This window comes from Pyrus communis, chromosome 15 (assembly GCF_041283825.1).
Source record: "Pyrus communis isolate YQ-2024b chromosome 15, ASM4128382v1, whole genome shotgun sequence".
Taxonomy (NCBI): domain Eukaryota; kingdom Viridiplantae; phylum Streptophyta; class Magnoliopsida; order Rosales; family Rosaceae; genus Pyrus; species Pyrus communis.
The window spans coordinates 1,598,689-1,668,928 of NC_142579.1; the positions used below are offsets into that span (position 1 = coordinate 1,598,689).

The 70,240-nt window shown below is 37.8% G+C and overlaps 7 protein-coding genes and 1 pseudogene across 12 annotated transcripts; 5 read left to right on the plus strand and 3 right to left on the minus strand.

The window, feature by feature from the left end:
* Positions 1-2,717: 2,717 nt before the first annotated feature.
* On the plus strand, positions 2,718-12,790 carry LOC137740048 (uncharacterized). Its single transcript, XM_068479839.2, has 21 exons — positions 2,718-3,274; positions 3,407-3,539; positions 5,499-5,635; positions 5,738-5,783; positions 6,866-7,078; positions 7,812-8,315; positions 8,399-8,533; positions 8,639-8,854; positions 8,935-9,024; positions 9,114-9,358; positions 9,466-9,554; positions 9,739-9,779; positions 10,115-10,145; positions 10,237-10,359; positions 10,443-10,660; positions 10,758-10,853; positions 10,964-11,076; positions 11,277-11,412; positions 11,516-11,620; positions 11,880-12,282; positions 12,390-12,790. The coding sequence occupies exons 1-20, from the start codon at positions 2,724-2,726 to the stop codon at positions 12,078-12,080; spliced, it is 3,423 nt and encodes a 1,140-aa protein (XP_068335940.2). The 5' UTR covers positions 2,718-2,723; the 3' UTR covers positions 12,081-12,282; positions 12,390-12,790.
* A 1,385-nt stretch (positions 12,791-14,175) lies between these two features.
* On the plus strand, positions 14,176-19,469 carry LOC137718251 (kinetochore protein NUF2 homolog). 3 transcript variants are annotated; one of them, XR_015957244.1, is made up of 12 exons: positions 14,217-14,461; positions 14,830-15,048; positions 15,645-15,735; positions 15,823-16,002; positions 16,793-16,882; positions 17,709-17,816; positions 18,062-18,115; positions 18,253-18,367; positions 18,540-18,709; positions 18,783-18,878; positions 18,989-19,136; positions 19,331-19,469. XR_015957244.1 is itself a non-coding variant. In XM_068457771.2 (11 exons), exons 1-11 carry the CDS (start codon positions 14,298-14,300, stop codon positions 19,037-19,039), a joined length of 1,326 nt encoding a protein of 441 aa, XP_068313872.2. In that variant the 5' UTR covers positions 14,176-14,297; the 3' UTR covers positions 19,040-19,469. The 3 variants fall into 3 exon arrangements, 2 of the variants coding, with proteins under 2 accessions (XP_068313872.2, XP_088542948.1); XM_068457771.2 differs by having other exon boundaries at positions 14,176-14,461; positions 18,540-18,697; positions 18,989-19,469; XM_088686822.1 differs by having other exon boundaries at positions 18,989-19,469.
* A 1,193-nt stretch (positions 19,470-20,662) lies between these two features.
* Positions 20,663-21,396, minus strand: LOC137718243 (small ribosomal subunit protein eS30z/eS30y/eS30x). The gene is made up of 3 exons (XM_068457759.2): positions 21,237-21,396; positions 21,022-21,159; positions 20,663-20,883 (listed from the first exon to the last, which is right to left on the minus strand). The coding sequence occupies exons 1-3, from the start codon at positions 21,238-21,240 to the stop codon at positions 20,837-20,839; spliced, it is 189 nt and encodes a 62-aa protein (XP_068313860.1). The 5' UTR covers positions 21,241-21,396; the 3' UTR covers positions 20,663-20,836.
* Positions 21,397-23,354: 1,958 nt separating this feature from the next.
* LOC137707779 (UDP-arabinopyranose mutase 3-like) lies at positions 23,355-25,010 on the plus strand. Its single transcript, XM_088685422.1, has 2 exons — positions 23,355-23,775; positions 24,592-25,010. The coding sequence occupies exons 1-2, from the start codon at positions 23,449-23,451 to the stop codon at positions 24,844-24,846; spliced, it is 582 nt and encodes a 193-aa protein (XP_088541548.1). The 5' UTR covers positions 23,355-23,448; the 3' UTR covers positions 24,847-25,010.
* A 3,834-nt stretch (positions 25,011-28,844) lies between these two features.
* LOC137732082 (putative 3-hydroxyisobutyrate dehydrogenase-like 3, mitochondrial) lies at positions 28,845-30,587 on the plus strand. Its single transcript, XM_068471721.2, has one exon. It carries the CDS (start codon positions 29,001-29,003, stop codon positions 29,928-29,930), a length of 930 nt encoding a protein of 309 aa, XP_068327822.2. The 5' UTR covers positions 28,845-29,000; the 3' UTR covers positions 29,931-30,587.
* A 2,485-nt stretch (positions 30,588-33,072) lies between these two features.
* Positions 33,073-39,963, minus strand: LOC137712214 (putative 3-hydroxyisobutyrate dehydrogenase-like 2, mitochondrial). 4 transcript variants are annotated; one of them, XR_011065204.2, is made up of 3 exons: positions 38,735-39,963; positions 33,701-33,775; positions 33,073-33,345 (listed from the first exon to the last, which is right to left on the minus strand). XR_011065204.2 is itself a non-coding variant. In XM_068451331.2 (2 exons), exon 1 carries the CDS (start codon positions 39,683-39,685, stop codon positions 38,762-38,764), a length of 924 nt encoding a protein of 307 aa, XP_068307432.2. In that variant the 5' UTR covers positions 39,686-39,963; the 3' UTR covers positions 35,910-36,087; positions 38,735-38,761. The 4 variants fall into 4 exon arrangements, 2 of the variants coding, with proteins under 2 accessions (XP_068307432.2, XP_068307435.2); XR_015956184.1 differs by having other exon boundaries at positions 33,701-33,786; XM_068451331.2 differs by lacking the exons at positions 33,073-33,345; positions 33,701-33,775 and adding an exon at positions 35,910-36,087.
* A 6,033-nt stretch (positions 39,964-45,996) lies between these two features.
* Positions 45,997-49,097, minus strand: LOC137728126 (vesicle-associated membrane protein 723-like). Its single transcript, XM_068467004.2, has 7 exons — positions 48,902-49,097; positions 48,453-48,594; positions 48,266-48,356; positions 47,954-48,170; positions 46,676-46,817; positions 46,521-46,584; positions 45,997-46,101 (listed from the first exon to the last, which is right to left on the minus strand). The coding sequence occupies exons 1-7, from the start codon at positions 49,095-49,097 to the stop codon at positions 45,997-45,999; spliced, it is 957 nt and encodes a 318-aa protein (XP_068323105.2).
* A 14,092-nt stretch (positions 49,098-63,189) lies between these two features.
* LOC137728120 (uncharacterized) lies at positions 63,190-65,392 on the plus strand (annotated as a pseudogene).
* The last annotated feature ends 4,848 nt before the right edge of the window (positions 65,393-70,240 follow it).

Below are 70,240 nucleotides of genomic sequence, written 5' to 3' on the forward strand. Positions count from 1 at the left end.
CTTACTTTACAAGAATGCTTATGTATATGCCATGTAGCAAGGATATCAATAATCACATGCTCTATAATATCTATAACACTAATCAAACTGTTAGTAGCCAAAATTGTATTATATCTGCAACACTAATCAAATTGTTAGTAGCCAAAATCGTATTATATTATAAATAATATATAGTATGGATAACACACAACAATCTAATTGAGAAATATTACTTCACCATTTTACTCCATCTCTCTCTAGGTGATATTGATGCATAAACCCATTTGAGTTCCATAGAGCAATTCTATTGGGTAAGCTCTCATGCATTTTCTGGAATTTTTCTCTCTTATTTTACAACATTCTCAAGGGAAGTAAATGGAGATTTTCGATGGTTTAGTGGAGTGCTTCTCATGGCAATGATCTCAAAATGTAAATGCATAAACAACACAAGATTTAAGTGGTTCACCAAATCAACTACATCCACTGGGGTTTGCTTTCATTGTATTTAACTATATATAAGAGACCTACAAATACAATGAAAGATATCTTAAAGCCTTAACAATATGTAAAAGAAAGATAAGAGGTAATTTGAAGGGGAGAATGGTTTTTTGTTGGAGTTGTTCTGTTTCTTTTTTCTTCTTCTTCCTCTCTCTTTTTCTCCATGTCTTCCATCAGTTCTTGCTCCTTCCTTTATAAAGATTGCATGACATCTTTCTCTCCAAAAAAATCTCCTAAATGTGTCAATAGAAAGAAACCAAGTGTGGTGCTAATCCTTACCATAAAATGTGTTCCAATAACAAGGCAACAAGTGTTGTCCTAATCATTAAGAATGATATGTCCAATGAAAAAACAACGAGTGTTAAGTTAATCATGAACTAATAAATATTATGCAAGATGTTCCTTGCATCAAAGGCAATGTTCCTTGCATCATGAACTAATGAATCATGAACTAATGAATACTAGCTAGTTTGAAATAATTTTGTAGCAAAAAGGATTTGAGTAAATTGTAGCAATGTTCCCTTAACTTTCACTCAATTGGAGTAATGGTCCCTCAACTAAAAATCCATTACCATTGGTCCCTCAACTCATTAAAACGTGCAACTATGGTCCTTCAACTAAAAATTCATTACCATTGGTCCGTTAACTTTAATCCAACTGGAGAAATGGTCCCTCAACTTTAACTCATTTTGACAAAATTTTAATGAAGTTGACGAAAATGACTATAGCTACATATTTTGATAAGTTGAGGGACCTCAATTAGAGCAATGGTCATTCCAACAAAATTTATTTTTAATTTTTTTTTTAACGAAGTTGACAAAAAGAACCATAGCCACACATTTTGATTGGATTTTTAGTTGAGGGACCATTGCTCCAATTTGATGAAAGTTGAGGGACCATTGCTACAATTTACTCAAAGGATTTTACGCTGAGACTATTTTACATATCGAAAGTAGATTCTTGTATAAAACAAATCTAATAAAATCATTACGTAAAAATAATTATCCATGCACACATATCTATATAATATAATCATTTTTTATTAAATACGGGCTATTACAATTAATTAGTAAACAACTTATATGATTTATTACTATTCCTATTCTGATTCCTTAAAATTTTAGTAAACAGTTCTAACAGGAATCTGATTCCACCATATTCCAACTCTTCTTCAATTCAATTCAATTCAATTCAATTCAATTCAATTCAATTCAATTCAATTCTTCTTATTCTGATTACATATTAGTAAATGAGCCATTAGGACAACTTATAGGACTGGAAAAACCTTGCACGGTTTAGTACTTACATCTAAACCTCTTTAGATTGAACCTGAGTCCTCTTCAGATTGAACTTGATTCTCACTTAATCTCCTAAATCAAATTTTGCTACTCAACCACCTGAAACTAACTCGTTTCTCAGGTTGCTCCATAGTGTCTAAATCCGTCAAAACCATTTATGCTAAGACCCAATGTTGTTGATATGTATCGCAATAAGTACAATTTGACTGAAAAGTAATAATAGTTGGGTATTTTGAATTCAAAATTATCTTTTCCAAATATGAAACATAAAACTCAACTCGTTTTTCACTTTGCTCCATTGTGTCCAAACCCATTAACAAATTTGTCAAAACTATATATATGTCAAAACTAGGACCCATTGTTGCTAAGATGTGTGACAATAAGTACAATTTGGCTAAAAAAAGAATAATAGTCGGGTGTTTTGAATTCAAAATTTCTTTTTAAAATAAGAAAAATAAGAATCTAACAAATTTTATGTGCACATATAACGCACATCTCAACAACAATGTGTTACATTTGTGCCACACAAACCATTTTAATAAACTTATTAACGAACTTGGTGGTAAGAGGTAAAACAAGACACCTATAAATTTCTGAAGGTTGACTTCAAGTAGTTGAATGTTGTAAATAAAACTTTTTGTTTCGAATGGCTTCTCAAGGTTTCAAAGAAGACTCCCTCAAAATACTTTAGTTGTCAATTCATAGAGTTTTGTATTCATAATAATCTCTACAAGTAATTAATAAAATATATAATCGTTTGTCATCGAACTGTATAAAAAAATAATGATAATGGATAAAAGTATTACAAATTGTTTATCTGTTTGTTATAGTTAATCGACCAATAGAAAATATTTTTACATCATAATTTATAATATAAACGATTTCGATTATAATCATGAAGTTATGTTCGAGTATTTTGAGGAGTAGTTGCCAAGTCTTGTACAAGGCATGGGTCCACGGGCGACAACCGTATATCCGATGTTACGAAATTACGAGCCACTTGTCTGTCCAGAGCGTCCCCACAACGTATATAAAGCCTTCACTCCGAAGCAAAGCGGCGGCAGCAGCAGCAGAGACTCCCTCTCCAAAAACCTAATAAAAAACCCTTGCACTAAACCTCCATTTCCCCTCGCTGGAAACTTGCCCCACCCGAAACGCCGTCGCACGAACGATACCAGAAACCCTAGGTATACAGGGAGACTGAGAGAGACTAGAGCAGACGACATGTCGCAGTCACTGGAGCTTTTGCTGATACAATTCCTGATGCCGGACAACGACGCCCGGCGGCAGGCGGAGGACCAGATAAAGCGGTTGGCCAAGGACCCTCAGGTGGTTCCTGCGCTCGTACAACACCTCCGCACCGCCAAGACGCCGAACGTGCGGCAATTGGCCGCCGTGCTTTTGAGGAAGAAGATCACTGGACACTGGGCCAAGCTCTCTCCTCAGAGTAAACACCTCGTTAAGCAGTCCCTCATTGAGAGCATCACAATGGAGAACAGGTCTGAATTTATATCTATTGCTTTGTTTTCGATTTTGGGTGATGCTTAATTGCTTGAGCTTGTGTGTCAGTGTCATTTATTTGCTTTACATTCAAAATGGTTTGCTTATTGATCTTCATGGTGTTTATGCAGTCCGCCGGTGAGGCGAGCCAGTGCCAATGTGGTTAGCGTCGTTGCAAAATATGCGGTCCCGGCTGGAGAATGGCCGGATTTGTTGCCCTTTCTGTTTCAATGTAGTCAGAGTGCACAGGAAGAACATAGAGAGGTAATTTCCGTTGTGTTCTGAAAAAGCCCTTTTCTTTTTCTTGTTGCACTCTCTATATCGTTCCCCATGTTAACTTCATTGCGCTCTATATAATTGTAATCCTGAAAGTTCATGAACACTTGTGACATTACTCACAAGAGGAGGCGTAATGGTTGGTAAGACTAAACCTTTGGTGCATTATTTGCAAAATGGAAGCTGAAAGTTTGACCGCTTTTTCCCTTCATTGCCCTACAATGTCCAAAGTTGTGGCATAAATTGTGTATGGAAGCTAATATAGCCAGGGTGATTCATGAGTTGTGCGATTATGCTTGTTGAGAAACCTTATGCATTATAGTTTTGGAGTAGGGGAACATAACAAGAATCTTTTGGAGGTGGTTTGTTGGCTAGTTTGGGGTATTTCGTATAGGACTAAATAGTAGGATTATTGGAGATTCTAGGGGGCAAGTGGAAGGCTTGAGGATAGTGGTTGCAATTGGGTATCATTGTGGGCATCAATTTCTTTTGGGATATATCATTCTCCTGTATTACTGCAGATTAGAGGGCAGCTGATTGGGATAGTGCTGTATTGTTTTTGTTGGAGCTTTTTATATGCTATTTAACAGCTAATATGCTAGAGGTTCTGCACTTTTTTATTGGACATATTTTCTGCTATGTATCGTTATTGTTGTCTCTTAATAAAATCGTTGAGTTTGTCGCAAAAAATAATTTTGACTGCAGCCAAAATTAAACATCTCCGTAGAGTAGTTTCCTTCTAATTTATCTTAAAGCCCAAGTAATCCAAGCCATCGATAGGTAACTATTTCTTGGTCAAATGCACGCCACTCCAAACAGGTGCGGCAACGTGACCCAATTTTGTATTATGAAAGAGAAATGCAAAAAAGGGTGGAGAAGAATTGATGAGCATATGTTTGGAAGACATCACAAGTTTCTGTTTATGCTTTGGGCAACAAACAACAGAAAACCTGCACTTTTACCACTGTTCTAAATCATTAAATAACTTAATCAGGTGAACTTGATTAACTTATATTGAGTGGAAATGGATGGTCTATGAATTGAGCTATCAAAGGAATTTGTGTGATGAGGAGGTAGGAGAATTATCGGCTTTGCTGTTAAGAATAGAACAGATATTGTTATATCCTTCAAGAGCTGACTCAAGTTGATGGAGTCTGGAATCATTGGGAAGCTTTTCCATCAAATCCTATTGCTGTCCTTTGCTTATATAGTTAAATATGATACAGATATGGATTTTCAGCCATATGGTTTGATTATGAAGTCTAAAGTTCCCCAATGTGAAAGTCTTTACCTGGTTAGGGGCTCAGGGGAAGGTTAACATGTGCGAAATGCTTCCGGAAAGGAGACCCACTAAACTAATGCCCTCAAAGGTGCATCCTTTGCAAGCATTGTCTAGAATCTGTTGTTCATGTCTTTTTACATTATCTGGTGGTTCTGAAGCTTCGAGAGGAGATGGGTTATTTCCAGAGATTGCGTTGCTTTTATATGAGAGAAGCATAAAATAAAAATACCAGGAAAGTGGTAGAAAACCAGGACTTTATGGGGTTGTATTTTTTGGCTGTGTTATGGGTAATATGGATGGAAAGAAATAGGATGTTTTTTGAGGGTGGGAATCAGCAGAGAGGAGTTATTGGAGAAAGTTTGTTTATGGTCTTCAGGATTTTAAAGATGTGTTTTTTTTTTTTTTTTTTCAGTTATTTGGCTTGATTGGAACCCCGCTATGGATTTTTCATAGCTGCTTTTTAGGGGTATTTCATTTGTTGTTTCACTGATCTTTTTTTTTTTTTTTTTTTTTTTTTTTTTTTGGCTTTGTTTTTATTTTGCGGACATCTTATCCACTTCTGTAATCCATCATTCAACTGTGAATGCACACTCTTGTTTATGCTAGTATGTAGGTCAGATTCAATATACTGATTTATATGGTTGGTTTTGCTTTGTTGAAATAAGGTGGCATTGATCCTGTTCAGCTCTTTGACTGAAACAATAGGGAATACTTTTCGGCCACATTTCGCAGATTTGCAAGCTCTTCTCTTGAAATGCCTGCAGGATGAGACAAGCAACCGCGTCAGAGTTGCTGCACTCAAGTAATGCTTACTATATTCATAAGTTTGATATATTTATGCTTCTTTTTCTAATAAGTGATTAGCTTGTGTTTTCTCATTTGAATTGTTGAATTGTTATGCCAGGGCTGTAGGGTCTTTTCTGGAATTCACTCATGATGGGGTTGAAGTGGTGAGTTTGTATTCATGCTGTCTCTTTATATCACAAATAAATTCTTTTATGAGCAATATGTTCTTCAATATTGATTATCTGTTTCTGTTTGTCCTCTATACTTGGGTAAGTTGGATAACCTAAAATGATGTTGAAGATTTAAAGTTCCCGTGAATTACTATGTGTTTACTACTCAGCATGTTGATAGCACAACGCATTTTTTTAAACAATTCAATTAAAAAAATTTAAACACAAAAATCACCAAACAGATAAGGCTTTTGAAATATAAACTAAAGCAACTATTTTATTATTTATAAGGATCCATCACCTATTATTTACAAGTATCCATCACCTTTACAACAAGAGTATCTCTTTCTTGGTTTAGAAAAATATACAAATAAATTCAGTCTTCTGTTGGTATGATGGAACGTGCTCTTGACTGGTTTTGGTGAGAGAAATTTTGGTTTAGCTCATAGATTCATTTGTCCTAGATTACACTGTATTGTTTTGTATTTGACAGACACATCAGACCTATGGTAATTTTTCCTTTGATTTTTTATTCTATTGGACATGATCATATATTCTTTGGCTGTTACATCTTTTAATATACCTAATGCTTGAATTTCATGGAATATGATCCTGGCTGTCTATGCGCTGAATGGTTGATGAAAAATAGCATTTCAGAACGTGATTTTTAGTGAGGCTGTGATGTGATTTATCATTTAACTCACTGTGAACAGAGGATTAAAGTTCCTCTTTGAATCCTTAAATAAAATTTTCACAAGAGAAAATTACTCTCTCATCAAAACCACAGGTGATAGTCAGTTATAATTTTGGGATTCATTTGAAGACCAAATAGTGACCACGCTTTAATCAACATTCTTAAATAGACCAACATAAGATCCCAAGTCTGACTGACCAAACATGACAATCTTATTCCTTTGGCATTTTATTCCAAGTAATCTGATGCTTTCCACATCTCATGTCAAGCATGCCAAACAGGCATTTGGTTTTTTGTGTTATTTGCATTTTCTCCCAAATTTCTTGCAGTGTAACTAATTAGTTCGTTTTTATTGGCATTTATCGTATTCATACCAATCCAGGTGAAGTTTCGAGAATTCATACCCAGCATCTTAAATGTTTCAAGACAATGCCTTGCAGCCGGCGAGGAGGATGTTGCTATTATTGCTTTTGAAATTTTTGATGAGTTGATTGAATCTCCCGCACCTCTTCTTGGGGAATCTGTTAAATCCATTGTGCAATTCTCTCTTGAAGTATGCTCTAGTCAAAGTTTAGAATCTAATACACGTCATCAGGTTAGTAAAAAGGGTCAGTTTTCTCGTCTTTTCTGTATGCTCTCAAGCTGTGGTTGGGCTGATAAAGTTTGGGACTGGACCTAACAATTTCCGTTTGAGACCAAATTTTTTTGCCACTTTCCTTTCCATTTTGGCCCTCAAGATATGAAAAAGAAAAACTGAGACAGCTGAAAACCGTAGTCGCTCCCACCAAGGATTCCCTCTTGCACCTGCTTGCTATTTCTCTCTTTCCTCTCTTTCTCCTCTCTATGCAAACTGAGGGATCAAAGGCCGGCAACTCTGCCCCTCAGATATGATTCTAACTAGCTCTTGCAGATCCGGTGTACTGGATTATGTGCTCTCTCTGTTGCTTGGGTGCGTAGCCCCATCAGCTCTCTCAGTTGTATGTGGGGATCTCTAGTGTTGCATTGCGATTTTGGGTTGTTGCAGCCTCAGGTTTCGACCTACAATCTGGGGGCCGGAAAGGTCGTCAGCTTCCGACTGATCGGATTTGATAGTTGGAGAGAGAGAGAGAGAGGCGATTTTCCGGCAGCGCAGCCATTACAGACATCGACGGAAATTGGAGCTGCTGTGGGTTTTGCGCTTTTCAGTTGTTTTTTTTTTTTTTTTAATAAGGGAAAAATGGAAAGGTGAAGTGGCAAAAAAAAAAAAAGTTTGTTCTCATCGGTAAACCAAGGCTCTCTGTCTGTTAATATTCCTCATCTTTGTCTCTTACGTTTTTGTTGCTTCTCAGGCAGTTCAGATAGTTTCATGGCTAGCAAAGTATAAATCCAATTCCCTCAAAAAGCATAAGCTGGTCATCCCTATTCTGCAAGTTATGTGCCCATTACTCGCGGAATCAAATGATGAAGATAAGGATGATGATCTTGCTCCAGATCGGGCTGCTGCAGAAGTTATTGATACTATGGCTTTGAACATACCAAAGCATGTTTTCCACCCTGTCTTTGAATTTTCTTCTTTAAGCAGTCAAAATGCAAATCCAAAATATCGGGAAGCATCTGTTACTGCTTTAGGTGTCATTTCAGAGGGTTGTTTGGAGATGATAAAAGATAAGTTGGATCCAGTTCTTCATATTGTTTTAGGCGCTCTGAGAGATCCTGAGGAAATGGTTAGGGGGGCTGCATCATTTGCATTGGGTCAGTTTGCGGAGCATTTGCAGCCTGAAATTGTTTCCCACTATCAAAGTGTGCTTCCTTGCATTTTGAATGCCCTCGAGGATGCATCTGACGAAGTGAAGGTATGTTTGGTAGAAGAAAATTAGAAGATTGGTGTAGTTTATTCATATGTATTTGATATGATTAAAACAATCTGTATGTGCAGGAGAAGTCATATTATGCTTTGGCGGCATTTTGTGACAACATGGGTGAGGAAATTCTTCCATTCCTTGATCCATTGATGGGAAAACTACTGGGGGCCCTCCATAATAGCCCTCGTAATTTGCAGGAGACGTGCATGGTATGGTGGTCTTCTTTGGGCTAAAGATTTGAAGTAAATTCTTTTAAACATTATCTAGGTATCCAAAGAATTATTTTAAATTTATTGATTTGCATCATATTGCAGTCTGCGATTGGTTCAGTTGCATCTGCCTCCGAACAGGCATTCGTTCCATATGCTGAAGGGGTTTTGGAGTTGATGAAAAATTTCTTGGTGCTTAGTAATGATGAGGATCTTCGTTCACGAGCAAGAGCTACTGAATTAGTTGGAATAGTTGCAATGTGTGTGGGGAGAACTAGGATGGAACCAATTTTACCCCCTTATATAGAAGCTGCAATTTCTGTAATTTATATTTCCTCATTCCTTTGACTATGATTATTTTGTCTCAATGTTGTTAGTTAACACATCTAGTGTTATCACAGGGTTTTGGATTGGAATTCAGTGAACTTCGGGAGTATATTCATGGATTCTTCAGCAATGTGTCAGAAATTTTGGATGATGGCTTTATACAGGTATGGAAGGCTTTAGTTGGGTAATGCTTAGTATAATTATTCACTTGATGCCCGTTTTCACGAGTTATTTTTCCCTTTTTGGAAAACAGTATCTTCCTCATGTCGTACCCCTGGCGTTTTCTTCGTGCAATCTTGATGATGGAGCTGCAGTGGACATCGATGAGTCTGATGATGAAAACATTAATGGATTTGGTGGAGTTTCATCTGATGATGAAGCTCATGATGAGCCAAGAGTACGAAATATCAGCGTAAGAACAGGAGTTTTAGATGAAAAAGCAGCTGCAACTCAAGCTCTTGGCTTATTTGCACTACATACGAAGGCCTCATATGCACCGTATCCAACATGTAATTTTATTTGATCTTTAGGTTAGCATTCTAAGTTTATGGATATACAATGTTAATCAATAAGATATGATTTTGGGATCTTTGACTTCTTTTAAGCTATTTGGAGGAATCATTAAAGATCCTAGTACGACACTCAGGGTATTTCCATGAAGATGTTCGGCTACAAGCAATCATTTCACTGAAACGTGAGTTCAAACTTTTTGTCTGTATCTGCATGCTATCTGTCAAAGGTTACTTATCTTAAAGGATACTGGAAATGTGGATGAGCTGGTTAATTTTCATTGAGTACTGTCTTGTTTTTCTGTTAATTGTATGATATTAATATCACTTGTTCATTAACAACTCATGTTTGGTTGATTTCAAATACAGATATTTTAACAGCAGCACAGGCAGTTTACCAGAATCATAATGTTAGTGGCCATTCATCTCTCTCTCTCTCTCTCTCTCTCTCTAACTACTGACTTCTTCCATGTTGAATCATGTCTGATTTTTTATTACTTAATATGACACAAACTTCAGACACCTGTTTCATTTACATATTTAGTATTGATCTGTACATGCAAGTGTGTGTCATGATCACTGTTATTTGGTTTTGCAAACTTGTTTGTAGCATATTCATCTGTGTACTGTAATGGCTTCTTGGACCCTCCTTTTTGGTGTCACCTTGGTATATAGTTGAGATTTCATTTGAAATTATTAGGTATCAAAGTATTGTACTAAATGTTTTTGTGTTCTTGTTTTGCAGGAAGGACAAGCAAGGGCTAAGGAAATCCTGGGTAAGATAAAGACCTGAAAACAGAAGATATTTGTACCTGTCCTCATCCTGGTTTTCTGTTACATTATCATCAAACTCTTCAAAATCTGCAGATACTGTGATGAATACTTATATCAAGACTATGACTGAAGATGATGACAAGGAAGTTGTTGCTCAAGCTTGTATGAGCCTTGCTGATATCATCAAAGATTATGGATATATGGTTGTTGAGCCTTGTAAGTATGATTTGTAGTTGGGTGTTATCCTATTTGTTGAATTAACTTCTAAAGGCTGATAACATGATGTCATCCAATATCAGATGTACCACGGGTTGTTGATGCTACTCTGGTACTGCTTCGGGAGGAATCAGCTTGTCAGCAGACAGAATCCGATGATGAAATTGAGGACGATGATGTTGTACATGATGAAGAACTTATGGACGCAGTTTCTGACCTTCTTCCTGCTTTTGCGAAGTCAATGGGTCCTCATTTTGCACCTATTTTTGCTAGGCTATTTGAACCTTTAATGAAATTCGCGGTGGGTTGCAAAAATATTATATCAAATTTAGTTGCAAGACCTTGCTAGCGTTTTGCTAGAATAGGTATTTTCCTAATTTAACCATTGGTGTGTTCAGAGAGCTTCACGGCCATTGCAAGATCGGACAATGGTTGTTGCCTGCCTTGCTGAAGTCGCTCAAGACATGGGTGCTCCAATTGCTGGATACGTCAATGTAAATTTTACCAAATTTCTTATACATTATTCTTTTAAAAGAAAATTAAGAATGTACATTAAGTTCTAGGATACATTAAGCTAGTTTCTGATATTTGTGTCTGGTTTCAGAGGGTGATGCCCTTGGTAATCAAAGAACTAGCATCATCAGATGCCACCAATAGAAGGAATGCTGCTTTTTGTGTTGGAGAGTTCTGTAAAAATGGGGGCGAAGGGACGTTGAAGTATCCTTTTTTTATGTTAAAGACTTTTTAATGTCTTTTCCTTGTTCCTTACTTTTTCTTTGGAATTTTCTTTATCCTCTGATTGGTGTTCTGAGTTCAGGTATTACAGGATTTGTGACGAATATTTGTTTGTAGAAATTAGTTTGGCGTTGAAACCTAGAATGTGCCTTCTGCTAGTGTGTCCTTTAATCATTTTCCAGATACTATGGTGATATATTGCGTGGACTTTACCCACTATTTGGGGAATCTGAGCCAGATGATGCCGTCAGGGATAACGCAGCTGGTGCAGTGGCAAGGATGATAATGGTGCACCCTGAATCTATCCCATTGAATCAGGTAAGTGTCCTGATGACATTATCGGGCTTACTGTTATCATTCTTCCATCATTTTGTTATTCTTTTGCTGAGCTTAAGTATATATCTCCTTAATAAATTTGCAGGTACTTCCTGTTTTCTTGAAGGCTCTTCCACTAAAAGAAGATCGTGAAGAGTCCATGGCAGTGTATAGTTGCATCTGTACTCTTGTTTTGTCATCAAATGCTCCGGTTAGTTCACTGCTCCATGATTTCAGTCTGAAACTTGGTAGATTAAAATGATAAGATATATATTTTATACACACACACATTTATCATATGTACATATATTGTACACACGATGAGGGATCCCTCTATGGAAGCTCCATGTCTATTGGGTAGTCCTAGAAGTTGCACTTTTTTGGTCTTTTCGGTTTTTCTTGTTTTCTTTTCCTTTTTTTAATGGAGGTGACCATAAGTTTCTTACGCGCTCATTCTATGTTCCAAGCAGATCCTTTCTCTAGTCCCTGAATTGATTAATGTATTTGCTCAAGTTGTGGCATCTCCGGTTGAAACTCCTGAAGTAAAAGCACAAATCGGAAGAGCTTTTTCTCACCTGATTTCCCTCTATGGCCATCAAATGCAGCCCCTTTTGAGTAACCTCTCCCCTGCTTATGCAAATGCCCTAGCTGCATTTGTCCCGAAAAGCTGATTTGGGAGCCAGTGGCTTGCCTTCTTGTTGCATTTACTCCAAGAAGCTGTTCGATTGAGCCCGTGAATTGTGATTCTTCACCAATATTCTCTACTTGCCTTTTTTGCTGACATTCATTTTCAATTCAAAGACTGCGGTATGTTGTTCCCGTGTTTAATAGCCGGGATGGCTGAAGTCCTGGAGGAGAACGTTGTTCTATAAGGTATGCATGTACCCTACGGTATGAAAAGTGTGCCCTAAGAGGCTATGAACCTTATCTTGCAAATTGCTTTAACCTTCTATACATGTTTTTGTTCCCGTGTTTTACAGGTGATCCTCCTCCTAGTACCACCTCCATTTTTCAAGGCTGGAGATATGCTTTTACTTCTTTTCCCTATTCTCTTGTGGTATCTGTTTTCCCCGAATTTTTCCTTCCATTCTCCTGTCTGCTTTGAGCGTTCGTGTGCATTTTATTGTTTGAGTTTTACGGTTCTTCGCTGTGGGGTTTCTATAGGTTTGAAAATTTCGCCTTTCCCCACATAGAATTAGTGAAGATGATGTTTACCCATAGTATGTCGTTCATGTGTAACACAGCCTTGTCTGTAAGTTATTGATTGCAGAATCAAATTGCCAACGGTGAAGTTGGTGCTTTCGTTTGTTGGCAGTCATACTAATAAGGTTACTTTTGTTTGAAGTCTAATGAGAGAATGCACTACTTTGCAGTTGGGATATGGGAATGGTTAATTTATGTTGTTTCATGGTTGGTAACTAATTCCAGTGTCAATCAAGAGTCGATAGGAGTGACAACTAACCCACGTTGATCAAATCCGAAATGGGGAGTAATTTTTGCACAGTTTTTGGCTCCTGGTTCTCGTATTTGTTCAATTCAATGGTTAGAAACAAATTAAGGCTGTGTGGGTGGTGAAAAACGGCGTGCAAAAATAATTTCCGATACTGAATTGTTGTTAGGAGATGCAGGGAATGTGAGGGCTATCTTCTACTTTGAAACAACAAACTTGAATCTCTAGCTTTTTGATGTGTATTCTGATCGTGAGGAACCACACGATCGGTCGCCCAACAGTATGACAGTCTTAAGAGTCGTACTATCTTATAATCTTGAGGGGAGACACTTACGCATGACATGGTATTATTGACGTTCCAAGAGTTACATATGCAAGTTTCTTTCTAGACGGAAGCATGCATGCCAAGATTCCTTGTCGATCTCTATTTATCATGTATATCACTTGGCTCCTTACACTATTTATACTGAACTGCAAATTACAGTGTGACATTAGCAAAACGATTAGTTAAAATCATGAAAAGAAAAGTTTATGCAAACATATGTAAAAGAAGGAATGACTCTTTTACATTGAAAGAGCCAAGTATTTGTCTATCGCATCAATCCACTGTAATTATGGGGGAGGAGTAATCTTGTCTCTTGTTCGATCAGATATCCCCCTCTGATGATCAAGATGAAGAAATTTGAGAAAAGCCTTAGTTGCGTAAGGAGATCTTGACTCGTGTTGGATTATTAATTTCGATGCTACTGATTAAATGACGGATGACAAGTCTCTCTTTTAATCCATGACTCCTCCTCCACAAGAGATCGTCATCACTTTGAAAGATTATGGAGATAGCAAGAGTTAAGTCGGAAGATCAGCTTGCAAATGTTTTAACAAAAGCAGTTTCGAATAGGCTATTTTGCCAAACTTGTGATCAAGTTGGACATGTTCAATAAACAAAACATGAATCTCTTTAAATCAATTTAAATTTTTAGCTTCCGTCCTCATTCTCTGTTAGTCCCATTTCTCATACACAAATTTGAAGTAAATCAATGAACCTGTCACATTTGATTTGGCCTTCCACGAGGATTGAATTCGAGCCTCAAGACCAACCTCAAGACCTATTAACTAAAAATTTCATCCGAACTCCGAAAAATACAACTCTTTATCACATTCCTTTCATTTGTAACTTGAAATTTACATTTAACTCATACAAGTTTAAACTTTAACGACGGATGGATAATCATTTTTTCTTAATTTTTGTTTTAATTTTTTTCGTTTAAAAAAAAAACGAAATGGTTATCAAACCAACAAAATAACAGAAATTTTCAATTATCGGAAGGAGCGGGAAAATATTCAGTTCCAATTCCCCTTTTATATCTCTTGAGCCTTTCCCTTCTTGGCCACTCGGCAGTACCAACTACCGAGTTTGTGAAAGATTTGGGGAAAGAAAGAAATGTCGAAGTTTGAGTACCCGAAGCTTACTCGCTCCGACATCGTCACAATCCTCGCCGACGCTCACATCGTCGTTATTTCCGACCGCGATCTCGTCAACCCCAATCCTGATTTCGTCGCCGACCTCTACACCCGCATCCTCGTCTCCCTCGACTTCTTCCACGAGTACTTCTCTCTCCTTAAACCCTAAATTTCCCGCTAATTTGTCCACTTCACTAGAAATTTAAGTCCCTAATTTGCGTGCTTTTAATTTCAATGGTTATATGGGGTTTTGCGTTTTCGGTAGTTACAGAGATGGGTTTGGACCCAGATACTCCATTTGATTCACATTCGAAAAGCGAACAAGAATCAATGTTTAGGGGCCGTTTGATAACCATTTCGTTTTCATTTGTTTGAAAACTGTAAACTCATTTGGTAACTAAAAAAACGAAATGGATATCGAACGGGGCCTTGGTTTTTCAATATTTTATGTTTGGTAATAGAGAAGAGAGAGTCTGAGCTTCAAATCTTCGTGGGGTTTCTGATTTATGCAGGGAAGATTACGGGCAGGTTGAGTTTTCGGCCTTGGAGCAGCTCGAGAATCCGGATTTTCACATGGACTCGGTCCGGACCATGAAGCTATACAACAGAATCAAGGAAGTGGTGGCTTTAGTGGATTGTCCTAAGAAATTTACTCTAAAAGATATGATAAAACCTGAGACGGATCGGACTGAATATTTTGTCAGTGCACTTCTCAATTTCTCTCTTCACAGGTAAGATTTTGTCTTTAGTTATTCCTTTCAAAGATTTTACTTTTCGTAGTACTTGTGTGTGATGATTAATAATACTCCGATAAATTCTCGTTTGGGCTCTTCCAGTTTGATTTGAATGTAAATGATGCATGGTTAGATGATTTAATTTGTGAATATTAACAAACTTATTATAATTTGTGTGACCGTCTGTTCTTAAGTTCTTAACACAGTGATGCTACTTTGTCCCAGTTGATGGTAAACTAAACCTACCGCAAGTGATCACAAAAAATATTTTCGTGCTAAGTATCCTCAATGTATGTGAAATGAATCTTCTTATTGTCATTCTCACAAGGAACAATGATTATGGAGTCACTAGAGATGCCTCCTTTGTTTTGGGGGGAGAGAGATAGATAGTGAGAGAGGGAATTTTCTTTTGGGTCAGATGTATTCACAAGGAAGCACAAATCAAAATTCTCCTGAAGGAAAATAGTTCTTCCCATTTTGAACTTAATTGAAAAGAGAAAATATTTCACATATGAAAAGCTCAATTATTCTGGTTTAATTAGTTCTATCATAATTGCTTCTCACACATGATAGTTGTTTATGTTACATATCAGAGAGACAAAAATGAATATCCTTACCCAAGTCGTGGATCAATTAACTGACATAGATGAGCAACGCAAGGGGTGGGAGGACAAGATTTCCCAGGTAACTTTAATATAAAAAAGGTTCCTTTAATAAACTAAAAGGTTCAATGTCAAATATGCATCAATTCACTAGATGTTTGTGTTGTAGTTGAATGCAGAGATTGCGGACTACAATGAAGTAAGAGAAAAGGAGTTGCCCCTTGTTCAAGAGGTAGATGCAAAAGTTAAAGAATTGCACCAAACTGTTTCAGGCCTTAACAATCAGCAAAAGTCACTGAGAACTTCTCGTCAGAAGTTGAAGGAGAAGATTGGAGAAATAGAGGAAAAGGTTAGATTATTGACTGCTTGGCTAACTGATATATGCTCTAAATAGCATAAAAAAACACAAATAAATTATAAACTCTGGTAGGAAAGCTTTTGTTATTGCTGCAGATTAAGTAATTGGTAGTGTTGAATTGTTAAGAATTTGAAGAGGAACAAATTTAGGAACGTCTGTTATTTCGTTATGAAGATTCATAAACAGGCATTAAAAGAATTATAAAGTGTGAGATTAGAATAAAATTGCACGGGTCCTCCTTAGACTTTGTGACATCCACCAAATGTAGTTCAATGATAACACATCTACTTCCATTGTGGTATTTGTTAGCCTGGATTTCTTATTCTTGATTGGGCCCTTTGATTGACTAAAGTTGGGCATGCTAGTGTGTGTGCATGTGGTTGCTCCCCAAAACTCTAACCTTATGTGTGTAGGAGGGAGAGTAGATGGGTCAACATAGATCAATCTTTCCCAAGTGTTAGGATTGAAGAGGCGATACAACTGAAATGTTTTAAAAATTCCTTTTTAAGTACAATTATTCCCAGTCCTTATTTTCATATCTTCAGTTAAACATAGTATCAAGTCTTCAACAAGGTCAGAGATTATTCTTATTTGTATATGTTTCTTCATTTAATAAAATTCTTTTTCTTTTCAATTGATGCCGTGTTAAATTTTGATTTATTGTGATCAACTCTTCATCCAGATGTTTTTAAGTATAAATTTATGTAATTATCACTCTTCATCCAGATGTTTTAATTATGTATTTATGTAATTATTCTTCTGGCGTATTCTTTTACTATAGGTTTCTAGTGCAGAGTTTTCTTTGGTACAAAGTGTTCAAGAAAATGCAAATTTGCGCTCAAAAATTGTTCAGTCACCAGATAAATTGCAGGTATATTCTCTTCGAGTTCTATTTACTGAATGACAGTTCACCAAATAGTACTACTACATTCCTGTTGATTGCATCCCCACTCTGGGTGTTACAAGGCTCGTGAGTTTTTCTAGTTTTATTTGCTGTAGTTAAGCAATTTGTAGATTTTATGTGGTCATGCTTTGGAGATCCATATGACAACCTTAACTTGTTATTGACCACTATAGGAGATGCAAGAATTTGAGATAAGATTATTAGTAATAATAGCTGCTTTTGCCTTATTCCATTGCAAGAATATTGGCAAGTAGTACAACATGGAGGAACTTTCCTTCAAGATAAAGGTTGCGAGGGCTTACAAGAAGTTGGGCCACTCCACCATGGCCAATTGGTTTTAGAGCCTCAATTTCCTTCATACTAAAATATTTCCTGGCTTGCCGTGGAAGCATTCTGGAGGAATTGTTATATTCAGAATATTTATAGTACCTGCACGAATTGGTTGTCATTCGACTACCAGTCTACAAAACCTCTAATAACAAATAAATTGTTCTACCCATTCGACTCCCTTATATTATAATAGCCTGTTCTCCTTTCCCTTAGCGTTCTAACTTGACATTTTTCTCAAGTATTTGTTGTGTTGCCTGTTTACCTATGATACTCGATTCCATCTTATGCATTTTCCTAATGAGGGTTTAAATTACTTGTTTCTGTACCTTACTAGGTAAAAGTAAGCTTATTATTTTGTCGATTGTGGTCAGTGTTTCTTTAGTTTTCTTTCATTGATTGCTCACCAGAGTTTTGCTCGTTTTGCAACTAAAAGAAATTATTTGTGTTTTTATTGGGCTTAAAGAGGGCTTTAGAAGAGAAGAAATCAGTTCGTGAGGAGGCGAAAAATGCTGAAAGGTCAGCGAAGCAATCTTTGGAGGAGAAGACCGCTGTTGATGAGGTTTATACAAAGGTAATCCATTATCAAACAGTATGCTGTTGATATCTGTAACACCAGTCTTGATCTATATATGATGCAATATGTCCTCATACGTTTTACCGAAAATAGATGATCTAGAAGATGCAATTTAAACAATTAGTAAGTTGATGGAAGCTTAACAAAAACTGAAAATTATATGTTTAATTTTGTTTTTAATTTAGTAATTACTAATGTGTGTACTTTAGTATAATATAACATTGTAAAGTTTTAATGGTCAGGTCTCTAAGAAATTGTCAAAACACTTGGCCCAAATGCAGGCTATACAAGAACAGGTATGCATACCATAATTTTGTATCCTTTAATGATCTTTGTGATAAAGGATTTTCACCGTCGACATTCTGATTCATGCAGTGCAAGTGGCGTTGCTTTAAACGTATTCTTTCATAACGTGCAGTTGTTTATATACTAGGTTAATTCTGCTAAATCAGTGGACAGAGACTTTAAGGCTGTAAAGGCCAAACTAAGTGACGATGGGGTTGTAAGCAAGTCTCTTCAGGCCAAACTGGTTGAACGGGAGGGAAAAGGTAGGATGAATTCTAATGTAAATTGCTTAATTAAAGTTTAGAAATCTCGATCCTTTATAACATTCGCAAAACTTATTGAGCCTCTTTCCTAGCATACCGATAGGGCTTATGATCGAAAGAAGGAAAAATGTAGATAGTGGTAAATTTTCCAACTCTGTTTCTTTTTCTCCAGTGGAACAGTTGAATGAATTAAAAAAGCAGCTAGAAAGGGAAAGAGATATGAAGTTCGAGGAGGCTTCTAAAGATTTGAATAACGTGGAGCTGGAGGTGGAATCTAGGAGGCGTGATCTAGAAGCAAGGCAAAAAGCTGTTGAAGCTGCAGTCGAAGAGGTACTTTCTGAGGTACTTTATAAATAGTGAGCCACTCTCATTCAATCTGATGTACAAATTGATATTGTAGCTTTGCAATTGGTAGGTGGATTCTATCACTTCAAAGACAGCATCAATAAAAGAATCTGGAGCAGCTGATCAGAAAGAATTAGCTCGTAAATGCAAGGAGCTTATGAAAGAGGTAACGTACCTTGCCACCGAAACATTGGTTCCTTTCGATGCTAGGCTGGCTATAGGATAACTGGATTCCATTTTGCCTCCACACTGAAACAATTGTTCCTTTCCTTGCAGTTCCACCAGTACCAGAACTCAATCAGGCTCCTGCTGATGGAAAGCCAATAGTTCGTTGAGCACGGAGCAAGTTCGTTTGGATTTTGTTGGTCAGTTGACCGCAGAAAGTACCGTGTATCTTTCAACAAATGAGCTGCGGAAAGTTAAGGTATATATATTTTCCAGTTGTGTTTGGGTTGTGTATGCATTCATGTAGAGTAGCTAACATGATTGTTGCCATACTTTTTCTTTTGAAAGTTGGACATGTAGTAGCTAACATGTAGAGTAGATTCAGTCGGGTGCTTTACGAAACCAACAATACTTCGCTGCATTTCCAATTGCATCTCCTTATCTCCGTTTCAGTTGTGATTAACGATGTTCACCGTGCACCTCAAAAAGAACAAGTGGATCGAATCAGAGATCGTTTGGTAATCCTATGTATCGAACAACTAAATAATCTCCAATTTGATTACTTTTTCCTTAGATGGTTTATTAAAGAGAATTACTCTAAAGTAATCATTATGACCTCTTGCCTTTATTTTTAGTAAGTTTTAACGAAAAGCCCCCATTACTGTTTACTTTAACGAAAAATCACATTTTTACACTCAAAAGTCAATCATGATACTATTCTTTTTATCTTTTATTTTGTTCTTATCATTAAAACATAAAATTTTTAAGTTATTTTTATTAGTTTTCCTTTATTTTTATAACGAGGAGTGCACGGTGACTTTTTTAGTGCACATACAGCTGCCGTGTGACATGGTGAGTAAGAAAAGGCTTGCGACCACTGCTAGGTCAGCTGCTCTCGCAATCACCAGTTTAATTCGTCGTTGACACGTGGCTGGCTGCCCTTTCTTTAGGTTTGAAGTTCCCAGTACTCTGAAAGACTTTAGTGTTCCAATCGACCGGCTGGAGGCAGAGGTCATCGGAGGAGGTTGTTGGTTTACGGATAACCATTAATCTCTTATCATGGTGTAATAAGTTAATAACTATGGTGATTTTGAGTTCGAAACTAAAAACGAAGTGGTTCTGAAATCTCATAACGTTTATGAACACTGCAACACAAAACTAGAACACCTGACTCGATCCACAAGGACCCGTCATCACGTAACATTACAAAAAACCAAGTTCATCCGACTTTCTATGTGCACCGATCATCCGGCGGTATTTCACAAACATAAATTCACTATGTTCCGCTATAATTTTTGTACATCCGATCATCCGGCGGTATTTCAGTTTGGAAGGCCTGTGCTTTGGTGTAACCCGAGTTCTTGTTCCACCAAGGAACACTTAACGAGGAAATGGGGGGTGGGGGTTCCTCTATTTTCGTCTAGATCTACGAGATTGGAGCTATGGAGATGAAAGAGATGGACATTAGAACGAAGAATAGTCACTCAAGGTCAGGGTCGATGAAAAAGGAGTGAAAGAATGATAATGTTGTTAAGACGAGATCAATGTTGTCATTGGCAAAAGCGAAAATGTGGGGTTCGAAAGGCTTTTCACTTACATGAATTACATCTAGATGTCTGAAAAACAAATAGCTCCGTAACCATCTAGTACTCGAGACTACCAGTAATCTCAGTATGCTCATATACAGGCAGCACCAGAGAAGCCAAAAATCAATACTAACAATGTAACAACAAGGCATAAGCAGATCAAAACTTAAATTACTAACAATATCGAACGATCATGTACTCAAAGACTCAAAAGTAGCAGATATTAATAAGCAATTACCAATCCGGAAATCAAAACATGCTTCGATTTAGAACGACGAAACAGAACCAGTAGATAATGTCAAACCATAATCTGAAACTTCAAATGAAACTAATGCCTCATAAGAAAACAGTAAAAAGTCCCCAAAAAGCAACCTTACTTCTCAGAAGAATTAGGCCCCCTCTTCTTCCCGAATCCAACAACTGCAAATCCAATCAAAATTACAATCAGAGCCATCCAAATTATCAACCCTTTTGTTCCCAAATCCAAAGAAACCCTAATTCAGAAAAATCAAGTATAATTAAACTGAGGAAGTGAGGAGAGGGATGAGCTGAGCTTACCGGCGGTGACGAACCTCCGGTTGTACTGCAAGCGCTTGTGGGCGCGGCCTCTGGGCTTCTTCTTCTTGTCTTGCTTGGCGACCTTCGGGGTCTGACCCCTGACCTTCCCGGCACGCGCGAGCGACCCGTGAACCTTACCTGCACAGCACTCACTCACCGTCAACGACCAATCAGATATCGCGAAAACACGTAGACAGTAAAACTGAATCAAATACCCATGGCTGATTGCAGATGCTGCTGCTATTTGCCGGCGGAGAGACTGGAGACGACGGAAGCGTTCTGTGTGCGTCTGTTTATCGCGCCTCTCTTCGCAATTAGGGTTTTGGTGGAGATATTCGTACCAATTTACAGCATTTGCCACCATGTGAACCACAAATTTCCAATTATGCCCTTTGTATTTCACCTATTTAGTGTACCTATTATTGATAAATAAATAAAAAGTTCAGTAATCTATTATATTTTATGCACTTTCATATTTTCTAAAGAAAATTGTAGAAATAATTTCTCAAATTTAATTTAATTGGAGTAATAGTTACTTAACTGAAAATTCATAATCATTGGTTCTTAACTCATTCAAACGTGCAACCTATAATTTTTTTCGCCAACTCTGCCAGAATTCCTTCAAAATGTGTCACTTTGGATTTGGAAGGACCATTGCTACAATTAGATTAAAGTTGATGGACCATTACTCCAGTTGGATTAAAGTTGAGGGACTATTTCTCCAATTCAGTTAAAATTGAACGACCATGCTACAATTTTTCTCATTTGGTTTCCATATTTGCCCTTTGATTCAACTTCACATGCGAGACATATGACTCATTTTGATGAATGTTCTAAAGAAGTTGACGAAAAGGATCCGTTTTGATAAGTTAATAGACCAATGATCATAGATTTTTAGTTGCAAACATTACTCCAATTGAGTTAACCATTGCTACAACTTCCTCTATTTTCTATATAGATTTTGAGTATATATCACTGAATTTTTAGTGAATTCCTTCATAACCTCAAGGCGAAGACAAAGTTTATGAAAAGTTTTTTTTTTTTTTCGGTACAAAAAGGTTTAGAGGGAGGCTATCCCGTCCCAGAAATAGAGCATGCCACAAATCTATTTGAGGACTTAGAAATGGGATCTTAACTCTTTTTTTGTTTCTTCAAATAGCCCATTAAAGAAAATTACTAGCAGCGAGACTTGAACGTATAATTTGGTCTCACGAAGGAAACGATCTTTAACAATTCAACCAAACTTCGTTAGCAATACACTTAAGACTTTATTACTCATTTGGAATCATGATTGAATATGAATTTTAATAAATTTTGTTAAATCTTTTGATTATATACACACACCAATTTCTATGGTTTTAATAAAGTCTTTAATTTTTTTTTTATCGAATACCCCTAAAATTCTAATTAAATACCCCAGACTTCTACAAACTCATGAATTTTTAAACTTTTTCCCCAATTCTTCAAAAATCCAAATAGAAAAGATCCTACAAACTTTATAAACCTGTTAAAATCTTTTGAAATCTCAATTAAATAAAACCCTAATAACATTAACGTTTAGGCGGATATATGGATGAGAGATTTAGAAGTTTCAAGAGGATGATGCCAAATCAGTAGGTCTGCAAATGTTAGATGAAGGGTATTGCAAACGTACGACAGATTTGTAAATGAAGTTTTGTAAATAGTTACTTGAAAATCGCTCTTAAATATCTTTGTAATACTAATATTACGCATTTCTAATTGCTGTCTAATTTAATGGTTTTTAGTGAGTTTAGAGGACCACAACACATGAGATTTTTTATTTTATTTTTCAAATACTGAGTCATGTAACTTTGATGTACAAAATCAATGAGATTTGAAATAACATAAAGTATTAAGTATGTGATTTTTATAAGATTGCTTATATCGCCTAATGAGAATAATATGTAAAAAAATAGAGATTCAAAAGCAAACACAAGATGTGTCTGTTGAAAGTCCGCCCATGTTCAGTAAAGTAAGGTACAAATACGTTACACTGTATGTCAACATAAACAGAGAGAGTATTATATTTTGACGTGAGGCGTTACTTAAGGCGCGTGAAGCAACCATTTGAATATCGAGCGTAGGGTTGGGCAAACGGGTCTTGGGCCCGCGGGTAGGGGCGGGTATAGGCGGGTCGGGGCGGGTACGGGGCGGGTCCTATTTTTAAATAGGGGAAACGGGGCGGGGCGGGCCTAGGTAATGGCATTCTAGGGTCGGGCCGGTTCCAGATTTATAGAAAAACGGGGCCCCAAACCGGCCCGTTTGTAATTGAAATGGACGGCCCAGATTGAAAATAAACATACCTTCCAATCATGACCGTTGGTTTTAGGTTTTAGTCTAAACTCCAACCCGTCTCTCTCTCCCTCCCTCTCTCTCGCTCTCCGTCGGTGAGAAGCAGCTGCAGCCATGGCGCAGTACAGCAAGGTCGCCCCGACCCCTCTGCTGAAGGACGAGCTCGACATCGTCATCCCCACCATCCGAAACCTCGATTTCCTCGAGATGTGGAGGCCCTTCTTCCAGCAGTACCACCTCATCATCGTCCAGGACGGCGACCCGTCGAAGGTGATCAAGGTCCCGGAGGGCTTCGACTACGAGCTCTACAACCGCAACGATATCAACCGGATTCTGGGTCCCAAGGCGTCCTGCATCTCCTTCAAGGACTCTGCTTGCAGATGCTTCGGCTACATGGTCTCCAAGAAGAAGTACATCTTCACCATCGACGACGATTGCTTTGTAAGTATCGCTTTTGGGTTTCGAAAACTTGGGATCTTAATTGGGGCTATTTTGGATGTGGGATTTGATTTTTGAGTTGAAAAGGTTGGATCTTGGTGGGTTTTGGGAAATGGGTTTTGTTGGGGTTTTCGAAATCTTGTTGTTCAATTGAATTTCGATTCGACTCGAATTGATTAGTTTGTGATGAAATTCTGTTGCTTTTGTTGTTTAGATCTGTTTCTGCTGCTAATGTTTGACTTACCCTCATCGTTTACTTTTGTTAATGAACTTTACTTGCTTTGATCTCTGTTTCTTTCGAGTCATATTTTAATATCATAGTTGCCTTTGGTTTGATCCGTTTCTTACCATGAGTTCTTTCCGTTAGTGTACTTAAAGTCTTGTGTAGAGATGTTGTTTGTTAGTCATTGTCTTCTGATCCGGTTTCGGTGATAGCATGAATTATATAATTGCAATTCTATGATATCGAAGCTTTTGAAAGATTTGTATTGTTTTCGTAAATCTTAGGTTCAGCACTAAGCTAATTGATATACTGTTTACTACATTCACAGATCTCCACCTTGCACTCGAGTCTGTTCGAATTATTGTTAGATTTACACCTAAAAGTTTCGGCCCGTAAATATTGATTAAGATTAAAATGTTTAATTTCGGTTTCGTGTATTCGTAGTTTGAGTAGCTGGTGTTGTGTATTTGGAACTGTTGCTGGAATTAGCAATGTTATGGTGCTGCTAATGTGTTTCAGATTTGATCGATATCCTTAAAATTATTGTGAAATTGAGGTGTTATAACTTAAGTATGGTACTCTTTGTGAAAATGCAGGTTGCCAAAGATCCTTCTGGCAAAGATATCAATGCACTTGAGCAGCATATCAAGAACCTTCTGTCTCCGTCAACTCCATTTTTCGTCAGCAGGTGTGTGGTGCAGGGGAACCTTGAGATTGGAAGTCTCAGAGAAGTTGATGTTAAGTCTGGGCTTCCTGCCACTACAAGTACTGAAAGATTGGAACTTCTTGACGATGACGAGCATATTCTTAGCATTAAAATAATTGGTGGGGATCACAGACTTAGGGTATGAAGACTTTGATATGAAGTTCTGTGTTCACCGGAGTCTTTGCATATCCTTTTATAATTCAGCACATACTTCTCTTTTCCTTTTATTTGGTTGCACATTTCTCAGCATACAAGCTAAAAGGTTAACTAGTTCACAAGATTTTGATATGAAGTTCTGTGTTCACCGGAGTCTTTGCATATTAGTCTGCAGTTTTTTGTGCAGATTGCAATCTGTGCAGTTTGCAATCTGTGAATATGTACAATTTTTTTTTTCTTTCAAACAACCAAAAAAAAAATAAAAAATGGACCCGTGGACCCGGCCCGAACCGGCCCGTTTCAACCGGGCCGGGTAATGTCCGGTTCTTATATTAAAAAATGTAATCCCCGGCCCGGCCCGTCCCGTTCCCTTTGAACCTAGATCCGGTCCGGTCCCTTCAAAATTGGGCCCGGCCCGGCCCGTGCCCAGCCCTAATCGAGCGTCTTTTGAAAAAATTCCTCCACAACGCACGAGCTTCGTTACCTTGATTTCGTGGGGAGAAATTATTAGACCTGGCAATTTCTTACACGACCCGTTAACACGACACGTAAACGACACGAAAATAACCGGTTTCGGGTCAACACGATAACCAATCGGGTCATTATCGGGTCACACGATAATAACCCGTTAATAACGGGTCCTTAACAGGTTTACACGAGAGTGACACGCGGGTAACCTGTTTCGACACGATAAGAAAAATGTTATTTTGATGATTTTAATTTTTTAAACTACTAAAAAAAAACTTACTATAAAATGCAATAGATATAATGAATATGTATATATTGTTTATTAATTATTATTCTATATAAACTTTAAATTTTAAGTTTTATTTATTTATTTATTTTTATAGTATATTATAGGCAAAGATTGAGATTAAAAATCATAAAACACATTAAAAATAAAAATATCAAGTAATATAAAAATACCAAACACATAAAAAAATTATAATAATTAATTTCCCGCCTAATATTTCAAGAGTTTCATCCATTTCCCGCCTAATGTTTGGGAAATTTTGCAGCCTATATCCATCCATTTCCCGCTTAATATTTAACCCAAAGAAACTCTAAGTGTTAGTTAATGTATCGTTTTGATGGGATACGCATCCTATGAAACAAATTTCAATGATCCAACCGTCAAACTTGTTTATATATGCTTCGAGATCGCATACGCCAAAATTTGCAAAAAAAAAATATTTAGAGATCAAGAAACGAGACAAAACTTTTCAACGGTTATAAACGAAAAATCACGATTTAACGGTTGTTTTAACTCTGATTTTGATGATTTTTTACAGCTATACTCTTTGACCCTATATGAATATAATGAATGAATTCGATCTTCAATTTAAAATATTTACATTGGTGGATACCACAAAATCTTATGTTATACTTGATAAAAGTATAAATAAACTCTCAAGTGTTAGTGAATTTATCATTTTGATGGGATACGCATCTTACAAAACTAATTTCAACGATCCAACCGTCAAACTTGTTTATATATGCTTCGATATCGCATACACCAAAAATTGCAAAAAACAAACATTCAGAGATCAAGTAACGAGACAAAAAATTTTGACGGTTATAAACGAAAAATCACGATTTAACGGTTATTTTAACTCCGATTTTGATGATTTTTTACAGCTACACTCCTTGACCCTGTATGAATACAATGAATGAATTCGATCTTCAATTTATAATATTTATACTAGTGGACACCACAAAATCTTATGTTATACTTAATGAAAGTATAAATAAACTCTTAAGTGTTAGTGAATCTATCGTTTTGATGGGATACGCATCCTACGAAACTAATTTCAACGATCTAACCGTCAAACTTGTTTATATATGCTTCGAGATCGCATACGCCAAAAATTGCAAAAAACAAACATTTAGAGATCAAGTAACGAGACAAAACTTTTCAACAGTTATAAACGAAAAATCATGATTTAACGGTTATTTTAACTCTAATTTTGATGATTTTTTACAGCTACACTCCTTGACCCTATATGAATACAATGAATGAATTCGATCTTCAATTTAAAATATTTACACTAGTGGATACCACAAAATCTTATGTTATACTTGATGAAAATATAAATAAACTCTCAAGTGTTAGTGAATCTATCGTTTTGATGGGATACGCTTCCTACGAAACTAATGTCAACGATCTAACCGTCAAACTTGTTTATATATGCTTCAAGATCGCATACACCAAAAATTGAAAAAAACAAACATTCAGAGATCAAGTAATGAGACAAAACTTTTCGACGGTTATAAATGAAAAATCACGATTTAACGGTTATTTTAACTCCGATTTTGATGATTTTTTATAGCTACACTCCTTGACCCTATATGAATATAATGAATGAATTCGATCTTCAATTTAAAATATTTACACTAGTGGATACCACAAAATCTTATGTTATACTTGATGAAAGTATAAATAAACTCTTAAGTGTTAGTGAATCTATTGTTTTGATGGGATACGCATCCTACGAAACTAATTTAAACGATCCAACCGTCAAACTTGTTTATATATGCTTCGAGATCGCATACGCCAAAAATTGCAAAAAGCAAACATTCAGAGATCAAGTAAAGAGACAAAACTTTTCAACGATTATAAACGAAAAATCAAGATTTAACGGTTATTTTAACTTCGATTTTGATGATTTTTTACAGCTACACTTCTTGACCCTATATGAATACAATGAATGAATTCGATCTTCAATTTGAAATATTTACACTAGTGGATACCACAAAATCTTATGTTATACTTGATGAAAGTATAAATAAACTCTTAAATGTTAGTGAATTTATCGTTTTGATGGGATACGCATCCTACAAAACTAATTTCAACGATCCAATCGTCAAACTTATTTATATATGCTTCGAGATCGCATACGCCAAAAATTGCAAAAAACAAACATTCAGAGATCAAGGACTGAGACAAAACTTTTCGACGGTTATAAATGAAAATCACGATTTAACGGTTATTTTAACTCCGATTTTGATGATTTTTTATAGCTACACTCCTTGACCCTATATGAATACAATGAATGAATTCAATCTTCAATTTAAAATATTTACATTAGTGGATACCACAAAATCTTATGTTATACTTAATGAAAATATAAATAAACTTTAAGTGTTAGTTAATGTATCGTTTTGATGGGATACGCATCATATGAAACTAATTTCAATGATCCAACCATCAAACGTGTTTATATATGCTTCGAGATCGCATACGCCAGAAATTGCAAAAAACAAACATTCAGAGATCAAGTAACGAGACAAAATGTTTCGACGGTTATAAACGAAAAATCACGATTTAACGGTTATTTTAATTCTGATTTTGATGATTTTTTACAGCTACACTCCTTGATCCTATATGAATACAATGAACTAATTTGATCGTCAATTTAAAATATTTACAGAAGTGGATATATACCACAAAATCTTATGTCATGATGATCTATGAAAATTGAGGATTTTGTAAAAGGAATAACATGTAAGCTTTGAGTTCCATTGGCAAGGTTACATGGTCGTTTAGATTTTTAAAACCCTCCAAATCTCATGAACAATGTTATTTATTTTAGTGAAAAATTAATAAAATTAATAATAATTATTGTAGAAGTGTGAAAAATGTAATCACTCGTAATAAAAAGCTTTACAACTTTCATTAAAGGGTCAACTCCGAAATTTAGTATGCATATATTGATTTAGTATTATGTTTTACATTTTTTTTGGTCAAATTATGTTTTTCATTTTCATTTTTATTGATTTAAAATATATTTTTCTTAACGGGTAACGGGTCGGGTCATATTACCTGAAAATATTAACGGGTTGATTTCGGGTCGGGTCATATTACCCGTTTACTTTAACGGGTATTACACGACACGACCTGTTAAGCTATCGGGTATGACACGAAAACGACACGAACACGAGAAACACGACACGAATGCCAGGTCTAGAAATTATTATATGTTATCATGTCTCCTCTCCTGATTAGTTTAATCCCATCCCAAGATTCCCATCTTTTTCCTCCTAATGTTCATGAAGTCTTTGATCTTTCATCAGATTCGCAGATTGCGCTGCAGCACCACCGGATTCCGCCTCCGCTGCCACCTTCCTTGATTTCCTCTGCTCATGGGAACCCCTTACCCGAACCCCATCACTCCTGCCCAAACCCAGATCGGGTGGATCGGTATTGGCTTAATGGGTGCAGCCATGGCCTCCCGCCTCCTCTCCGCCGGCTACTCCCTCACCATCTACGCTCGCACTCCGTCCAAAGCCCTCTCCCTCCAATCCCAGGGCGCCCGCCTCGCCGAATCCCCGTTTGAAGTTGCTAAATCCTGCGACGTTGTTTTCACCATTGTCGGGCACCCGCCAGATGTTCGACAAGTTATCTTGGAGACAAAGGGCGTCCTTTCGAGCCTAAACCCGAACGGTGTCACGGTGGATATGACTACCAATCTACCCACCATGGCACGAGAGATATCTGCTGCCGCGCGCGCCAGAGATTGCTGGGCTGTGGATGCCCCAGTTTCTGGGGCGGACGTGGGTGCTAGGGAGGGAAAACTTGGAATATTTGCCGGCGGAGATGCCGGCGTTGTGAAGTGGTTGACGCCGTTGTTTGACATCATGGGAAAGGTTACCTACATAGGGGAAGCCGGGTGCGGTCAGAGTTGCAAAATAGGAAACAACATCGTGGGCGGAGTGGGGTTGGTTGGGTTGAGTGAAGGGCTGGTGTTTGCGAAGCGGGCGGGGTTGGATTTGAAGCAGTTTTTGGAGGCGGTAAGAGGAGGGGCGGCGGGGTCAACGCTGATGGAGTTGTTTGGGGAGAAAATGATAGAGAGGGACATGAGGCCTGGCGGGTTTGCAGAGTATTTGGTGAAGGATTTGGGGATGGGAGTGGATGTGGTGGAGGAGGAGGAGGATGGGAGGGTGGTGGTGCTGCCGAGGGCGGCGTTAAGTAAGCAGATGTATTCAGCGATGGTGGCTAATGGGGATGGGAAGCTTGGCATTCATGGGGTTATCTCTGTTATTGACAGGCTCAATGGCAACATTAGCAAGTGACTTGTAATATTTTTGTTGTTTGTTGAGTAATACGTTGGGGAAAGAATTGCCATCTGGGAATGTGATTCTTTTGTGATTAGCATCTATAATAATTTTGTGCCCTTATAATCTCATTCTTCCCACATAGCCATAACCCCAACTTCCTGTAAACTCTCTCCCTTTCGGACCTCTATTCAACACGATTTGTCACGACTTTATCAGAAGGTGTGTAGAGTTTTAGTTCAGGTGTTCACACCACCACCTTCCTTGTGTTTGCTGTCTTCGGCATTGTTGCTTATTGGATGTCTCTTCACACTAGCATCCTTTCATTTGTAGCTGCGGCAACGATGTTTGTGGGGCTTGTTGGAGGACTAGGGAGCCTTGTTCTTCAATTCTGGGGCTTTGTTTGGTGTGATCTCAGGAGTCTGCAGAGGGTGTTGGTTTGCAATGGGTGGTCCTTCAATCCTGGGCATTGTTTGGTTTGATCTCAGGCGTTTGCAGAGGGTGTTGGTTTGCAATGGGTGGTTGGAGCTCCGGCAGCGGCAATAGTATGCTAGGGTTTCTTTGTTTAGGTCTTTCTGTTGGCTCCAGAGCTTGTGTTGGCTTTTTTTTGTGTTGCTTTGGGGGTCCATATTTTGTATGGTGCTTCACTTATAATTGGAGTTCTGTTTGTGTAAATTTGTTGCATTGGTAATAAATTTAAGAAAATAAATGAAAATGATTTGAAAATTTTGTGTTTTTATAATAAGGACAAAATAAAGGGTAAAATGAATAGTACCATGATTGACTTTTTAGTGTAAAAATGTTGTTTTTCGTTAAAGTGAACAGTACCGTGAGCTTTTTGTTAAAACTTCCATAAATTTACCTTTAACCATAAAAAATAAGGAAAATTAATGAGAAGATTTGAAAATTTTGAGTTTTAACCATAAAAAATAAGCAAAACTAATGAAAAGGGCTTGAAAACTTTGAGTTTTAATGATAAGAACAAAATAAAGAGTAAAGTGAATAGTACCAATATTGACTTTTAGTGCAAAAATGTAATTTTTTGTTAAAATAAATAATTCCGGAACCTTTTCGTTAAAGTTCTTAAAAAAAAAAAAAAAGCCATAACCCACAATCCCTAATAAATATCCAACAAAACTGCATTTGCTACATGCTACAAAAGATCTTAGGGGAATAAGTCCCATTGATAAGGTTCATATTTTCTTTTGCTTTTAGTTTTGCAAAAAATTAGTAGCTCTGTTGATTAAGAGCATTTACTATTACTCAAGGTCTTGAGTTTAAGACTTCGCTTATTTCAAGTAAACATGTCACCTAGTAAATAAGGGAGATCAAATTTATCATATTTCAATCAATCACACACGCTTAGATAATATTTTCACGCAGAAAAGAAATACCTAATACTATGATAAATGTCTTATTTTTTATGTACCCAAGTTTGAATTCCTTTGAACCTGAGTTTGAATTAACTTTTCCGCACATTAGAGTATTAACTTAAATTATCGTTTTGTCAAAATATCGTTTTGTCAAGTAAACAATGAATGTTAGTTTAGGGGTGTTAGACTTAGACATAGAAACGCAAGTGTCAATTGTACAAAACAGGCTACAGTAATGAGAGAATCGATGATATTTTCAGTTTTATCCAAATTATTACCGGACACAAACACCAAACAAAAGACCGAGATTGTTTATACTGAAGTGCAGCTGAGTGGGGATGGCATTGGCACGATTACCATACCAAAACCCATATACCAATTATCATACTAAATTTTTGGTATGATAAAATTTATTACCATTACCGTGTTAAACTTTCGGTATATCGAATTTCGACATGCCAAATAGTTCGGTTGGCATGGTATGGTAATGGTAATTATCACTTTGTTTTGGCCCATTCTTTTGGGTTAATTTTTTTTTTTTTTTTCAACCCAATTCACGGTCCAAACGTGTTTTAGCCACTCCCTTTAGGTTTCTAAAACTTTTTTATTTAATTATGAGAATTTTATAGAGATTCAATTAAGAAACAAGAAGTAAATAGATGGATGAATTGCTGAAGGAACCCAATATCCCTAATAAAAATAGTACAAAGATTCCTAAATTCCATCTCCACATTCTTTGAAATTGTACAAAAATTAACTTGATAGATGAAGTCATGGAGAAATACTAGGGTTGTTTCGGTATGAGATACTGAACCAAAAATGTTGTCCCAATTTCCAAACCGAAATTTTCGGGATTCCCAATTTCAAGACCAATCCCAAACCAAATTTTCGGAAATCCCGAAATAGTTTTGGGATTTCGGGACAAATCGGGAATCCCGAATTAATTTTGGGCTTTTGGGCTTTTCAGTTTTTGGGCTATAATAACTTGCATGTGCTGCATATCTATAGTTTCCAAGCATGAATGAAGTGATCAAATTATTCTGTACAAATAAAATCAAACCAAAATCCTTGCATATATCCCCTACTCACAATGGCCAATCTGATCTGCCTATTCTATTACACATGCATGCAACAAAGATAAATTAAGTAACAAATCCAAAAGCAAAAAAATTAATTACAAGCCAAGGTTTCAAAATAAATGAAGTAAGGTCATCTCCAACAGAAGGGTCCAGAGGGCCAGAAGGCCGAAAATAACCCGAAAACCGTCTCCAACTGAGGGCTAGACCAGAGGGCTCGTGGAATCTGAATGGCCTCACGGAATCTGAAATGGCCAAAGGGCTGGAAGGCTGGCTAGAAAATAGAGCAATCTTATCGGTTATAATTGACAGGAATATATTTATATTAAAAATTAAATATATTCCTGTCGGTTATAACTGGCAGGATTGCTTTAAAAAAATTTGAATACAACGGCTAGTTAGCTAGCTGTTGCATTCAAATTTTTTTTTTTTTTATTTTGGTTTTTTGGGCCTTTTTTTTTTTTTTTTTTTTTTTAAAAATTCTTTTTTTTTCTTCCTATAAATACCTAAACCATTCATTAAATTTAAGGTCTAATTTTTTTGGTTTTTTGGGCCAATTACCGTTGTAATTTTTAAATTTAAGTTGTTGTGGTTTTTAAATTTAAATAATAAATTATGTTTGACCCTATGACCCTTTGGCCCTCGGTTCGAAACGATTTTTTGTGGTAGGGCTAAAACGAGCCCTATGGCCCTTTGACCCTCGGTTGGAGGTGGAGGCCAATATGACCCTGTACTTTTCATTAAAATATTAATATCTTGGAGGGCCAGATGGCTAAAATGAGCCCTCTGACCAGCCCTCGGTTGGAGATGGCCTAACAAACCCAAAAGCAAAAAAATTAGTTACAAACCAAAGTTTCAAAATAAATTACGTTACAAACCAAAAGCAAAATGAAAAGCTTAAAGTTTATGAAGATTGTTGGCCTCTTGGGCCATTTGATCTTGTTGATGGTTGTGGTTGCTCCCTTCTTGTTGGTGAAAGACCTCCTATTGTCAATTTGCAAACGTTATATACACAAGGTAGCCAACAACATCAAAAGAAAAGGATGTGTATTCTTGTTACAAGGATTCCAATAATAAAGTAGGACTAGGACTAGGACAGTACAAAATGTAATCGAAAATTTTCTTTTCTCCTTAAGCGTAGGACTAGCTTCATATATATTCATAAAAAGGAAACACAATTAAAGAGTCATCTGTTCATAAAGAGAATTCATCTTATTCATATCTAACTAATATTTTTAAGAAACAAATACTTTTTAAGAAAAATAAGAAATACTATAATCAAAGCAACTATTGCAACCGTACTGTTTATATAGGCAGAGACGTTCGATGAGGCACTTACAAGAAGTGAAGTGTTGAATTCGATGAGGCAGAGATGTTTTCTACCAGACTCCCAATTCTGCCTGGCCAAAAATAACTACAAAACAACTGAGGAAAGATATATGATCTAGCATTGCAATTGAAGATTCCTTAACCTAATGACGTGCAATTATCTGGGTATTTGATAGTTCATTAGTTCAACATCTTCATATATAAAAGAACAACTAAACAAATTATAAATACATTTATGGTGCTGCATTACAAACATCCTAAAATCCTACGGTTAATTCTAAACTCCATTCATCCATTTACATCAACTCTCGAAATTCATTTCGGCAGCTGCAATGTAACATCCCACATCGTTCAGGGGAGTGGATCATGTAAGCCTTACATGTATATTCTCATCTCTACCTAGCACAATACATTTTGGGAGCTCACCGGCTTCGGGTTCCATTGGAACTCCGAAGTTAAGCAAGTAGCGCGTGAGAGCAATCCCAAGATGGGTGACCTACTAGGAAGTTCTCGTGTGAGTTCCCAGAAACTAAACCATGAAGGCGTGGTCAAGGTCCAAAGCGGACAATATTGTGCTACGGTGGAGTCGAGCCCGGCATGTGGTGGGGGCCTGGGCCGGAATGTGACATGCAATTATTGCTACAACTATGAACTATGAAATATCAACCAGTAACAAATTTATGCTTCAATTGTGAGTCTGTGACAGAAGAGAAACCCTAATCTCGAATTCCAACCCTAAATTAAAATTCAAACCCTAAATTAGCTTGTGAACTTTACCTGATTTGGGGGAGAATTGCATAATGCACTAGATGACTGGAATCGAGAAAGACTGGGAGACTGAGAAGGAGAGCGACGCCGGTGGCTATGATTCGTGAAGGAAGGCTCATCCACTGTGACTCTGTGAGGGATGAGAAGTCGAGAGAGACTGAGAGAGAGGTGATAATCGAGAGAGATGTGACTCAGATGAGTCACTTGTGTGATGTGGCTTAGGTGAGTCACTTGTGTGGCTGGATTCGAAAACAAAGAGACAAATCGGCGACGAGGGTGGTGAGGTGAGGGTTTGAGTATGAGGTGAGCCACGAGAGAGAGAGTGAGTGGGAACTAAAAGTCGAGAGAGACGGAAGAGACAGAGTGCAAGTGTAGGGTTTGATTTCTATTGAACGATTGAGATTAAATCTTAACCAAATCCGACAGTTGTTACAATTTCAAATATATATTTAAAAATTAAATAATATATATATATTTTTTTTATTTCAGTTCGGTTTGAGAATATTGAAAAACCAAAAACTTGAAACCGATTCTCGTACCGAAAATTTTGGTTTGGTTCGGTATTGAGTACTGAACGTTTCCGGATTTTCGGTTTGGTATTTTTTCGGTTTGGTTTGGGATATTCAGTATTTTTTTCCACCCCTAAGAAAGACATCCCAATTTGATGAAGGAGAAGATGAGATGGACTTCGGAAAGAGAGTCACGGGAACTGGAGCAACAGAGACGAAGTGGGTGGCTAGATGAGTGAAAAGATGAAGAGTCGCAGCGTAAGAAGGTTTAGGTTTTTTTTATTGGGAAAGTAGAGGTTCGAAGGTGAGATGATTGGATAAATGACTAAGAAAAAAAAATATAAAGTGCATATACAATGATAATAATACCTAATTATATATAAATAAATAAATATATAATATTAATAGCAGTGGTACGGTACGGTATATCACTGTTAATGATTTTAAATATCATTACCGTATCAAAAATGTACGGTACGATACAAATACTGTATCATTACCAATGGTACAAATATTTTAGCATAACTTGGGTATAGTATGGTTGGTATGGTAATTTGACAAAAAATTTCACCCTTACAGCGATCAATTGGGGATCTATTAGTTCCATCAACTTCACTTTCCAAGCTCAAGGCTAGGCCTGGCAATTCATGACACGACTTGATAACCCAACACGACACGAAATTAACCGGTGTTCGGGTCGACACGATAACGAATCGGGTCGTTATCGGGTAACCTGATAAGCATCTGTTAAGATAACAGGTTCGTTCAGGTATACACGTGGGTAACATGATACACTATAAGCAAAATATTAATTTTATAATTTTATAACCCTAAAAAAATACTATAATATTTATATATATTAATTTAACAAATTTATACCCCTAAAAACTATAATAATTATATATATATTAAATTAAATATTAAAAATTGGTGACCATTGGATCGGCTTAAATATACATAACATTCAATTTCTTAAGTGTTATACGTACAAAATAAATAAGTTTAAATCTACTTAATATATATATACACACACCATTGAACTTGATGAGATACGAATTCTACGAAACTAATTTCAACGATCTAAGAGTCAAACTTGTTTGTATATGCTTCGAGATCACATCTGCAAAAAGTCGCAAAAAATAAACATTCAAAGATCAAGTAACGAGACAAAACTTTTTGACAGTTATCAAAGAAAAATCATGATTTAACGGTTATTTTGACTCCGATTTTGATGATTTTTTATAGCTACACTTGTAAGATCCCACATTGCCCAGAAGAATGATCTTTATATGTATACTCTCATCCCTACTTACTACGAGGCCTTTTGGGAGTTCACTAGTTTTGGGTTTCATGAAAACTCCGAAGTCAAGCGAAGATCGAGCCAGAGCAATCTCAGGATGGGCGACCCACTGGGAAGTTCTCGTGTGAGTTCCCAAAAACAAAATCGTGAGGCGTGTCGAGGCCTAAAGCGGACAATATCGTGCTACGGTGATGGAGCGGGCCCGGGATGTGGTGGACTCCGGGCCGGGATGTGACAATTTAGTAAATCTATCGTTTTGATGGGATACTTATTCTACGAAACTAATTTCAACGATCCAACCGTCAAACTTGTTTGTATATGCTTCAAGATCACATACGCTAAAAATCGCAAAAAACAAATATTCAAAGATCAAGGAACATGACAAAACTTTTAGACAATTATCAACGAAAAATCACAATTTAATGGCTATTTTAACTCCGATTTTGATGATTTTTTACAGCTACACTCATTGACCCTATATGAATACAATGAATGAATTTGATCTTCAATTTAAAATATTTACACTAGTGGATACCACAAAATCTTATGTTATACTTAATGAAAGTATGAATAAATTCTCAAGTGTTAATGATTGATGGGATATGCATTCTACAAAACTAATTTCAACGATTTAACGTCAAACTTGTTTGTATATGCTTCAAGATCGTATATGCCAAAAATTGAAAAAAAACAAACATTCAGAGATCAAGTAACGGGACAATACTTTTTGACGGTTATCAACAAAAAATCACGATCTAACGATTATTTGGCTTCGATTTTGATGATTGTTTACAGCTACACTCCTTGACCCTACACGAATACAATGAATGAATTCGATCTTCAATTTAAAATATTTACACTAGTGGATACCACAAAATCTTATGTTATACTTAATGAAAGTATGAATACACTCTTAAGTGTTAGTGAATCTATTGTTTTGATGGGATACACATTATACGAAACTAGTTTCAACGATCAAACCGTCAAACATGTTTGTATATACTTCGAGATCACATACACCAAAAATTACAAAAAACAAACATTCATAGATCAAGTAATGGGACAAAACTTTTCGACGGTTATCAACAAAAGAATCACGATTTAACAGTTCTTTTAACATCGATTTTGATGATTTTTTACAACTACACTCCTTGACCCTATGTGAATACAATGAATGAACTCAATCTTCAATTTAAAATATTTACACTAGTGGATACCACAAAATCTTATGTTATACTTAATGAAAGTATGAATAAACTCTTAAATGTTAGTGAATCTATTGTTTTGATAGGATACGCATTCTACGAAACTAGTTTCAACAATCCAACCGTCAAACATGTTCGTATATGCTTCGAGATCACATACGCCAAAAATCGCAAAAAACAAACATTCAGAGATCAAGTAACGAGATAAAACTTTTTGACGGTTATCAACAAAAAATCACGATTTAACAGTTATTTTAACTCCGATTTTGATGATTTTTTATAACTACACTCCTTGATCTTATATGAATACAATGAATGAACTTGATCTTCAATTTAAAATATTTACACTAGTGGATGCCACAAAATCTTATGTTATACTTAATGAAACTCTTAAGTTTTAATGAATCTATTATTTTGATGAGATACGCATTCTACGAAATTAGTTTCAACGATCCAACCATCAAACATGTTTGTATATACTTCGAGATCACATACGCTAAAAATTGCAAAATACAAACATTCAAAGATCAAGTAATGAGACAAAACTTTTCGACAGTTATAAACGAAAAATCACGATTTAACGATTATTTTAATTTCGATTTTGATGATTTTTTTTACATCTACATTCCTTGATCCTATATGAATACAATGAACTAATTTGATCGTCAATTTAAAATATTTACACAAGTGGATACCAGAAACTCTTATGTCATGATGATCAATAAAAATTGAGGACTTTGTAAAAGGAATAACATGCAAGCTTTGAGTACCATTGGCAATGTTTAAACTTTTGAGAAATACTTCACAACCTTGAAACCAAAAATTCTTTTATTTTGTATATCTTTGCACATTTAATATTTTGTAATAGACTAGTAGTGTATGAATATTTCTTTATTAGGCTCTTATTTTCGAGTATAGATGTAGTACTTAAACAATAAATGTGTTTTAATGTTTTGAAGTAATATTTATGTGGCAATGTGTGGTATGTGCAAATTTAAGAAGAAGAAAAATATTGTTTTTAACGAGTGTGATACGACACGACCTGTTAAAATAATAGGTGTTACACGAACACGACACATACGACACATTTGCCAGGTCTACTCAAGGCTTTAGGAACTAAAACTAACATTTGAAGATACCGTAGATAAATCACGAAAACAAGTAGATAGTACGTACCATGGATCAAAGCTACGAAAATACACAGAAGTAAAGAGCAGGGATGTTGTGACAATCTGTAAAACTCAAAAGATTTCGGTCCAAACCTTTCAAATTGAGGTGACCATTTCATATCACTTTCCATTGAGCCTCTCTATGGCAGTGATAAGACCTTGAGTTCCAAGCTTCCCGTCTCCATTCGCCACCATGCCGGAATATAACTGCTTGCACAATGCAGCACCAGGCAACACCACCACCCTCTCATCCTCACTCTCCTCCACAACATCCACACCCATTCCCAAATCCTTCACCATATACTCAGCAAACCCACCAGGCCTGAAGTCCCTCCCAATCATCCTCTCCCCAAACAACTCCATCACCATTGACCCCGCGGCCCCACCCCTCACCGCCTCCATAAACTGCCGCACATCCAACCCCGCCTGCTCTGCAAACACCAACCCTTCACTCAGTCCCAGCAAATTCCCTCCCACTACAATCTGGTTCGCAATCTTGCAACTCTGGCCAGAACCGGCAGGCCCCACATAAGTAGCCTTCCCCAAAATGTCAAACAACGGGGCCAACCACTCGACAACGGAAGCATCACCTCCCGCAAGAATGGCGAGTTTGCCTTCTCTAGCCCCAATGTCACCACCCGACACCGGCGCATCGACAGACCAACAATTTTTGGCTCGCGCAGCAGTGAATATCTCGCGCGCAAGGGCCGGATGACTGCTAGTCATGTCGACGGTGACGGAGTTGGGACTAATGCCGGAGAGAATGCCGGTTTCTGGGTGGAGGACATTTGATCGCACATCTTGTGGGTGTCCCACCATGGTGAAGACGACGTCGCATAGCTGAGCAAGATGAAAAGGGAAATCGGCGAGTTGGGCACCGAGGGACTGTAGCGGTTGAGCTTTGGAAGGAGTGCGAGCGTAGACGGTGACGGAGTAGCCGGCGGAGAGAAGGCGGGTGGCCATGGCGGCGCCCATGACGCCGATGCCAATCCAGCCCACGCGGGTTCGGGTAGGTGAGATGGGGTTTGGGTAAGGAGTTCCCATGTGTTGTTGTGGAGATGATGACGGAGGAGGACGGAGGATGGAAGCTGCGAAGCTGAGTCAGGTGGTTCGCCGGTGGGTAAATAATTCACCCACAAACTGATGGAAGACTTCCTGTGCTCGGAGACATCGATGAATGAAGACAAGATCGGATCAATCAAAAAGGACTCAGCTACTTTTTCAGGACACGTGTCAACCTTCAATTGAAGAGTGAGATTCGTATGATGAAACTAGAAAGTGTTGGCCTCCTGATCTGTCTCGTTTTGTGTCTTTTTTGTGGAGACTCATACTCTCCGGATTCATGAGGTCTGAGCCAACTGAACAATACATTTGGATCATTAAAATTTGATTGAATGATTATAAATAAAGGATCTTTCTAAAACTTATAATAATTGTAACCGTTTGATCAAATTTCAATGGTCCGGATGTATTGCTCAGTAAGCTCAATTCTTTTTGAATCCGGAGATGATGCAGTTCCTTTTTTGTGTACTAATATTTTGACATATGTCTGTTAATTTAATTTAAAAATAATTACCTTAATTTCATTATTTCCTCGCCTCACTCCATCGCCTTCCATTCATTTTGCGGTTAGAACATGTTACGCACTCTTCAGGTGGAGGGATATATTTTTGTCGCTTCACTTTCAAAGGCTTGTTAGAATCAATTTGTATGAAAGCAAAAAGAAATTTTTTTTTGTAACGATGTTGAAGTAAGGTTCTGAAGAGAAATAGAGAAATTGATTTTGAATTTGATTTTGACAAGGATTGTTTAAGAATTGAAGTGAAAACTATGTAAAAATCTAGTCTTTCATTTACAATGAGTTTTCAAAATTTTTTTTGTAGATCAGCAAATAAGTGTGTGGTTCACTTTAATTTATTCAAATATTAAATTTTCAAACTCTTATGGAGGGAATTGCAGACCTGGGGCAATACAAACCCCAATTTTAGCGCCATATTGACTCAAGCAATAGGACCATTTGACTAAGATAATATTATTTTGGAGCTATTCTAGCCACCCTCATGAAGTTAATTGGTGAAATATCCCTACATATGACATTTTTTTATAGTTAAATAGATAGAAAACAATGTAGATGGTAGATTCCAACTGTTAAGAGAGTTCAGGTTGTAAAAAATAAAAATTGAAAATTCAAGTGGTATTATCGCACATGCTTACAATTTTAGATGGTACTTGCGAAAAAATCCTTTTTAAAATTATGTCTTTGCTTGTTGGTTGGCTTTAATGGTTTTATATATTTATTTTCTATTGATTGTGGTGGTCTTAGCATTGATTGGTGTCGAATTTATATTCTATCTTCAAATATTGAGATCAAATCTTCTGCCCTTATTTTGTGTGTGGCCTCTTAGCGGTATTTGTCATTACTAACTCTCCTTAACTTTGTTGTTATAAATTTAACATGTGTTAATCAATGTTAAAAGCCACACAAAAAATGGGTGTAGAAGATTTGATCTCGAGAGACGCACCAATGGTTGTGGCTTCATAAATTGCTAGCCTTTCAATTTCGTTCAGCCAATCAATGATAGAACCACCATCAACAATATTTGAGAGATCAAATATTTTGCACTCATTTTGTGTGTGGCTTCTGTTGTGAATATCGCGTATAAGAATGAAAAAAACAAACGAACTTGGGAAATCAAAAAACAAAAAAACCAAGGCAAATCACACCAAGAATTAACTCGGTTCGGCTACTTGTGCCTACATTTACGGGGCAACAACAATCTTTCACTATATCAATAATGAATATAACAGATAATCTTAACACGCCTCTAGGATTAAAGATTTGACGATAAATCTGAAAAAACAAGGGATACGCTCTTATCTCTTTTCTTTTCTCTTGCACACACTTTTCCCTTGTCTCAGTCTAGCTCCTTGCGTAGCATACAACTTATTGTTTTGCTCCAATTCAAAACTAGTACAATAGCCCCTTTACACAAACACAATAAAGGTCTTATTCAATAAGTATTATTAATCCTAGTTGAAATCTAGTTATGAATCCTTCCAATTGAGAATCTAACTCCAATTGGTAAAACAACTTAAGTTGGGTAAACAATTTAAATTGGGAAAACAACTCCAATTGGGAAAACAACACCAATTGGGTAAACAACTTAAATAGATAAACAATGTAAATTCAATTAACAACTTCAGTTGGGAAAACAACTCCAACTGGGTAACCAACTCCAATTGAGAAACCATTCCAATTCAAAAACAACTTCAATTAGAAAAACAATTTAATCTTTTAAGACTTTATTTCCTAACAACCTTACGACAACTCATTATGGGTTGGAAAAACCCAACAATCTCTCCCTTTAGACCATGAAGAAGGTATACCAAAATAAGATTGCTCCTCGTGATCAAACTTCCATTGATCGAACTTCTCATCACCAGAACCCCTCTGATCGAACTACTCATAACCAGATTCCCCTCCTGATTGAACTACTCATGACCAAAATTCCTCTGATTGAACTACTCATAACCATGCTTCCTTGATTGAACTACTCATGATCAGATTTTTCTTGATCGAACTTCTCTTGACAAACTTCCTGATCAGAACTACCATCATCATTGAAAAAGGAAATTATAGATTTTTTTGGGTAAATGACAAAAAACTACCTCAACTATTGGACTCACTATCATACCTCATCTTTTAAAATTGACAATGTCATCCCTCATCTTTAGAATTTGGTACAATGTTATACCTTCCGTTACTTAGCCATGAAATTTTCAGTTAAATGCTGATGTGGCTTAATTCAGGTCCACTTTCTATTAAAAAATTAATAAAATATTATTAAAAACTAAAAACAAGTTATTTAATATTTTTTAAATATTAAAATAATACAGAAAAGTTAAAAAAAAAAAAACCCCTCAGTTCGTCCTTTCCTTCTCTCTCTTCTACCCCTTCATCTTCTTCCCATGCCCAGTTCGTCTGTCCCCCCTCCCCCAACCCAACCTGTAGAAGAAGAAGAAGAGAGAGAGAGAGAGAGAGGGAAAAAAAAAAAAGAAGAAGAAGAAGGAAACCCAGTTTGTCCCTCCCCCCCTAAAGCCAACCTGCAAGAAGAAGAGAGAGAGAGAGAGAGAGGGAAAAAAAAAAAAGAAAAAAAAAGAAGGAAACCCAGTTTGTCCCTCCCCCCTAAAGCCAACCTGCAACCCAGGAAGAAGAAGAAGAAGAAGAAGAAGAAGAAGAAGAAACCCCTCAGTTCGTCCTTTCCTTCTCTCTCTTCTACCCCTTCATCTTCTTCCCATGCCCAGTTCGTCTGTCCCCCCTCCCCCAACCCAACCTGTAGAAGAAGAAGAAGAGAGAGAGAGAGAGAGAGGGAAAAAAAAAAAAGAAGAAGAAGAAGGAAACCCAGTTTGTCCCTCCCCCCCTAAAGCCAACCTGCAAGAAGAAGAGAGAGAGAGAGAGAGAGGGAAAAAAAAAAAGAAAAAAAAAGAAGGAAACCCAGTTTGTCCCTCCCCCCTAAAGCCAACCTGCAACCCAGGAAGAAGAAGAAGAAGAAGAAGAAGAAGAAGAAGAAGAAGAAGAAGAAGAAGAAGAAGAAGAAGAAGAAGAAGAAGAAAGGAGAAATAAAAATGAAAAAGAAAAAGAAGAAGGAAACCCAGTTCGTCCGTCCCTCCCCTCCCCAGCCCAACCTGCAGAAGAAGAAGAAGAAGAAGAAGAGAGAGAGAAAATAAATAAATAAATAAAAAGGAAGGAAACCCAGTTCTTCCCTCCCCCCTTAAGCCAACATGCAACCCAGAAAGAAGAAGAATAAGAAGAAGAAAAGAAAAAAAAAAAAGAAAAAAAAGAAGAAGAAGGAAACCTAGTTCGGCTGTCCCCCCCCCCCCCCAACCCAACCTGCAACCCAGAAAGAAGAAGAAGAAGAAACCCAGTTCGTCTGTCCCTCCTCCCATCCAACCTGTAGAAGATACGACCAAGTGACGGAAAGTATAACATTGGACCAAATTCTAAAGATGAGGTATGACATTGTCAATTTTAAAAGATGAGGTATGACATTGTCAATTTTAAAAGATGAGGTATGATAGTGTCGTGAAACCAATAGTTGAGGTAGTTTTTTGTAATTTACCCAATTTTTTTTTTTTTTTTTCCAGAAAACATCACTCTTCTTCATCTTTGTTCAATCAGCATCAACATGTTCTCCATTCTTGATTTCCATGTAACCTAGTTGGTATATATCTTGTTTCTTATTTGCAACAGTTGGCTGTTGATGATAGGTGTTTGAATCCTCTTGTAGTTTGAAGCATGATCAAGGGATTTCGAGTTTCTCATACTCGAAAAAAAAAAGAAACAATTTTGAACTTACCGATTTTCAGTAAACCGAAATTTTTGGTTTGGGATTAGTTTTTTTTCCTTATTCCGATATTCTTGGTAACCACTTTTCGGTTTGGTTGCCAAACCAAAATCAGCCTTAAATTTATCTAGCAGGGAGTTTCGAACCCTAAACGTATGTGTAAAGACCTAATATCCTATCTACTAAAATATTAGACCACATACAAAAGAATCAAAACACTCTATTATGTATAGGAAACATTTAATATACCAAAACGGTGAATCTTCCCCGTAGTCTTATACATACGAATAACAATATGCTTGTGAAGATTGCCACCTCACTACTTGTCAGCCCCAACCTACCAAGGCTACCATGGAACTTCAGTCTCGAGAGAGCCACCTAACTACAAGTCAACCACAACCTACCATCCAGAGGAAGTCATTTATCAAGCACCCATGTTTCCATCTTGAATGTATGGGTTTTCAACTTTCGTTATTGAACCAATCATCACTTTAAAGCTTGGAAGTGCCTGGTAATGCATAGAATTTGCATGCTAGTAGCACAATGTCATTCTTTTCTTTCACATAATTGACATTCTCATCAAGTATGTTCTTTAGAGTTTTACATTCCCAAGCATAATGCCCGACTCAAGTTTGAGTGTCCTCTTACACGACCTCTTGTTGAGCTTTCTCCTCTTTCGTTGTTGTTATGGTTGTTGAAATTCCAACCACATCCAAGTCCGCAACCTCAGCTACGACTTCTTCTGTTTTGGCTTCTCAAGCTTTCTTCTTTCTTCTTTGGGTGGATTTGTATCTTAAGGAGTTGTTTATCAATTAGTCCTTTACCTCTTATTGTGTTTCTTGTTGTATGCTTGCAACGAACCCATTAGTTGCTCTATAGTAATTTCTACCAAGTTTGTTGTATCTTCAATTGTCACAATGATGTGCTCGAATTTGAGATATAACGAGTGTAATATCTCATCCATTATTCTAACATCTTTCGACCTTTCATTGTTTCTTTTTAATTGATCAAACTCACCTCTTAATGGAGGAGATACTATGCTTGTTGGATCCCAAATTTGAGAACATTGCCGCGACAGTTGAAAAATAAAAAAACTTGGTAGAAATGACTATAGAGCAATTAATGAGTTCGTTGCGAGCATACGAAGAGAAATACAAAAAGGCAAGGGACTGATGAACAACTTCTCAAGAAGCAAGCCATCCAAAGAAGAAAGAAGAAAGCCTCAACAATAAGAAAAGCCAAAACTGAAGAAGTCATGGCCGAGGTAACAAACGTGGACGTGGTTGGAATTTCAACAACCATTATAACTATGAAAGAGGAAAGAGCTCAATAAGAGATCATGGAAGAGGACACTCAAACTTGAGGTATGTCAAATCTCAAGTATAATTTTATAATTGTAAAAAATTTAGACATTATGCTTGAGAATGTATAACTTCAAGGTATAACTTCAAGGAACATACTTGATGAGAATGTCAATTATGTGAAAGAAGAGAAAGAAGGAGCACTCATACTAGACAACACATTTAAACTTTGCTTACACTCGGATGCTATATTTATAGCCATGCTTTGCCGACATCAACCATTGCTAGAACATTCTAGTTCATTGATCATACGCTTCACCGACATAAAATATGCATAATAGCCATACATATTTCCGACTTCTAGTCTGTTCCACAAACAAATCTATATTATAATATTGCTAGATCTTTCTAGCTCCTGCACTACACCGACCTTGCTAGAATTGTCTAGCACACGTGCGTGAATCTTCTCTTGTGCTTGTGTTGCCTTTTCAACCTGGGCTGGACCGTATTTGAATTGGACCAAAAACAAGATTATACTTCAACATGTTGCTCTTAAGAGTTTTTTCTTATTAATTCAAATCACATCGTTGAAAACAATGAACATGCAGCATTTCAATTTTCCCATATCTACTTGACTACATAGGCAAATAAGGCTAGATCTAAGCGCTGTAAAAGTACAGTACTCCTTGTCCCCCAAATCTACTTTTCACTAATCCTCATTCTCGTCGTCTTTCTTATCCTCTTCCTCATCCTCGTCCTCATCGTCTTCCTCGTCCTCGTCCTCGTCCTTGCCCTCATCCTCATCATCGTCAACCTACAATGATCAATCAGAAATGTAGGATCTGAAAGTGATTACCAGTTACAAACAAGCTATAAAGCACAACGCATAAATATGTTAACAATTATATAATCACTTAAAGGTGAGAAAACACGAAATAGAAAACACACAACCTGCTACCTAAACAAGTTCATTGCCCAAGTCAACCAAAATCAAAGACAAGACCAATAATTTTTTTTATTTTTAACAAATGATATTATCTACACTAAGAGTGAGGAAGTGAGCGGAACCTCATAATGGGCTAGCAATAATGTGGTTAAAATTCGCCTTTGACGAGAATCGAACACCACTAAACCATAGTATTAAATGGCAAGATAAGACCAATATTGACCACACGAAATAGATGCCAAATAGAGTAATGATAAAATCAAAAGAGGCCACACCATGCCCTTTACCTTTCCTATTTTGACTTGAGCAGCTATCACCTTAGTATATCTCATACGCTCCTTCAGTTTGGACCTATAATATCGCAACCAAAGTTGAGGCATCACAACACCTCTTAGAGAAGGAAAGGCATAATCAATTTAATGAATGAAAAGAAAAGCCGAACCTATATTCTTTGTTCAAACTATTTGCAACTGTTGGTGCAGCTAATCCTCTACTCAATCGGCCAGTTAAATCCTTCCTGATTTGATCGAGGAAGGCAAGAGGAATTTTTCGACCTATAGCCTCAGTTGCGACTACACAGTATACTGCAGTACCCAAATGGTAAGGTAAGTTCAGCAATGTACTTACATACATAACAAAGTAAAAAAGATGTACAACTAGATTAGGAGCATATCAATTTGTTAAAGGAAGCTTTAACGAAACATTTCCGGTACTGTTCACTTTTAACGAAAAGTCACATTTTTACTTTTCCTTAGTACTATTCAATACAACTTTATTTGTCATTTTTCATTAAAACTAAAGTTTTTTTTTACTTTTCGTTTGTTTTCCTCTTGTTAAAATAACTAATTATATATGATAATGAAATAGATGAGAGGCGCAAAGAAAAGAGGCTAAGAGAAAAAAAAATTATAAGTAAAAGAAAAGAGGCTAAGAGAAAAAAAAAAATTATAAGTAATACATATAAGGATGTAAAGGTAAAACAGTTTCACATTGGTGAAAGAATAAATCTTGCAAAGGCTTATAAGAGGTTGTGCTACTCTCCATGTTGCCAATTGATTTTATGGTGAAACCTCAACTTTCTTCATAGTATCAGAGCATGTTAGCCCACGTGTGAAGCCAAACGGCCACACGTGCTCCACGTCATCCAATTCGTGTTGTCCACATGTTTGGCTTGAAAATTCGTCACAGAGGGGGCATGTGAGAATGTGAAGGTAAAAGAGTCTCACATTAGTGAAAGGAGAATCTTGCAAGGGCTTATAAGAGGTTGAATTATTCCTCATATTGTCAATTGGTTTTCTGGTAGAATTTCAACTTCTTTCGATATAGATGTTTCGAGAAATCTCAAGAACCAATTCGACATTCTGACAAGACAAATTACTTTAAGCAAATAACGTGTTGTTCATTCAGTTATAAAAACATTTACCATATTTAATTTTTTCTTCGAGCACAGTACCAATTATGAGTTTATTCCAAACATTTTCTCAGGCCAACAAAAAAACGCTTTTGGAATTCGAGAATGGAAGTCTAGACCGATCTTATAGGATGGTCATAAAAAAGAAGATAGTCGAAACTAGTTGAATACAAGAAGCAATTGATTCAACAAAAATACGCGATCCATTGAAACAATTCAATTAAGTAAAAAGGGAAATCAAATACATGATCAAGACCTTATTGGACCCGAAATTCGAAATCAAACGCAAATACGAGGGATAGGTATTACCGAAATTGCAATCAAGCAGGTAGTTGATCGTGTAGCTATCAAGGTCGTAGGTGATCTTATTTATCAAACGGGGGAGCATCGGGAGCATATCCACAGCCATGCAAGCGGCCATATCCTCATACAGCAAGCAGTCTGCAAGAATCACAGTCTCGTGCGCCACGAAGCTATGGATCAACGATGGAGACATCGATTTTCTTCTCAAGCACAACCCTCGATTCTATTCTCAATGCTAGAACAATATTAAACACGCAAAATAGATTGGCAGAGTAAAGTTGCAATCAAAATCAAAAGAGTTCACATAAGGCAGTTTACCTTCTCAATATTTTCTATTGCAACTTCTTTGTCTTTTGAAACCTGAGCAGCTTTCACCTCAGCATGTTCCATATGCAACTTCATTTTGGACCTACAACCTCGCAACCAACGTTAAGGCATTAGAGCACCTCATAGGGAAGGGAAAGGCGCAATCTTTTTAATGAAAGAAAGGATAAAGCACAGATACCCTAATTCGTTGTTCAGACTGTTTGCAATTAGTGCTTCAACTAACGGCCGACAATATTTGCCAGTAAAATCCTTATTGATTTTGTTGAGGAAGGCAAGAGGAATTTCTCGACCAATAGCCTCAGCTGCAACTACACAATATGCTGCAGCAATGAAATGGTCAAGTTAGTTCAGCTATATACAGCTACACATCGCAAACTAAAAAGACATGAGTGACTAGACAAGGAGCAACTGCAATGATGTTTCGAGAACTCTCAAAGAACAAATCCAACATTCAGATAAAAGAAATAACTAATTTATTCTGAAACCAACAAAATCACGCATCTTACTAACATCCACACCAAAACCTTTGGGTTCAACGATTGAAACAATTAAAAAACAAATGAATAAATCGGAACTTCAAATAAAGCAAAAAGGGAATTAAACACAAAGACATGAGGGAGATATTACTCAATCTCCCATCAATCAGGTAGTTGAAGATGTAGCCATCGTCACGGTCGTAAGTGACCATATTCATTGAAAGGGGGAGCGTCGGGAGCCATTTCAGAGCCAGGGAAGCCACAACCTCCTGATCCTGTTTATTGGGGCACTCTGCAAGAATAGCCGTCCCTCCCACCATGAAGCTATAGATCAACGATGGAGCCATCGATTCTTTTCGATTCAATTCAAACCCTAACCCTAAGAGATAGAAGAGTTAGATATATATATATATATATATATATATATATATATATATTAAATTTCAAAACGTCTTTGACTGCATGGGAGACAAGTGACGATTTTATTGAGAAAAAGAGGAAGTTATATGAGCAGGTAAGAAGATGTATTCCCCAAGTTGAATTGAAACTACCTTATTGAATAGGAAACACGGAAAATATTTTTCAAATAGAAAACTCGCGATCCGGGAGCTGGAGCGGATTCGCCTGAGACTGCCGTGCTTTGGCCTGGGAACGGCTGGTAAGGCTACGAGCGGCTGAGGTAATGGCTTGGAGTGGTTGCGGCAGTTCAGTTGCTGCCACGCGAAGATCGCTGTTTGTCAGTAAATTCTTTAATTTTGTCAAACTTATACTCTCCGTAGTTAAACTTCAACCATAGGGCCGCACAGGTCTCTGGCTACAGTTCTCCAACGTACGTACTTTTGAGATTGCCCAATAGCGTTTTTGCTTTTAGTTTTTAATTTTAGAGTTAATTAGATTTAAACGCTCAAAATTTGAATTTCTTTTAATTCATATGAGTATTTGGCTATGTTTGAAAATTTTGTAAAAACCTAACCTTTTTTTGAAATCGAGTTCCCTCTTCTCTCCCTCCCCTCCATCACATTCAGATGCGTGGTCTCCTCTCCTCCCTCCACGGCTCCACCATCTTCTTCTCTTCTCTCTCCCCCACTCTCTCTTGGACTGAATTGAGTGGCTGAATTAGGTTTGCTGCCTATAGGTAGGGTTGGGAATAACCGAACCTGAAGCCAAACCGTACCAATAAAACCTATCCGAAGATACTGAATCGATTATACCGAATCATTTGGTAACCAAAGCCAAAAAATTCCCAAAGTCTGGTACGGGTTTCTACATCTCCTTTATTTGATAAGTCGCCATCTGCCCATAAGGATTATTTATCAAAGTGTGACTTGCTGGTGTAGGATCAGTTCGAAGACAGAGAGAAGAAAAGCTAGTTGAGAGCAACTCCATTTGGTGAGAAACCTGCTTGTTCATTTGTACTGGGTTCCGTCGCTTTTAGTGTAAGAGACCAAACATCTCTTCTTCTGTTATTGTTTACTCTTCTGGTTACGAGTTGCATCACCCTAAACCCTAATCTAATATTTGTCATTGGCTCATCTGTGTGTGGGTGTATTTGGGATTTGAGTTGTGAGATCTTAAACACTTCTTTAATATCCGTTTTATATTAACGGAATTTTCTAACTGTCTCCGAACTGGACGTATGCTTTCACCCAACAAGTATAAATTCTTGCGTTATTTGGATTAGTGTATTTATCATATTTTGCCTTGTTCAATATTGGCCTCACAGCTGAGCTGAAGCTTGCACAACAATGATTTCTCTGTATGTTAAGTCCACAGGAGAAATTTGTTCAAACTTCTACCAGATCTTCAACCGTCAAGTTTGGTTCAACTAATTCGTTTATCCTTCAAGAAAGGAAAAAAATAGTATAGAGAGATCTCATGAGAGCAAACTTGCTCTGTGGTCGTTTCAATAAAAGACACGTATACATGCAAGGTGCTCCAATAAATTGCATTACAATGAGTTCAGATTACGAATCGCATAATTACATAAAACCAAGTGAGCCTTTGAGAAGCTCAATAAGCAGATATAGTTCATGAATTACTAATTCTCTCAATTAAACTATAGTCTATGAGTACAACGAAATCATGTTTACAATTATATCGACAGTGCCCTCCTTTTGAGATGATTGCTTCTGATCTTTCTCATTAAGTGAGCTGGCATACTTGCTTCCGTCTTGTGCTTCAAAACCCCTTAACCTGGGTTAGGATGTGCAGGCGAGCGAGAGAATGGGACACCATGGATTTGGAGGAAGCTTATCTGTTCCAATGCCTCATTGTCATTAAAGGTTAGAGACCATCACACGGAGAGGAAGAAGAAGGCAGATATACATTGTTTCTGTCCAAACAAGGAACAATGGTGTTTGTTGGCCACCTTCTTCGACTTTTCTTCTGTTGAGCGTTTGAGAAGCTCAATACCTGTACACCGTAATTGATTGTAATATTTTGCAACGACATGTATGTATGTGCTAATTGTAAAGCAGTTGACAATATATCCTAATAAAGTACAACAAAGATATATTCCGTCATTGATGCAGTTTTAATTAAAATATGTGATGCGTTTCCGCACGGGAGGTTTATTAAAACACTACAAAAAATAAGGCATTTCAATTAAAACACGCGGGGACTAAACATTGTTAAATTACTCTCTCTTTTGATCTTAATTCCATGTATGTCTCGTAAGAAATCAAACCAACAATGAAACACCTAACCCTAGTGACATATCATCAGAATAAACAACTAAAAAAAAATTAAAAAAAATTAGACGTACATACAAAGTCAAGTCCATAGCACATAGTACTTGCAAATGAACCGAGACCTTGAGTGATTATCTGCTTAGGTCAGAATAAGGAAATAATCTAGCTGCTAACAGAAACAATTCCATTATACAATGGAACAGCTATAAAAGCAGAAGCACGGTCAACTTACAATGAAGGAGGGTTTCTCTATCTGTTAAGTCCACAAGAGAAATTTGATCGAACATATCTTCAATCATCAAGCCCGTCCCAAGTTGGTCTACTGTGTGAGAAATGATATCTTTTGAGAGGAAAGAGGCTATATATATATATATATATATATACGTGATTATTTATGTGCACGAAGAAAAATTGCCTTCCATTGAATTTTATTTTATATCAAAATTACAATCACATAATCACATACAACTAAGTAAGGCTCGAAGAAGCTCAAAAGATTTACAGCTAGCTCATGAATAACTAATCCTCTAGTTAACTGCACTATAGCCTATAACTACAATTGAATCGTTTTTACAACTCTATATCAGTAATGCCTCCTTTTAAGATGTTTACTTCTGATCTCTGTGTCTCTCTCTTTGCTGAGCTGCCGAACATGCTTCCTTGTTCGATTCTGTGACGAGCAACTTGAACGGTGAGGACCGCAATTTGGCAGGTGGGTCTGATTGTAATAGCCAGGTGGGTCCAGTTTTGAGGGTTGCAAGCAGTTTTGGAAAGCAGGGGACTATGATGGTGACAGTGGAAGCATTGCCGATTCTGGGTTTTCGTCTGTTGGCATGGACCATGTCAGGGTTCATCCCATGATTCTCCATTCAAGTGCCACCATCTTGGGCTTTGGGAGCTTTTGAGGGAGCTCTTAGACAATGCATTAGATGAGGTTTATAATGGAGCCAATTATGTTTGTGTTGACATGGCGAGAAACAAGAAAGATGGTAATGAGATGTTGATGGTTGAAGATAACTGTGGTGGGATGACTCCTGAAAAGATGCGACAATGCATGTCTCTTGGGTATTCTGCAAAAAGAATGGCACATATACCGTTGGTCAATATATGGCGACGGGCCTAAGATGAGTACTATATGATGCTTGGAGCAGACGTAATAGTGTTTCCTCGTTGTGAGGATGGGGAGCTGTTATGAGGCACCACATTCTTCTACTGAACCCCACCAAGATCCTGCTTCAGATGAAAAAGTCCCTCAAATGCTTACGCGTTCACAGTCAAAGACAGCCGCTACAAATGGAGTGGGGTAAGTTTCTACAGATTGCAATATGTTAAGTGTTCAACCAAGTCCAAAAACAACACAAAAAAAAGGGGCTTTGGGTACATCTGGGCGCTGATAGGAACGAACATTCCAAATCTATTAACTGTAAATTAACATCTGAGCGTTGATCAAATTTGTTGATTTCTTTCGATTTAATTCAGAAAAATAAGACCGAATTCATGGCAACCTGAACTCTAAATTAACTGAAATGTTTGCATATTGGTGTCTAAATAAAGATCGAATTACAGGGATATATATAAATATAATCAATTATTTAAACGTATAAAATACATGACCGGTGCATCATAAATATATTACCGGTTCATCTATACATTTGAAGACTAAATGATCTCTGAATAAAATGGGGGGAGATCTTCAAATGAACATTCACGAATTGGAAGGTTACGATTATTAAATTTGTATAGTCATACATTATTACCAAGGGGGAATGTGCTCATCCCCAAGGGGATGCAAGTATTATTCATATACATATATGGAGAGAGAAAGAAAATATACCTGATCTGGTAAATCAAGAATTCGACAATATTAGAACCCTAGGTGACGTAGATCAGGATCTCCAACCCCAGCACCATCATCTTCTTCGCTTTGGCATTCAAACGACTCACAAACTTTCATCATTTCTCACTCTCACTCTCTAACCGTAAAACCTAATGAGTAATCAGTCTGAACGTGGTAACTTTTATAGGCGAAAAGGAGGGGTAGGTGGTAAACCAAACCAATGGGCGGAATACAAATTCAGGGGCTGGGGACTAGGGTTTTGAAATCAGAGATTTGTTCTTATCTGCAAATTTTGGAAATGCGTTTCTTGTTACCATAAATGATTACACAGAGGTTGACGAGAGTATTGGATCCACCACCAATCTCTCCACTGCATCTGCTGTCAAGACATGATTCCATCAATCTCTCCATAGTGTTTATGTAAATAATCAAGAGTTATTAGTTACCTTTTATGTTGCTTAAAGTCAACTATAGGCTTGTATATATCTTGTATCAATATGTTATGAATATTAAGTTTTCCAACACTGAAATACACGGCCTCCTCTTACCAAACCCTAAACCCTACTGTTCTCTATATGGTATCATCCTTTCTCCCGAGCTAACGCCGCCCAACGTTCGATCCTCTCCCCACACCACCCTACTCTCCGCTGCCTCTTCTGCTTCCTCTCCCTCTTCACCTATGGCCGCATCTCCTGCTTCCCTTCCCACCTCCTTCAACATCTCCCACACCATCAATACTCCCATGGACCGAAATAATTATCTAAGTTGGCGTTCTCAATTTTCCGACATTCTTGAAATTCATGGTCTGGAAGATGTCGTGACCCTCAATACCAAACCTCCCAAGAAACTTGATGATGGAGCTCTTAATCCGAACTATTCTCGCGACAAACTTGTTCTCAGTTGGATCAAGTCTACTTGCTCACCCTCTATCCGTTCTATCCTGCTTCCTTGCACGTATGCCTTCAATGCTTGGTCTCTCCTGGAAAAACGTTTGTCTCCTGTCTCCAAAACTCACATCCGCACCCTTCGTGAACAACTCCGAGAAATCCATGTCTGACTATTTGCTGCATGCCAAAAGCCTAGCCGATTCTCTTACTGCTGCTGGTTCCATTATCTCTGACGACGATCTCATCGAAAGTCTCTTGGACGACCTCGGTCCTGAATACAAAGAGTTCACCACCGCCGTTCATCTTCGATCTCCTCTCACTTATGATGACTGCTACGACCTGCTCTTTCAAGAAGAACATCTCATCCACAAGATGTCCACACTCTCCCTGTCCAGTACCGCTGCTTTCACTGCTTCTCGTCGTCCTGCTGGCTCGTCTCCGTCGGCTCCCAACGGCCACCGCTCCTCGTTTTCCAATCCCTCGATTGGGCAAGGCAGTGGTCGTGGTCGCCCTTGGCGCCATTCCAAATCCAACCGTCCAACACACTGGCATTCCCCTCGACCTACTCCACGTTCCTCGACCGACACTCGCCCACCTCTTCTTCCCACACCGTCCCTACCACCTAAGCCACCCACTTTTGAATATGATGGCTACTGTCAACTGTGTGAAGACTATGGTCACAAAGCCCGCCAGTGTCCCTCCCGAGGCAACTTTGCTTATTTAGCTACTGCGGACTCTCCTTCTTCCACACCTTGGGTGGTCGATTCCGGCGCCACCAACCACATCACTAATGATCCTTCCGCTCTCACACAAATTCGTCCATACACAGGTACTGACACTATTATTGTGGGAAACGGCAATCACCTCCCCATTTCTCATGTTGGTAAATCATCCATCTCTGGTTTACATGGACCTATGTTCCTCAAAGATGTGTTATATGTCCCTGCCATTAAGAAGAATCTCTTATCTCTTCGTCGTTTTTGTTATGATAATCACTGTTTCTTTGAGATGGATGATAGTTCTTTTCGTGTGAAGGACAAGAAAACGGGCCAACTCCTTCTGATTAGGCATAGCTATGGCGAACTTTACTACATTCGAGTTGCTCCTCATGTTACTCCCAAGCTTGTGTTTTATGGTGAACGGACAACTAGCGACGTGTGGCATGCTCGCTTGGGTCACCCATCTCCTGTTATCTTTCAAGTTTTAGCAAATAAATATCACATTCCTATTAGTGGTGCAGTTTCCTCAAATAACAAATGTCATGTTTGTCCCCTCGGCAAGGCATGTCGCCTTCCATTCTCCTCTCGGACATCTATGACTCACCATCCTTTAGACATGTTACATCTTGATGTATGGGGCCCTGCTCCTATGATATCCAGTTTTGGTTATAAATATTATTTATCTATAGTGGATGATTATTCAAGATTTGTGTGGTTGTTCCCTCTTGTTCGAAAGTCAGATGTCATGCCTACCTTTATCACTTTCAAACGCATGATTGAAAATCGTTTGACTCGCACTATTAAAGTTTTACAAACAGATGGTGGTGGTGAATTCACTAGCATTGCTTTTCGGCACTTTCTTCGTGATCATGGCATCTCACATCAAATTTCTTGCCCACATACGCCGCAACAAAATGGCATCGTGGAGCGCAAACATCGCCATGTTACCGAAATGGGTCTCTGTCTCCTTGCTCAATCACACCTCCCGCAAAAATTTTGGGTGGAGGCATTCACCACTGCTGCCTTCCTCATCAACCGATTGCCTCTTCATCATCTTGGGAATGTTTCTCCTTATGAAAAACTTTTTGCCAAGGTTCCTGATTACCGGTTTCTTAAGACATTTGGATGCACGTGCTTTCCTCACTTGGTTCCTTACAACAAACATAAGTTGCTGCCTAAGTCCATCCCATGTGTCTTTATTGGTTATGACAATCAATACAAAGGCTACCGTTGTCTCGACGTTGCTTCTGGTAAGGTGTATATTTCTCGCAATGTACAATTTGATGAACTCACTTTTCCGTATCACAATCACATGGCAGATTCTCCTCCTCCTGAGCAGTCTTCTCCACCACTCTTTTTGGAACCACTACTGCCTGCCGTCACAACTTTGTCTCCCAGCACCGTTCCACCACCTGCAGCAGCACCTGTGTCTCCCCGCCACCTTCTACCACCTGCATCTGCCTCTTTTACGCCCCAATCCTCCTCCACGGCCGGTGACGCGTCTCTATTCCCATCACCAACTGCCCACTTTCAGTCGTCTGCCACTCCCACTGCTGCATCACCGTCACCTGTCACGTCTCCCGATTCTACTCCTCCACGCAAATTTGGGAGCATCAATGCTCTTACTTATACCTCGCCCCGACATCCCCTTCCTCACGGGTTAACTGATGTCCTTGCTGATCCACTGTCCATTGAGCCCACCAGTTACACTCAAGCCTCCAAATTTCCTCATTGGCAGCACGCGATGAAAGAGGAACATGATGCACTTCTTCAGAATCACACCTGGTCTCTTGTTCCTGTTACTCCCAATATGAATATTGTGGGCTGCAAATGGGTCTTTCATGTTAAACGCAAAGCCGACGGCTCCATTGACCGACACAAGGCTCGCCTTGTCGCCAAGGGGTTCAATCAACAAGTTGGTGTTGACTATGACGGGACCTTTAGTCCTGTCGTTAAACCAGGTACTATTCGAACTATCCTTGCCTTAGCCGTCTCACACAACTGGTCCTTGCAGCAGCTTGACGTTCGGAATGCCTTCTTGAATGGTATTCTTCACGAGGAGGTTTATATGAAACAACCACTTGGCTTTGTTGATCCCACTCACTCCCAGCATGTTTGTCGCCTTAACAAAGCTCTTTATGGCCTCAAACAAGCACCTCGCGCTTAGTTCCAACGTCTAGCCTCCTTCTTGTGCAATCAAGGCTTTTCCCATAGCAAGTCGGATGCATCCTTGTTAACTTACCATTCCTCTACACACTCCCTCTATGTTCTGGTATACGTTGATGATCTTATTGTCACAGGTTCAAACAATGATGTTATTCACAGGTTTCTTGATCAACTCTGTACCACCTTTGCTAGCCGCAAGCTAGGTGACCTCCATTTTTTTCTTGGCATGGAAGTTACTCGCCAAGGCAGCCACCTATCTCTTGCTCAAAGCCGTTATGCTTCTGATTTACTCCAGAAATTTAAGATGGACCAGTGCAAGCCCAGCCCCACTCCATTCCTCTCCTTCTTGCGTCTCTCGGCTTCTGATGGTGCTCCTCTCTCGGAACCTGAAATTTATCGGAGCATGGTTGGTGGACTTCAGTATCTCACTCTCACCCGTCCAGACATTTCCTTTGCCGTCAATCAAGTTTGTCAGTACATGCACAACCCTACATCAACTCACCTTCAGGCCGTCAAACGTATCTACCGCTACATCAAAGGGACTGTTGAACGTGGTCTTTTATTTCGTTCCTCTCCTGACTTCACTCTTCGCGGCTTCTCTGATGCTGACTGGGCCGGTTCCCTTGATGATCGTCGATCAACCAGTGGTGCCTGCATTTTTCTTGGTCCGAACCTTCTTACTTGGACCGCCAAAAAGCAATCCACCGTGTCTCGTTCTAGCTCCGAAGCCAAATATCGTGCTCTTGCCACCACAGCTGCTGAAATTCGTTGGTTCTGTTATCTCTTCCGTGAACTGGGTATTCCTCTTCGTACTCCACCTTGCATCTTCGTCGACAACATCTCTGCTCTTCACATGGCTGCCAATCCGGTGTTTCATGCGCGTACTCGTCATATCGAGATTGACTACCACTTTGTTCGCGAGCTTCTTGCCCACGGTGTTCTTCAAACTCGCCACATCTCCTCTCATCATCAAATCGCTGATATCTTCACTAAAGGACTTTCTCGCGATCGATTCTCTTTTCTTGGTTCCAAGCTCAATCTACACTTTGTTTCGTTTCGCTTGAGGGGGGGTGACGAGAGTATTGGATCCACCACCAATCTCTCCACTGCATCTGCTGTCAAGACATGATTCCATCAATCTCTCCATAGTGTTTATGTAAATAATCAAGAGTTATTAGTTACCTTTTATGTTGCTTAAAGTCAACTATAGGCTTGTATATATCTTGTATCAATATGTTATGAATATTAAGTTTTCCAACACTGAAATACACGGCCTCCTCTTACCAAACCCTAAACCCTACTGTTCTCTATAGAGGTGTCCAAGTATTACTCGGGTCTTCGTGTTGTACAGACGGTCCATAAAGTTTTTTCTTTTTGCTATGCTTTCTGTCCAGTATGTTATTTTCTTCAACCTTGGGTCCAATAGGTTAGTTTCCCTTTTTTTCCCTCTCTCTCTCTCTCTCTCTCATTTCTCTTTTATCAGTGTCGTATCAAGATGAGAGTGATGTTAGATGTTGCTAAAGTTGGCTATCTCTCCGCATCTGTCTCTGTGAGACTACTTGTGTTAATGTTGCATCGATATAATCCCAACATTCTAGCGACTTGACAACGTCCTAAATTGGTACTCCCAGTAGATACTCGTGAAGTGTTGACGGAAAAGGATGCAGCTCGTATTGCAATGTTAAAGTTAAGGTTTGCGGCAACCATAATTTAGGCAAAGCAGGCGATTGAATGTAATAATAAGAACGTTAACAAGGCCAGAACCGAGGCCAAGATTTCCAAGTTCGGAGTTGTGAGACGGCCAAAGTGAATGAGTTCATAAGGAAGCAACGCCAAGGAGATCGTGAATCAGCTCGGCTTGCTCTCATTGAGATGGAAAAGAACGTGGCGATCGAGTTCAAGTTCAACCGAGAGAATTTGAGATGTTGATTTCTGCTGTCACTTTTCAATAATGACCATTATCATAATCAGTTTTATTAGTGATGTACTTTAATTTGTCCATGCAATCAATTGTCACGTTTCTCACTTGGAATATTATGTGCTTCGTAACACTATCTACTAACGTAGTATTGATTGGTCGATCGATCATTATTTTGGTACGTAAACTATCATTAATTGTAATTTCTTTCCTTTTCTTTTGCTATACATAGTAGTAAAATCAGTTGACGTTTTATCCTGATAAAGTTCATGCAACAAATGTCCTGTCGCGTAACTCTATCTCCCTGGAATTGCAAATTAAAAACCGACTGGAAGCAAGTTATTGGAGTGTATAGCCTTGAAATTCTGGGTCTCAACATTCACTGCTAATACAAAAGATATAACACAAAAATTAGTGTTCTGCACCATGTTCTATAGAGTTTCCTTTACAAAATGGTATTTGGATCCTATTTGGGGGTGAGTTCGAATCACTGACACCTTCGGTACCTCTAGTCTAATGCTTTAACCATTAAACTAGCTAGATAAAAGTCTTCAGTTTGCTGCAACAGGCACGTATGTAATCCTAGTTCCCTGGTCACCTTAGGATGGAAGTAAATTAACGTTCCACTGTCTATTGAACAAACATTGACAAAATGGTTCCCTTAACTTTAGTTTCCTCTTTCATTCACCTTGCTTTGTATGTGACATAAATAAAACTTGTATTCTGCGCACTTGGGCGTATCATCTGTTGTGATGCTTAAAGTAAGACTTTCAACAAGTATCCGTTTTTCCAAACAACTAGCAATAAACTGCAGAAACCAGCAGAGAGAACATAAGCAACATGCTTTCGATACAATTCGGAGCAGAGGAAACATGAATGAAGAGAGATACTGCATAATATTCATATTATTAAAAGATAGAAGCAACATGATACAAGGAAAGATCTGCTTTCAATGACAACTCCACAGTCTTAGTGTTTGTATTATTGATTGGATTTGATGTTAATTAGTATTCGAAATGAAATCCACGAGGAATTGATGAACAAGATGAAGTTGCAGTGCACAGAAGGAAGAAGAAAACGTAGAGGAGTGTGTTGCTCCTTGGATTTCACTGAATTTTGTTACAAACTCGCGGGGGAAAAGAGGAAAATGTAGCCGACTATCCGTTGCTACTCGCACACTCAGCTAGCTTTGATCGCGTACATAGCACAGGAATCACTAAAATGTTACATGAGTGATGAGTCAGCTGCCATGACAGCTTGCACACATCTAACGGTCTAAAATGTTATAATCCTCGCTGTTCATTACAAAACAAGAACAAGGAACAATTTGTTGGAGTTTGTGGCCAAGTGGACAAATGTCCAAAATAACTGTCGGCTAAAGAAAGAAAGTTGGAACACATTTCCTTGTTTTGGGGAAGAAAAAAGGGAAAAGTAAAAGGAAAAAGTTTTGGTGTCTTAAACACCCGTGAGGGCTCATTTCGGTTTAAAAAGGAGAGTAGTAGAGAGCAAGAAAAAAAATGAGAGATATAGAGAGCATCCAAGGGGGGGAGCATTCGGCTCTCCCATGGAAAAGGTTGAACATGGGTTGAGAGAAAATCAAGAGAGCTAGAGTGAAAAGTATTCTAGTGAAAAAACTCTTGGGGTAGAGTGAGGCTCTTGGGAAAATTCTGTGAGTGGGTGTACAAGGGATATGGGATTGGGTTATGTCGATTTAACTCATGTATACTTGTACTGTTATTCTCATAGTGAAGAGCAATATCTCTCCGGGGACGTAGGCAGTTTTTTTTGCCGAACCTCATAAATTTCTCTGTGTCTTTATTTCTTGTATTTTATTTTGTTCAACTGTGTGTGATTTTGGTGAGGTTGTAATCTGAATCTCGGTTCCGCACTAACGAACGGGCCAAGGCACAACAATTGGTATCAGAGCATCGTTGGGGGCTTTGGTTTGTTGGAGGTCCAGATTTGTTGTTCACCATGGAATTTTCAGTTGAGCAGTTTAAAGGGAGAGGCAGTTTTGCTCTTGGTAAAGGAGAGTAATGGAAGCCTGAAGAAATGGAAGCCGTGTTTAGGGATGCTTGGATCAACTGCGAAAGTTGATGTTGAGGAAGAAGACAAAGGCCTCATTCTTCTTACCTCACTTTCAGATTTGTACGAGAACCTTGTGAAACTTTACTGCAAGGAAAGAAACAGTAAGTTTGGAGCAGGTGCAAGCTTCTTTGGTGTGGAATGATACACACAAGAGACCATGGATGATGGTGGGCACAAGACTGCTTAAGCTATTCAAGGTTGAAATCGTGGAAGAAAATTGGAAAGAGGATCTGAGAGAGACAGCAGGTTCGGATCCGGTTCCGGAGGCAAGGGTCCACAGTGCTACGGGTGCAAGGCCGGGTTAGCAAGTTTGTGGTGGAAGACTTTGAGTATGCCCTCTAGGTACTCGAAGCAACACTTCTCCTGGTGATGTTTAGTCTCAAGTGTTGCAGGGGTTTTGCAGCAGGTGGAGCTATGGGATTCACAGGTGATGAGAAGGTCCTGAGGTAGGAGGAAGTGTGGGAATTTTGTCTGGCTCGATGGGTTGTTGCTGGAAATAGGCGCGCTGACGAGTTTCCAGGTTGCAGACAATGAAGAGGAGGAAAACCTGCTGGAGGAGACGAGGATGTGTTGAGATCCTGTCTGAAGCTAAATGGTGATTTTTAGCTTGCAGCAGCTGCACATGCATTGGTAGTAACTGAATCGAAACAGGACCAACGAGGTTGATTCAGAGTGTGCATGCTGGTATGTAAGGCCAATGGACTTTGGTACAACTTGGCCAAGGTGGAGATTGTTGGAGTTTGTGGCCAAGTGGACAAATGTCCAAAATAACTTTCGGCTAAAGAAAGAAAGTTGGAACACATTTCCTTGTTTTGGGGAAGAAAAAAGGAAAAAGTAAAAGGAAAAAGTTTTGGTGTCTTAAACACCCGTGAGGGCTCATTTCGGTTTAAAAATGAGAGTAGTAGAGAGCAAGAAAAAAAATGAGAGATATAGAGAGCATCCAAGGGGGAGAGCATTCGGCTCTCCCATGGAAAAGGTTGAACATGGGTTGAGAGAAAATCAAGAGAGCTAGAGTGAAAAGTATTCTAGTGAAAGAACTCTTGGGGTAGAGTGAGGCTCTTGGGAAAATTCTGTGAGTGGGTGTACAAGGGATATGGGATTGGGTTATGTCGATTTAACTCATGTATACTTGTACTGTTATTCTCATAGTGAAGAGCAATATCTCTCCGGGGACGTAGGCAGTTTTTTTTGCCGAACCTCGTAAATTTCTCTGTGTCTTTATTTCTTGTATTTTATTTTGTTCAACTGTGTGTGATTTTGGTGAGGTTGTAATCTGAATCTCGGTTCCGCACTAACGAACGGGCCAAGGCACAACACAATTGAACCAAAAACATGAAGAATTGCAGAGTTTAACAATTTTTTTTTGTTAATTTTGATGAATGTTCTCATGTTTATATATATACAATATAATGGAGAGTATAATTTATCCTTTAATATTTTTAATCCCACAAATTACAGGTTCTATATTTAAAATTTCATTAATATAAACAACTACAAATTTTAATTTTTAATTTAAAAATATAATAACCTACGTAGAAATACATTATTATATTAATGTCAGAGACTTTGATAAAAAAAACTGAAAAATCAACAAGATTTCAATAAAAAACATTGATAACTAAGGACCACATACAAAATCTCTCTTTAAATCAAACTTATTCACAATCAGTGGAGTGGTGAGCAAATACTTCCACGATAAATTCTTCCAGACAAGCTTTATCAGTATGGTGTCATGTTATCATAGGGAGGTGATTTCTCATACGTACTAAACAATGTATTGTAGTGAAAGTGAGGGGCATTATACAAAGATTTTAGTAGCTAGCAGTGAGATAAGTGTCAAACGAAACTCATGACAAGAAAAAAACAAGAGCACCAGCCTTATTATAACAAAGAAAATAGATAGGGCCAACCGGCCAAGAGAAAGATTCCTTTCATTAAATTCCAAAAAATGAAAAATAAATAAAATACAAGCTGATGCTGATAGCCTCATTGCCAACGATAATAACTAATGTCAACCAACCTTGTTCGGCTTGGTTTTCCTTCGATGACGGAACCGTCTAAGCCAGGAACAAACAACCCAAATATATATCAGACGATAAAAAGATTTAGAGCAACTCCAAAAGCCCCTCTGATGATCACAAGCAAAACCTCTGCCTAAACAGTAACTAAACTCAACGAAAAGAGAGAGGGAGATGACTTTGCAGTTGCAGTCATCCCAAAAAGGGACTGTGATAGTGGCTGTCGATGCAAATAGGACTACAGGAAGCGTGGAAGCCGTCGAATGGGCTCTCAAGTATGTCGTTAAACCTGGTGACGTCTTACTTATTTTAGGAGTTTTCACTGATCACCCTGCCAAGAAGAACTCTTGCTTTCCGGTTAAGTTGCTCATGGGTCTCGGCGCCGTCTCTGGAATATGTAAGTTTTTATTTGCCGGGCGATATTTTAATTAATTTAATCCAAGTTACGGTGAGGGGAATTCGAAACTTGGCTACCCCGAGTTCTGCTACAGTGCTACGTATATACATCTTATATATCTGTTGGTTTCTTTGCTTATTAATACTATTTATATCCTAATATTTACCAGCTTATGTTCTGCAGATGAGGCCTTAGAATTCGTTGATCACGAAGAAGTGGATCCTGTCGAGCTTGAAGAAGAATTTGAGCGAAAAAGAAAAGAATACCGGAGTATATCCTTCAGCCTTTATATCGTCAGTTCTCAAAGAATGAGGTTGCTGTTTTTTCTACTTATTTGTCTTTTTACATGTCAGTTTTTGCATATGTTATGAATATGTACTAATACAATGCTAAAAAACTATGATGTACTGTATATATACAGGTGAGTTTGGTGCTTAAACTTGCAGCTGGGTTTTGTCCAGCGAGACTGGCAATCAAGGAATCACAGAACCTTATTACACGTTGGATCATATTAGACAGGTATGCCATAGGCTCATATATAGTACCCCGGTGTTCTTCTCTTCTACCTCGATTTTTCTTCTAAAATTTTTTTGTTCGGTTGTCAGTCACTTTAAGAAGTCGAAAGTTTATCTACGAGGACATGTAACGTGCAATATTGCAGTAGTAAAGGAAAAAGGTTATGCTAGCTTGATGCTATCGAATGACTCAGTAACTCCTAAAGAGCATCCTGGGGAAAAGAACAGTAAGGGTTTCAGTGCTTACGAGTTAAGAAATAAATCTGCACCTGCGCCATATCCTCACTATCCTTGTTTCTATCCTCTGTCTTGGAGAAGTGGTTTTCCTCGAGTGTTTTCTTACAACGAACTTGAAGTGATAACGAACGGCTTTGCTGATGATAACATTAAAGCAGTCGTGGATGGCATGGCAGTTCATCAGGGAATATTACAAGATACACCTGTTTTAGTGAAGTCTTTACAGATAACAAACAAAGGTTTCCAGACAATCCTAGAGATCCTTTCCCAGGTGCGCCACCGCAACATCATGAACCTTGTTGGGTACTGCAGCATAGGCGTTTCTGCATTTTTGCTTTTCGACTTCCCTTGTTTGGGTACCGTTCAAATGAACTTGCAATGTAAGAACGACTACTTCTCTAACTGATGCATCCTAGTTTTCGAAAGTCTTGGTTTACAAGAACTTTAGTAGCTAGTTTTGCTGTCAATGAACACAAAAACACACTCGCACGTGCACACACGTATTCCTTACCGATTATTCATCTTACAATAGTTAATTGATAAATAGAAATCCCTTCTATTATCACGAGCCGCTTGGTGTTCTACTCTTTTTTTCGGCTTCTAAAACAGACCTACATTGTTTTCAGTTTTTTTCTTGCACAGAATAGAATATTCAAACTGAGCTCTATCAGTTTGTAGGTGATGAGTTGGCTGAGAAATTGGAGTGGGGAACAAGGTGGTCTATCGCTCTAGAAGTAGGCAGAAGCTTACGCTATCTCCATGAGGAGTGTATTGATGGACCAATTGTTCACAAAAATGTTTGTGCTTCCAGCGTTGCTCTATCTCATGGTTACTCCGCAATGGTAAGTAATCCTGATACTTCATATGCATATGGGAACAGAAAAATGGTCAAATTATGAGCCAATATAACAAAAAGAAATGGAAGTTCGATAGACTTTGTTCAACGAATTCAACTTTGTTGATCTCTTAAATATGGTTTTACAATAATTACAAATTGGATGAGTTAGTATTGCACACAACTGAGTTTCTTACTACTCATCATGCTCTTCGACTTATTGCCTATAACTGAATACTTGGTTTTGACTGATGTTCTTCAAGCTCTGCAACTTCGTACATGCTGAGTGGCTTAATGGTATTTTCTCCCAGACTAAAGCTTTGATATACAAGTAAGAGAACTTCGTTATTATGTCTTACATATGTCCTGCATAAGCATTTAATTTAATAGGAAAGAACTGTAAAGAATGTTTTAATCCATATTCTCAAATAGCTACTGATTGAAAATTTAAATTAGATACGACGAGAGCCATTTTGGCGACGTATATGATTATGGGAAATTCCTACTGGAGCTTATTACTGGAAAGTGTGTAAGTCCCGTGCACGACCAAGGGAAGGACCCCATGATCGAATGGGTAAGATCTGTTATATGTCCAACCTAAAGCCAGTGATTCTAGCTCAAATGTGACTGGAAAACTTCAAGGACAATTTCTTCTTTTAACTGGAATTGCATCTTCAGAACTGTATCCTGTAACATGTTTCTCATTTGCCAAAAAACTCTGAAGCAGGCTACTAATTGGCAAGGATGTAGATTTAATCGTTAAGAAAAACGATAGTCTTTGTCTTTTGGTTATGAAGTAGAAATTTGCAGCCTGATGAACGATTTTTCACAACAGGCACTGCCACTTCTAGAAAATGGTGAGTCTTGCAAACTGATGGATTGCAGATTGACGGAATCTGCTGGTGATGCTACGATGGTCCGGCATATGGCTCACGCTGCGCTGCGCTGCCTAAAAGTTGATTCAGATCACAAACTGTCTATAAGTGAGGTAATTAAGTGTTTTCTTAATTAAGTGAATCAAATGCTGTCCTAATTTTATTATCAAATGCAGTTCCATTTCTATACACTGCTGATGCAGAATTTGTGGGATTTTTCACAGGCCTTAGCCATTGTTCGAGGTGATGAACTTGCGATTTTCAACAACTGAAAAATGAAATAAGTGAGATTAAGAATTTGTCTTGTCCGAAGTTAGACAATGCGTCTATGATGTATGATAACATGGCTAATTAAACGCTTTCTACTAATTGTTTAGCTAGCAACTTGTAATGATCTTTTAAATAATGGCACTGTTCTTCAATATTTGTTTTTAACTGCTTCTTTTTTAGTTTCCGAAGGTTTTTATCTGTTAATTTAGAAAAAAGCTTGTCCTCGACATTAACCTGTGTTGGTACTTCCCTAGCAAACAATTCAGTGTCGGATCATCTAGCTTCCAATCACAAACGCTTGTCGCAAACACTCACCAACACAAACCTTAAAACAACTTTTGTGTACTTCTCTCGAATGTTGGCTACTACAGTCACCCCAACAACAATTTCGCCAGTTACAAGGCAATGTCACTAGAGATTGGTTCTGATGGTTTAACTAGCAGGTCATGTTCAACCATAAATGTCTTACAGAAACGAAAATGCTTGCACCCTCAAACTACTATATGGCCTTGTTTCTACTACTGACAAAATAAAAGAGCATCAAATATATAGCACAGGGCTTAGCCTCACAATTGGTTAGCAATAATTTGGTTCAAATTCGCCTTTGGCGATAATCAAACGCAAGACCTATCACTTACAAATAAAGAGAAATACTATTAGATGATAGTACTAAGTGGCATGCTTAAACATTTAATTAATAGAAATGGCTAAATAAGTATTAAACTAATAAAATCTTAGTGACTGAATTTGATTCATCGGCAGATAGTAGATTTCTTATTTTTAATCTAGGTGAAGTTGAAAGACCTTCAAAAACCAGATCAGACCCCCTACATTTAAGAAACTGAAATACCCTAAAATAAAAGGAAACCCATCGAATTTTAAGAAAGATACAGAATTAACCCTAAAACTCTTTTTTTTTTTTTTTTTTTTTTTTTTTGGGGAAACAATGCCTTTGAGTCTGTTAGGTTTGGTGATTGGCGCAAGAGGGAGATTGCAGAGGCCGGCGGAGTGGGTTCTGGTCTCTTCTGGGTATATTTGAGGAACTAACATACAGATTACAGAGTGGTGAGCTGGTGGAGGAGAGAGCCGTGGAGAGAGTTGCAGATGGAGCGCTCTCTCTCTCTCTCTCTCTCTCTCTCTCTCTCTCTCTCTCTCTCAAGTTTTGGGCGGTAGAGAGATGATGACAATTACTATGGTAGATCGCCAAAAAAAATATACAGACACGCACATTATTATTTGGTTTTAAGGTTATCATGTTTTAATTAATGTTTTACATGGAAACTTTCTAGACAACCTTTATCAGTATGGTGTCATGTTATCATTGGGACTGGGAGGTGACTTTTAGGAAAAATTAATATTCGGTTTCTAGTTTCTATTGTTTATTAGTTAAGACCTTAAGTTTTTAAGTTTTGATTAAAGTCCCTATCACACACTTATTAAACTCCTAATTAATTTTCAATTCAAACATTTTCAAAATATAAAAAATAAAATTAAAATAAGTTTGTACCCATTAAATTATATATTCCCATTCTTAAAAATATATTAATTTGTTATATGAAAAATGTACCTTTTTTAATATAAAATGTACACATTTTTTATATAAAATTCATTCAATCTTTTCTCTAATCCATTTTTTAAACTTATATGGGTACATTATATTTCATTGGTCTGAGAATGTATTCATGTCCAGTTTAATAGAAGAAATTTAATAATGTTATTAAGCTTAATTTTTTTTTTTTTGAAAAATGTACTCATGTTTTGGTAAACAATAATTTTTTGGTTAGTTTTGATGAACGTACCCATGTGTATATATACAAAAATATTGGAGAGTACACTTCATAACTACAAATTTCATTTTTAATTTTAAAATATAATAAACCTACATAAAAATACAATATCACATTTATGTCAGGGATTTCGATCAAGAACTAAAACCACAAATATTTTAGTCAAAGAACATTAGTAGTTAGAGACCACAACCAGTGTCCATTTCCTATATGTACTAAACAATGTAATTGTAATGAAAGTGAGGGGGTATTATACAAAGATTTTAGCAGAGCTAGCACTGAGATCAGTTCCAAACAAAACTCACGACAAGAAAAAACAAGGAGAGCCAGCCAGCCTTATTATAAGAAGAAAATAGCTAGGGCCAAGAAAAATATTCCTTTCTTTCGAAAATGAAAAAAAATTATAAGTTGATGCTGACAACCTCATTGCCAACGATCGATAATAACTAACGAATAACTGACGTCAACCAATTCCTTGGTCGGCTTGGTCTTCTTGTCAATGACGGAATCGTCCAAGTCCGGAACAAACAAATCCCATATATCAGACGACAAACAGATTTAGAGCAACACCAAAAGCCCCTCTGCCGATCACAAGCAAAACCTCTCCCTAAACAGTAACTAAACACAATGAAAAAAGAGAGGGAGATGACCGGTTTGCAGTTGCAGTCATCCCAAAGAGAGGCCTGTTGATTGTTGGCTCAAACCAAATGTAGTCTAAAACCAACAAATGATGTTGGCTACTTTTGTGGTCAAAATTGATGGTTGGCATGCTACATGTGGGAAATAAAATGGATGGTCTTATGCCTAATTTGTTGTCAAAGAATGGATGCATTTATGCCTAATTCTTTTGACTTGATGAGAGGCCTTTGGCCTATAAAAGGAGGTGTAGGCATAACTCAAACACAACATCAAGGAGAAAGGAAGAGAGAAAAATAGCAAGAAGCCATTTGGCATAGAGAAGAATTTTCTCAAATTGTCTTGCTTTGTATTTTTGGTTTTCTCTTCCTATTGTAAGTGTGTGAGCTTGGGGTTATTCGGGTCTTTGGGAAATTGAGTGATAAACACTATTGTATGTTCTCATTGATTATAGTGGAATACTCCGTCGTCTCCAAACTGGATGTAGGCTTTGCCGAACCAGTATAAATCTTGGTGTTCTTGTTGGTATTGTTCCATTTATCTTTTGTCAGTTATTGTGGTTTATTTTTCACTCACACTTGGTTGACGCTTCCGCACAACAAGTGGTATCAGAGCCTAGTGTTTCGACTAGGCGTTCTCGTGGGAGTGAAAAATTTGTTGGCGCTACAGTCCCGTGAATAGTGCCGAGTAGATGGCTGGAGATAAAGATGAATCTGTGAAGGGGAAGGAGTCGACATCGTCTTCGTCGGCATCTACATCCAATAGACATCAAATTGCTACTACAAGGTTAGAGGTTGATAAATTCAATGGCTCTAATAATTTTGGTATGTGGCAATGTGAAGTTATGGATGTGTTGTATCAACAAGAGTTGGATATGGTTCTGGAAGATAAACCAGAAGATATTGATGACAAGCAGTGGACACGAATTAATCTTCATGCTTGTGCTGCTATTCGATCGTTCCTTGATAAGGAGTTGAAATACCCGTATATGAAGGAAACTTCTGCTAAGGAGTTATGGACAAAATTGGAGGAGAAGTATATGACCAAGAGCGCAGAAAATCGGCTCTTCTTGAAGAAGCGACTTTTCCGTTTTCAGTATAGTCCAGGTATTTCTATGCATGAACACCTCAATGATTATAATAAAATACTTGCTGATTTAGCAAACCTTGATGTGAAAATTCCTGACGAGGATAAGGCACTATGTTTGTTAAATTCATTGCCTGATGATTATGATCATTTGACAACTACTCTGTTGTATGGAAAATCCGAGGTGAAACTTGATGAGGTGTCTGCGGCATTGGTGAATCATGAGTGTCGTAAGAAGGAACTGAAGACTCACAATTCACAAACCGAGGCATTTTTTGCAAGGGGTCGAACAGAGGAAAGAAAATCTGGGAAGCGGGGAAAATCCCGTTCAAAGTCACAAGGGAAGTTTCCTGCTAAAGATGAATGTGCCTTTTGTCGCCAAAAGGGTCATTGGAAGAAAGACTGCCCCAAATTGAAGAACAAAGAGAAGGAGAAAGCGGGTTCTGAAGCAAATATTGCAAAATCTGGAGATGATGATTTCGAGTTTGCTTTGGCTAGTTCATCTGCTGATGGTCACTCCAAGGAGTGG

Excerpts from the sequence above, each read along its gene's own strand:
- LOC137712214 (XM_068451331.2), bottom strand. The coding sequence starts at position 39,685 with ATGGGAACTCCTTACCCAAACCCCATCTCACCTACCCGAACCCGCGTG.
- LOC137718243 (XM_068457759.2), bottom strand. Across the intron at positions 20,884-21,021 it reads CCGGAGGTTCGTCACCGCCG|TTGTTGGATTCGGGAAGAAG; the intron begins GTAAGCTCAGCT and ends TTGGATTTGCAG.
- LOC137718251 (XM_088686822.1), top strand. The coding sequence starts at position 14,298 with ATGTCGAAGTTTGAGTACCCGAAGCTTACTCGCTCCGACATCGTCACA. Across the intron at positions 17,817-18,061 it reads TTGATGAGGTTTATACAAAG|GTCTCTAAGAAATTGTCAAA; the intron begins GTAATCCATTAT and ends TTTAATGGTCAG. Across the intron at positions 18,879-18,988 it reads GCAAGGAGCTTATGAAAGAG|TTCCACCAGTACCAGAACTC; the intron begins GTAACGTACCTT and ends CTTTCCTTGCAG.
- LOC137707779 (XM_088685422.1), top strand. The coding sequence starts at position 23,449 with ATGGCGCAGTACAGCAAGGTCGCCCCGACCCCTCTGCTGAAGGACGAG. Across the intron at positions 23,776-24,591 it reads CCATCGACGACGATTGCTTT|GTTGCCAAAGATCCTTCTGG; the intron begins GTAAGTATCGCT and ends GTGAAAATGCAG.
- LOC137732082 (XM_068471721.2), top strand. The coding sequence starts at position 29,001 with ATGGGAACCCCTTACCCGAACCCCATCACTCCTGCCCAAACCCAGATC.
- LOC137740048 (XM_068479839.2), top strand. The coding sequence starts at position 2,724 with ATGGGTCCACGGGCGACAACCGTATATCCGATGTTACGAAATTACGAG. Across the intron at positions 3,275-3,406 it reads AGCATCACAATGGAGAACAG|TCCGCCGGTGAGGCGAGCCA; the intron begins GTCTGAATTTAT and ends GTGTTTATGCAG. Across the intron at positions 9,359-9,465 it reads ACGAAGGCCTCATATGCACC|CTATTTGGAGGAATCATTAA; the intron begins GTATCCAACATG and ends ACTTCTTTTAAG.
- LOC137728126 (XM_068467004.2), bottom strand. The coding sequence starts at position 49,097 with ATGGCTCCATCGTTGATCTATAGCTTCATGGTGGGAGGGACGGCTATT. Across the intron at positions 48,171-48,265 it reads CAATAGAAAATATTGAGAAG|AATCGAGGGTTGTGCTTGAG; the intron begins GTAAACTGCCTT and ends CATTGAGAATAG. Across the intron at positions 46,102-46,520 it reads CTCAAGTCAAAATAGGAAAG|GTTGACGATGATGAGGATGA; the intron begins GTAAAGGGCATG and ends TGATCATTGTAG.